This window comes from Echiichthys vipera, assembly GCF_963691815.1.
Source record: "Echiichthys vipera genome assembly, chromosome: 2".
In the NCBI taxonomy this organism is placed as follows: domain Eukaryota; kingdom Metazoa; phylum Chordata; class Actinopteri; order Perciformes; family Trachinidae; genus Echiichthys; species Echiichthys vipera.
Genome location: NC_139827.1, coordinates 9581743 through 9642690, shown reverse-complemented (window position 1 = coordinate 9642690; position 60948 = coordinate 9581743). Strand labels below are relative to the sequence as shown.

The 60948-nt window shown below is 41.6% G+C and overlaps 3 protein-coding genes across 4 annotated transcripts in view; all 3 read left to right on the top strand.

The window, feature by feature from the left end:
- The first annotated feature begins 935 nt into the window (after positions 1-935).
- On the top strand, positions 936-6217 carry msmo1 (methylsterol monooxygenase 1). Its single transcript, XM_083935970.1, has 6 exons — positions 936-948; positions 2328-2621; positions 2724-2872; positions 3655-3781; positions 3931-4085; positions 5797-6217. The coding sequence occupies exons 2-6, from the start codon at positions 2367-2369 to the stop codon at positions 5984-5986; spliced, it is 876 nt and encodes a 291-aa protein (XP_083792096.1). The 5' UTR covers positions 936-948; positions 2328-2366; the 3' UTR covers positions 5987-6217.
- A 3514-nt stretch (positions 6218-9731) lies between these two features.
- cpe (carboxypeptidase E) lies at positions 9732-27711 on the top strand. The gene is made up of 9 exons (XM_083924498.1): positions 9732-10050; positions 21906-22102; positions 22305-22472; positions 23458-23575; positions 23944-24126; positions 24828-24967; positions 25833-25932; positions 26087-26205; positions 26578-27711. Exons 1-9 carry the CDS (start codon positions 9810-9812, stop codon positions 26674-26676), a joined length of 1365 nt encoding a protein of 454 aa, XP_083780624.1. The 5' UTR covers positions 9732-9809; the 3' UTR covers positions 26677-27711.
- A 17564-nt stretch (positions 27712-45275) lies between these two features.
- The window catches only part of tll1 (tolloid-like 1), a 46313-nt gene continuing 30640 nt past the window's right edge, over positions 45276-60948 (top strand). For both annotated transcript variants that reach the window (XM_083930959.1, XM_083930958.1), the window contains exon 1: positions 45276-45546. In XM_083930959.1, the coding sequence (XP_083787085.1) occupies positions 45366-45546 (181 nt within the window). In that variant the 5' untranslated portion in view covers positions 45276-45365. The remainder of the gene's footprint in view (positions 45547-60948) is intronic.

Here is a 60948-nt window from a genome sequence, read left to right as displayed (position 1 = left end):
ATAAAACACTAAATAACCACCAGTTTAACATGTCCAAAAAGGAGAAGTGAGAAGAATAACTTATATAATACTACCCCCTTTCTTTTCAAACTTTATCACATATTTAAAACCTTTTAAAATCTATTTCATAATATTAAGTTTAGACATTTTGCCCAGACACCTCTCTTTATTTTAGTACATCTTTATAATCTGTGATGATAGCTTCCTTCTTCCTCTCTGTACTTTATGAAAATTCCCTTTTTAAACATCTTTGTGAACTGAATCAGACTTGTACATTGCCTCAACTCCACACACTTACTTTTCCACAGTCATACCCCCGGATTGAAATACAGAAACTTTTCATTGTACGCACAATAACAGTTTTTAAATCTATTCCCCGCTCAGATTACAACCCCCTTCTCCGTCCTACAGTCACAATAAAAACTCAAATTTGACAAGAACTGAAATACAAGAATGATGCACGTCATATGAATAAATGTAGATACATTTCAGGAAGTATTTAATACATTTAATTCCCAAAAAGCAATAAAACAAGTAAAACAATCAGTTTAGTGATGCTTTTATTGCACTTAGTGATATTTGTCTGAACTTTATACCACACGTTATTTATCTTAGAGCCTCTACAACGTTTCTAAAGTTGACAAACTCTTCACAAATTGTTATAAAGTACATTTAAAGCGCGCACGTTTGACGCAAACACCGCCCCATCTCTCCCCTCGGTCCATTCAACGCTGCGGAGGTTATGAAAGACGAGCTCGCCTCTGATTGGCTGTTGCTGTGGAAACATCCAGTCTCACTATCATCGCTCCATCCCGCGGACCAATCAGAGAAGCCGCTCGTCCCCCCGACGTCAGTCTCCTCTCCTCTCGGCCAATCAGATCGTTCTATATGACTGTACTTCACCGGACCGGCCGCCTCGCTCAGGTAGACGGGACGGACCGCGGAAAGGTGAGTTACTGTGGTTTATTCACCGATTAATGAGTTATTTCGCTGATTTTCTTTAAGCAGCGACTGTTTAACAGCATCTGTCGTTTATGTGTTGGAGTGAAGAGTAGAGGCAGATGTCGAGCGGCGAGCTGTGACGTCTAAAGAACAATATGTCGGCCTGTTTATTATGAAACACACCAGTCCTGCATTATTTATCATGCATTAATAATCACGAAGTAGTGTCAGTGTCCGAGTATAAGTGGCTCTGCAGGGCTGTAGCGTCATGTTTGGCAGCTGTGAGTGTTAATCTGCGTGTTACATTCATGTGTTGTGCATGTTTGTGAAGGCTATAATTGATTTATTCAGATATATTTTATTTTTGCCTTATGTGCACTGTGTTAGGCAACAGTGCATCACCAGTGTTTGTGTTCTAAATCAATAAAAAAAACAATCAACAGTAACACGACATTGACACCTGTATTGGGGAAATGTAACTAACAATTTCGAGGTACAAATACTTGAGTTTTTCCATTTTATATTAGACATAATACAGTAATGCAACATGACTGTGGACTCTACATGATTAGAAGTAGCCTGCTTTAACTTTTGGTACTTTAAGTATATCTTGATGATAAGATAACTTTTACCTGCAACAGAGTCTTGTTTTGCCACTTTTACTCCAGTAAAAGGTCAGAATATTTCTCTCACCACTGCACCCGTAAAAAGGCTATATAACGTTGAGATGTGGTTATTATATATACAGCAGGTCGTTTGGTTTCTCTTCTAATAAAGCTATATTTAATACATATACATGCAAATTGTGATCTAAAAAGGAACTAAAGCGCTGAATTCAAGTGCAGTTTTACGATATATGCATTTCCTTGACTTCCATGATTGAATCTGATGTTTACACGTTATTGTATATTTATTGCTAGTCATTGATAATTTCCTGTACTGCTGTGGCAATAAAGGTGTCACGCCAATAAAGCTAATGAGGTATTTAGTATATTAAAAATTGTATTAATAACTAGTGTATCTAATGAGTCGAACTGAATATGTGCAACAAAGCTGTTTGTGGATTTTTAATTAGCGTACACTGTTAACTGTGATTAAAAGTGAGTTGGATCTCTGAGTGTTAAAGTTCTTTGTTGTGTAAAAATGCTTTTAAATTCAGTCATATTATTACAGTCATGTCCTTTCTTTAATAGTTAATCTGCCATATTATTTAAAACCGACAGTTTCCTTTTGATTTCTCTTCTTCATATTATAATAATTTTTATCGAAAAGACAAACTTGCAGTGTGCTAACATGACTGAGAATATTATCTGTCCACGTGTAGCTGTGATGATTCGTCCTGTCTGAGAGTACCGTACATGTAACTCTGTGTTCCCGTCTCCCAGTCTTCTCTCCAGACCTGCAGTCACCTCGCGTTGTCCATCATGGCGGTGAACGGCACGGCAGACATCTTGAGCTCTGCCTACCTGGCGGCGGAGTACGTAGACGCAGCTTTGCCAGAAAACCCCTTCCAGCCCTCGCTGAAACACGCCTGGGGCTACATGCTGGACAACTACACCAAGTTCCAGATTGCCACCTGGGGGTCGCTCATCGTCCACGAGTTCATCTACTTCCTGTTCTGCCTGCCCGGTTTCCTCTTCCAGTTCATGCCCTTCATGCAAAAGTACAAGATCCAACAGGTTTGTGCTGGTTTTCAGGGCGTATGAGTTTATTTCCAGAATCTGAGATGAATCCTAACACCTGGTGTGTGTGTGTGTGCGTGTGTGTGTGTGTGTGTGCAGGACAAGCCAGAGACCTGGGAGAAACAGTGGCGATGCTTCAAGATGCTGCTGTTCAACCATTTCTGTATCCAGCTGCCGTTGATCTGTGGGACTTACTACTTCACTGAATTCTTCAGCATCCCGTACGACTGGGACTCCATGCCACGCTGGTCAGTGGAAGTTTTTTAAAATATTCAAAGTACCCTGAATACAGAGTAGGGTACTTGTACAACTGCTACATGTCCGTTTGCAAGTGTGAAAAACAGGGTGTGGATGCATATATTCAGCAATGCATCCACACCCTGTACTGTACTTAACTGTATGTGCGGCCGCAGACAAGCACCGAGTCAGAGCTCTGCTCCTGGCCGGGGAAGAAGCCGCAGCTTCAGGCCCTCGGTGTATGATACAACGCAGTTTGCAGCTTCAACTGCAAACCCATCTGTGGCTCTATTAAATAGATACCAGAGCACGTGCTTCAGTGTGGAGACCGCACACACTCCAGGGATTCCTCCTGGCGAAAGATGTTGTAGTTGGTGACTCCTTTTCGTTGTCAGTGACAACTTCAAGACTCCTGACACAAGACAGAGGCATTAGGCATTAAATGTGTTTACTATAGCTGTCTTCTCAGTTTTCAGTTTCTGATTTGATCATTAACAATCAAGTCTCCTGCCATTACATGACATTTTTCTGTGTCGACCCTTACTAACAGAAGGCTCCGAATATCATCATCTCTCAAGTTAGACACTTTAGTTTGTTTCTTCATGTAAACAATTCTTCATCTCAAACCTCGAATTTGTGTTTTTTGCTGCTTGATAGAAGTGTCATCAACTCTGTTAGTTGGGATAACTCTCAGCGTGCTTCTCTAATGATGACCCACCTCTCTCTCCTCTCCTCTCCTCTCCTCTCCTCTCCTCTCCTCTCCTCTCCTCTCCTCCCCTCTTCTCTTCTCCAGGCCGTACGTCATGGCTCAGTGCTTCGGCTGCGCTGTTGTTGAGGACACCTGGCACTACTTCCTCCATCGCCTGCTGCATCACCGCAGGATCTACAAATACATCCACAAAGTCCACCACGAGTTCACCGTGAGTAGAACACACACACAAAGACGTGACAATAGAAATCAATGTCAATCATCTCTTTACTGAAGAGTTACTTATTAATCCTGCCATGTGAAAAAGAGGCCACACACACATGCAAATGTCTGCATCACAGTGTCTCCACTGTCCCTCAGGCTCCCTTCGGCATGCAGGCAGAATACGCTCATCCTGCTGAGACTCTCATCCTGGGAGCTGGTTTCTTCATCGGCATCATGCTCTTCTGTAACCACGTGTTCTTCCTGTGGGCCTGGGTGTCCTTCCGCCTGCTGGAGACCATCGATGTCCACAGGTAGGACGGATCGAAATCATTTGTCAGACTGTTTATTACTCTGACTCTACAGAGAGCAAACATTTACTTTGAGCACCGGAGGAACAGCTGTTAGATCGATGATTACAATAAACAGAGAGACGCTGGTTACATGAGGAACTGCACGTTTCTCCTCATGTTAACTCTGTCGGTAATGTATGAAGTCGACCACTAGAGGGCAACAGAGAACACCAGATGTTACGGTCATATAATCTTGTCACCTACGTCTCCCAAGATGATATATTATTATATTATATTATATTAAAATACATGTATGTGTTGATACTACACATCCGTCTCACTCTTTCATACCTGTGTCATATATTTATACATTTTCCTTTTCTTAGAAATACAGTAGTTTTTAAACAGCATCGAGAGTTTGTCTTGTGTACATTTTTAAATTTGTCTTTTACGACACACCAAACAGAGTTACATCTCCAGTCTCGTTGTTGCTCTGCCACAATGATAATAAAGGCTTATGTTCTATTCTAATTATTATTATTATTATTATTATTGGATTACAGGCATGCATTTATACTAAAGACCTTACATGTACATACAAAAACATACAGTGGTGGCGTAAAAATACTACAAATTCTATACTGAAAAAGCAAGTTAGCTTGTTATCTCTGTTTAAATGTCTTTAAAAATGAATTATTTCATATTTGCCTTTTTGAAATTGTTTTATATTTAACGTGTCTCTGTGCTTTTGTAACTTCCGTTCATTTTTCTGGTTTTCTATCATTTCGTAAAAGACTTTGTTATTTGATGTTAAATTACCCTCTGACTTTAAATAACACATTATTTGCTAGTAATTTATGTCATTAGTAAAATAATTATTTAATACACAACATATGTAATTCACAAAAGTTACTAAATGTGAAAGAATACACAGAACAGGAGAAAGATCAAAATAAATAGATTTAAAAACATTATTGATACCTAAACATCAATAGTTCCAACAGTTTTCCCCGACTTTTCCTTAATTTACATCATTTTATTTCAAAATCATTAAGCCTTTCTGTAATTAGGCACTCTGATATAAAAAAATACTTGTTTCATCTTCAGTGAAAATGTATTTTAGCCGACAGTGCAACAGTATTTATTACGAGAGGGCCAAATTAGCAGTTAATATTCATAATAATAATAATGCGTAATGTGAATGTGTATGACTGCTGTATGTTTGAGGAGGTGGTCGGAGGGGCCGTAGGCGCTGGTCAGCTGCCACGCTTCCATCAGTCTGCCCCAGCTCAGCTGTGACTACTACGTAGTTTACCACCACCATGTATGTCTGTGTGAATGAATGGAACCTGGGTTCTGTAAAGTGCCTTGAGCACTGAGAAAGGCGCTATATAAATCAAAGCCATAATAATAATAATAATAGATTTTTTTATAAATACCTTACTAAGCACTCAAGGACACTTTACAAAGATATTATTATTATTGTGTGTGGGAACATACGATATACATTTAGAACAAGATGAAAAAAGTAGCTCTCTTTATGTCCAGTTGGCAGCAACATGAGGACAGAATCAAAATAAACGCATTGTATCAGTACGTCTAATAGAAAAACATAATTGTTTGATGATTTCTCTCGTTGAAAGGATGTTTTTATTGAAAATATTGACTCTTAACAACTGAGACTGGGGATTTCTTTGAGTGGCAGACTTCAATCCCTTTTTTTTTTCTCCAGTGGTTACGACATCCCTCTGAACCCGCTCCACCTGATCCCGTTCTACGCCGGCACGCGTTTCCACGACTTCCACCACATGAACTTCGTCGGGAACTATGCCTCCACCTTCACCTGGTGGGACAAGCTGCTGAAGACGGACAACCAGTACAACAAGCACATGCATAAGGAGGGAGACAAGAAGGTGCAGTAAACCACTCTGTGCGTCTGGTCATACACTCGCCTGGTTCTTCAGGAGGAGGGAAGAGGACACACACACAAACAGTGCTGCTTTTCCTCTCACACACACACACACACACACACACACACACACACACACACACACACACACACACACGCACACACTAGAGGTGTACTGATTCTGAATCGGACTGCAGGTTGACTTCAGTCCGCTTTTGTGCCTTTCTGCAAGAGAAGTGTTTTTGCTGGCTGAATAAAAAAAACATCAACATCCTCATTTTGTTTTGTTGCTTCGCTTTGTCATTGAATGAAAAAAAAAGTTTGTACTGGGTGACTTTCTTGTGAAATGCTTCCGTTTACCTCTGAATGTCTGAGCACTTTAGCGCTTCCTCTTGAGTTCAACTGAGTCAGCGTGACGTCGTGTTTTCGCTGCAGTTCAGTGGGAACTGTCTCAGCTCGAGTCAGGCAAGTCTGATGCAAATCCATGTAAAATGTTTGATGAAAAGGACTCGAATGGGACTTTGTATAAGACTGTACAAATGAATAAATGCTATTTTGATTTTACACAAAGAAACGTTGATGTTTTGTTTATCTGTTCTTATAAATATATGAGCAGGAGTTCGGTTGTGTTGAGCAGAGGGTTTTTGACAGGTTTTTTAAGAAACTTTTGCCTTTATGTGATAAGACATGAGTAGATAGACAGGCAAAGGGGTTGGAGAGAGAGGGGCTGACATCCATCCATCCATCTTCAACCGATTGTCCCTGTCGGGGTCGCGGGGGAGACGATCCCAGCAGACATCGGGCGTAAGGGGGGGTAACATGCAGGTGTGAATCAAACCATCACTGCTGCAGTAAGGACTCAGCCTTCAGCATCACACGCTCCACCAGGTGAACTACCCTGCTCCCATTTTTGACAGAATTTTATACAAAAGTAAACTTCATGCTCCTGAGATTACAATAAATCAGGGTTTGTACGAGTGCTGGAAACCCTTGAAACACTTGAATTTTAGTGTGGTGTTCTCAAGGTTAGAAAAGTGCTTGGATTTTGAAAAAAAAGGACGCGAAACTGCTTGAAATGTCATGTTATATGGGATGGCATATATGATAAACACAGAGAGAAAATATCTGCAGATTTGAGAAACTGAAAACATCATTTCTGCAATGAAAAATAACTTTTGATGATTGACAGATTATACAAATAGTTGGTGATTATATTTCTGAGGAGTTAATTTTCCTTTCATTCGTCATCTTTCTACAGAAAGCTGTCTCAGAACGTCATGTTGGTTGTTTATAGGACAATAATATCTAATTTAAGGTGATGAACAAATGCAATAATAAGTATTCTGAATACTGAGAATTGTACTGTATACAAACATGTAGTTTCCCACAGCTGTAAGGTGCTGAAAAAGCATACAAATGTGCTTGAATTTGACTTTGGAAAAGGTGTAGGAACCGTGTAAATGTCCCGCTGTGTTAATAACATATGGTTCATTACTGCCACATGAACACGTGTGAGTGTTCAGGCTCAGATATGTGAGTGTCAGATGAACATCTCAGATCTGAATCTTCTCTGGGAGTGTTCCTCTGTGGACTCTGCGGCAGACAAGTGTGGGGTTTATGAAGGAAGCGGATGGTTTCTGCTGTAGCTTCCCTCCATCTCCTCTCTCTGCACTGTGCGGACACACCCGTGCTGCTGCTGCTGCGTCAAGTCCTGCAGCAGCAGCACGCACCAAACCGGAAGTGAGACAGTTTTCCATGAAGGAGCAAAACTGAGTCAGTCCACAGTTAATAAGTGAAGGTCAAACAGACTCTGAAATATCTAAGTAAATGCAATAATTAAATGAATTGCTTTATATTTGTTAGCCACACATTACTTTTGTTGCAGGATTTGTTTCCCAACAGCTGTTTTGATTTTATGATTCATTTTTTTATAGATGCATTTTCTTTGCTGCTCTGTAATAGAAAAACTGTTTGTGTTTGCAACGGATAAATACTTACATTATTATTTAATCAGATGAATAGTTTTGCGATTAAAGACAGAAAATAGTGAAAAATACCCCACTTCATTTTCCTTTAGCTGTACAAACAGTACAAAATGAAAAGGTATGAAAGGTCATAATAATAATAATAATAATAATAATAATAATAATAATATAAAAACAGAGATAAATGAGGCAAAACAGAAAACGCAACACATCTTTACATTTGCCAAGCTGGAACAAAATGTCCGGCATCGTTTCTCTATAAACACCTGATTAATCGATAAAATAGTTGCTCATGAATTTCCTGTTGATCGACTTATTAACAGAACAATTGTGTGTTTATTCAAAGTGCACATTATTATGACACACAGACTGAACAAGCATGTTTCCCCCAATGACCCCAATTTTATTTCATAACCAAATTTCACAACAGTTTCATTCCAGCAAAAGTTTCACTGGAATAACAAGATATAGGAAATAAACTGAGTTTTATTGAGATTTATTGGATGATTTCACATTTCATGGTTATATATTTTGTTAATTTACTTCATAAAGTTTTATTATTTTATTATTATTATTTTCACACTGGTCTCATTGGGATCCCATATAGACGGCCCTGCTTCAAATCTTTTGGCATTATGTAGCTTATATTTTATATTTGCACTCTTTCCTACTTTGTCCTATAGCGACTGCACTGCTGCACCTATTTCTCCCTGGATAAATGATGTCTGACCTTATCTTCTATTTTTTTTTGTAACTATTTTTTGTCCCCTGTGGTGGAAAGTAACTAAGTACATTTACTCAAGTAATGTCCTGAAGTACAGATTTGAGGTACTTGTACTTTACTCAAGTATTTCTATTTTCTGTTACTTTATATTTTTTACTGCACTACATGTCAGAGCCAAATATTGTACTTTTTACTTGATTACTTCTATTTCATAACTTTATCTAATCGTCACTTTGCAGATTACAATTAATAATACAAAATACCACCCAAACATTTATTATGATGCATTATTATAGATTAATACATTTTTGTTGACCCTCAGGGGGAAATACACAAGCTAAACAGCAAATATGATAAGCTTCATGATTGTAGGCTGTGAATATTCTCATTTGTCCAGATCATCGTAATCCCCAAAGCAATTTCAGTCAAAAGCAACTGGACTTGGTTATTTGTCTAGGAAGATGTTTCACCTCTCATCCAAGAGGCTTCATCAGTTCATGTACTCATCTGACCAGGCTGGGACTGGTCCATAATTATAATACAACAATATAATAAACAATATTCTGAAATGGGCCATTGCTGCAAATTAGTACTTTTACTTACGTATCTTTTGATGCCAATGCATTTGTACTTTTACTTAAGAAAATATTTGAATGTATACTTTGACTTCTAACAGAGTAAAGAAATATATAATTTTTTATGATATTATTATGAATATATATTTACACTATAAGTATTGATATTTTTACTGAAGTACAGGCTCTGAGTACTTCTTCCACCACTGCCCTTTGTCTTAAAAAACACATTATAGGCGAAACATCTTCTGATTTTCATCTCTGGGAGAAAAAATACGTTTTTATTTTGGAAATTGGGACCGGATGTGTAAATGTTCTGTCGGACTTGACACTGGAGGGAGTCTGCGCTCAGGTACAGCAGCGCATCACACTGGGGAGAGAGAGAGAGAGAGAGAGAGAGAGAGAGAGAGAGAGAGAGAGAGAGAGAGAGAGAGAAGCAGAGGGAGATATATTTATAGCCTAAAGTGCGAGGCTGCAGCAGCACAGAGATAAGGCTTGGGACCAAGCCGCAGGCAGACAGACAGGGCTTAGGGAAAAGAGGACGCGTCTAAAATGAAACACTTCATGTCGGTAGTTTTGTTCGGGGCCGCAGCGGTCGCCCTGGTCAGCGCAGCCGGTACCGAGGGCGAGATCTCCTTCGAGTACCACCGTTATGAGGAGCTGCGGAAGGCGCTGGTGTCGGTGTGGCTGCAGTGCCCGACCATCAGCCGCATCTACACCATCGGGGAGAGCTTCGAGGGCCGCGAGCTGCTGGTGCTGGAGATGTCCGACAACCCCGGGACGCACGAGCCTGGTCAGTTTTTTACGCATACACAAAGTCTGCTTCATAATGCGGTGAATGTGCACCCCTTTGTGCCCGCTTCCCTTCACCGTAGGAACCCACCACCACACGCTGTGATAACACAAACACATCACGCACTATTGCGCACAGCAGCCTGCTGATGCTCTTGTTTAATGTGAGGGTAATGCAGAAACGACCCGTGTGGCTGGTGCGTGCCTGAAAGGACAGTTTCGAGGTGGAGCGCAGGTGCGTCGTGCCCGTGCGTGAGCGCAGGGGGCCTGCTGCATCACTTCAAAAGGAATCGAGATGATAGATTGTGGCGATCATCCATGCAAAGCCGCCATTTTGCTGGTTGATAAAGATCTCTTCGTGCTTATCCTGGGTCGTGATGCTGAGAAAAAACACCCCAAGGGCGGTAAACCATGGCACGGCTCACTGGGCTGCGTTAAAAAAAAAAAAAATTAAAATCCCTCCCCAATGAAAAGCAGATGTATCAGCAGTGTTGGCTGCATCATATCAGACAGACAGCATTCAGAGGAGGAAGCCTTTGACTGAATATTAAATGAAGTGGTATGGTGTTTCTTAGTGGGGCTCTGTTATGTCTTGACTTCCCTCCATCTCCATCGTACCCTGTCAGGGCTGGACTGCAGGCTGCAGACACCCCAGAGTAGAAGAAGTGAGCAAATGTGAGTTTTGTTGGTTCGAAGGACAGTTTACACACCAGCCACATGAACTGCAAACCACCACAGCTGTTTTTATATGCAGTGCACCTTCTTCTTTTTCTTGAGTCACATTTTAAATAGAGGGAGCAAAGCCCATACAGTGTGTTTCTATGCATTGTCACTGAAAGGTCCTTTTAGGAGTGCAACATCACCTTGAAAACATCTCAAAAGTCAGTGGAGGACGGCCATTATGTCAAGCTGATGCGATGGAGACCAACACTGAATGTGAAATGTTCTGTTCTTCTTCCCTGTTGCGTTTTCGATGTCAGGCTGCCATTATTATATAACACCATGTGTGATTCAATATTCTTCATCTTGATAAAGGTTGTTAGACTGGGAAAACACTGCAGACAGTGATGGAAATATCGTTCACTGGACGTCATGTCAGATTTTGTCATCCCTGTCTCCAGTGTTGCTAATAAGCCAAACCAAATTTATTCCAATGACAATTTGATCCAAAACAAACTAAAAACTGAGTGGACCACACAGAAAAACTACAAACTACAAGTGTAAGTATGTATAATATAGTGAGAAGACACTTGGCACCTACTGTATGTAATAATAATGCAACATGATTGGATTAGTCTTTAGTAAATTTAACCTATATGAACGTCTGTACGGCTCAGTGATTCCTGTCCAACAGGAGATTTAACAGTTACAGCAGGAAGTGATTAATTTCCTCCGAGTGACCTTAAACGGAGCCCTCAAAAGAAGAAAACAGTTGCTTATAATTACAGTATACATGCTTTACAGTCTAGTTAGTGGTGTTTCAATACTACGTCTCATGTAGCGTTTTTGTAAAAAGGTGTATTTTCTTCTCTGGGTTGGAACGTTTCACCGCAGGTTGTGTGTGTTCAGCTGCTCGCATGGTCACAGAGTCTAATGACCGTATGTGCGTACTAAATAAGCCCGTAATAGTCTGGTGGGCGTGCACAGGCATGAGTCACAGTAGCGATGTGGAGACCTTATTACTACCAGATGAGTTTCCAAGCAGGGAAACAGGGGCAGCACCACCTCTTCCCCTCCCTCCCTCTTTCTCCTTCCACCTCTGCTGAGCAAAACATCCAGAGCGAAGAGGAGGGGGGATGAAGCTGACAGGGAAGCTCCAGAGACTGACAGGCCGGAGGAGACGATGGTTTCAGTGTCAGTGGTAGAAAAGACAAATGTGTGTGTGAAATCTGCAAAGACTGGAAACATTGTGTGAGCTTCCCCTTTAAGGTGCCCTACCAATATTTTATCTGACCCTGTTGAAACTCTAAGGTGGAGCCAAAATAGCAGTTGCCGGGGAAACAGATCGGCTTAGTGCACTGAGCTGACTGGCAGCTCGTGGTTGGCTGGCCGGCTTCGGAGGACATCGGCCCTGAGCTCATGCATCTGTCAGTAAGCAGCCATCTGTCATACAGTACGGCACAGGAAGTTCCTATAGCCAGGAGTGTAAACACACTGGTTACATATTCATATAGAGAGAGTGCAGTGTAGGAACAGGGGTGGGAAGTAACTCAAAATACTCGAGATCGGAAATAATATATAAATGACCTAAGCGTATTCAAGTGGTAAGTTAAATGAAAGGTTTGATGCCACTTTTGTTAAGTTTCAGCCAGCAGCCTGTTAGCTTAGCTTAGCTTAGCACAGAGACCGGCTGGAAATAGCTAGCACGGATCTTTGAAACATTAACGCCTTTCATTTTATCATGAAGATAAAACAGTGAAACTTCAAAATCACCTGAAAACATTTAAAACATACCCCGATTATCGTCACCACTTCCATACTTCCACTCTGTTGGGCGCACTACAGTAGATAGTACCTCTCCTGCTCCTGTTTAGAGCTCCAGCTCACTTGAATATTGATTAAATGATTTAACTGTGCAGCTCTTTTAGACTTTTAAAATGTTATCCGACTAAATGGATCAAATTCTGATCAAAATAGTCATTTCATTGGGGGGTTGTGAGACGCTCGGAAAAATGTATCCACTGGATTACACTGGACGTCTCTTTCCCCATGTAAGTCAATGGGGGAAAAGTATTTTTTGGACCCAATGGCATCACGTGACGGACACGGAAGTTGTAGTTCCACCGTCAAATTGGCTTCAAAGTCCAGCACACTTCCTGGAGGCATGAGCCGTTTTTCAATACAAAGTAAGCCAAGTTCGGACTTGTGGACTTAGTAGTTCAGATTTGGCAAGTTAGACTTGGTAGTCCAGACTCTGGAGGACGGGAGGACGCAGTTCGGACGTTTTGCAATTGGAACAGCAGCAGCCTTGATGACGTCACCATCTCAGCACGTCTTGGTTGTCAGGGTTACCCTATGGGGTTACCCCGGGACCTAACATCTCTGAAAACGTCCAAGCAAATTTTAAAATAGGCTCTATATTGATACATTGACCACAGATTCAAAGTTTAAACAACTATATTCCCGTCTAAAACAAATCTTAAATCTGCTTTTCGTGACACAAATACAGTAGTATGTGTTGTCTCCTGCGCCATCTTCGCTGATGTTTGGCTGAAATGCATTCTGGGACACCTTTCTGTCTGGAGTCCACACAAGTAACCTCCGATGCATCCTCGATAAAATGGATGGAGCAAGTCACATCTTGCTTTTGGACCGTACTTGGCAAGATGCAGACTATTGAATTACAACAGTACTTGGTCTGCAACCAATGCCGTTTCACAAGTCCACTAGAACAAAAGTAAAGACAAGAACGCAGGGTGAGAAATGGCTCTGGTTTTTTGGCTAGGCACAGTAACTTCCTTGAGTCTCAATTGGTTGCCAGACAACTGCTCAGAACCTCAATAAAACATTTCACACTTTATTTTTGGGCGCTGAAACAAACTGAAGATCAGTCAATCAGTGAGCTTCACTGGTAACACGTCTGTCCTTTTTTTTCTATGTCCGAACAGGCGCACATAAAATTACATCAAAACTGCCGTAGGCCTCGTGCTCTTGCTCGTACACGTGCGCACGCTCGTGCTCATACATGTGCAAACGTGCTTTACAAAAGCCCACCTCGGTACCAACCGTACCGCGTGTAGGCGCGATACGGTTGCACTCACACTGGTTAAACAAACTAGACTTTACCCGTGAAACGTGCTTGGGCACGGTACGGATGGACAGTGTGAGTGTGTGCTTAAAGCGTTAAACTCCTACTTTTACTTCAAGTACGTCAAAAGCTCTAAATAGTTCATCAGAAGGAGGTGTTAACTTTGTGCAGCTGGGTCATATTTAAGCGCACAATAGCTGGAAAGAGGGGTTTCTGGGTTTCTGTCCAGTGAAATGAGCTCTGGCTAAACTCTTTTGACTCTCATGTCTGGAACTATTTAGACGGTTTTAGTATGAGGAGAAACTCTATCTTGTAATGGGTTTGGCTCTGTCTGTAGGTGAAAAAAACATCATGTCAGTCTGAGGCACTGCTTCAACCAGTATGTTATAGACCATCTCATGTTGGGGAGACGCTGGACTGTTGTATCAGACGACAGAGGAAGTATGTAATCCCCAGTGGGCACGCTCACAGATGCTCAGTCAAAGTGTTAAGCGGCAGGGCACTCTGCTGGATATGGTCGTATCGAATGACATATTGAATGTAAAGTTAAGCAGAGGCAGCCATGGGTTTAACAGCAAACATTACAATGGAGGAGAATGGAGGCGAACCCAGTGCATTGTTTCAACATTTTAGCCGACGAGCGTCTTAAAGAAGAGATAGCAAAAACAGCTGAGAGGAAGGACGAGCCGATGGAAAACAGAGATAAAAAACAGAAAGGAATGATGATTGAGAAAACGGGAAATGTAACACAGGGGTGACAAGGGAGAAGAAGAGGGATGGATGTAAGAATGTAGCGAGGGAATAAGGGAGAGGCAGAGACGGAAAGATGAGAGAAAGGCCGAGGGATCAGCCAGAGATCATTTATTATACATCAGAAACCGACGTGCCTCCTCCTCCGCTCTGCACTTCACTGTGCTACTTCTTCATGATGCTTCTTCTGTCATCAAAGGCTCATTTTCCTTTGCCTGCATTTTCGTTTTCTTTCTCTTTCCACCATCCCTTTAATTCTCTCGCTTCTCATCACTTTTTGCTATCTTGCTTTTGTGTAGTGTGCATTCTTCATATGTTGCTTCTCAACACACCTGACGTCGCTTAACGCCACGCTGTGTATATACCCAACTCCTTTCACTCGCCTCCCTTGGTTTCCTTCTGCAGGGTTTTTTATGTTCGTCTTCATTTGATTTTCTATTGTGTGAACATTTTACCACACAAATAACAGCAGTCATTTTGTTAGTTATTAGCATGTTGATGGTGAATGCAAACAAAATACATTTTTTCTTTATCTTTTGACTGAAATGAATAGGTCTTTCAATTAAACGACTATCTGTACACCACTAGTTGACACATTAAAGTGTAAGTCCGGGCCCCATGGTCTTTTTCGGCATGAAAATACATCAAATAAGCCATCGAGACAGTTTTTTTCATTGATCAACAATGTATAGAGAATGCACGGAGAGACACTATCAGCCCCAAAGGCTAGCACTGATTAGCGTGCTGAATGCATCCAAAATAGCATCTTTTGAACACTAATACTGCTCAAAATAACACAGAACCTCTGCAGTAGCATGATAACAGTCCCTACGCATAAAACGAAGCACCAACACCGTAGTTAGTGAAGCCAGAGTTTATTAAAAAAAGACTGTTTTACAAGTCTGTGCCTTAGGCTACCAGTAGTTCGATGTGCAGGGTCCCTAATCGTGCTACTGCAGAGGTTTGGTGCTATTTTGAGCAATAATAGTGGTTAAACAATGCCGTTTTGGATGCATTCAGCACACTAAGCTAATTAGTGTTAGCCTCTGGGGCCTCAAAAACGTATTTCATGCTGAAAAGGAGGTGTGGTCTCAATATCGGACAAAACAAGACATTTGAAGGCATCTTAAACTATTATCTGACTTTACACTTATAATTAATTAAGAAAATAATCCGCAAATTAATTGATAATACAAATAATAAATAATTGCAGCCTTAGTAAAAAACAAAACCCTGTATTTAGAGCTGGCAGCACAGCAGGTGTCTGGTGCATTTTGTTGCTTGAATACAATTTTAAAAAAGATGCTTGCGACTTTGGCTTTTATATAGTAAATATGTGGCATATGTATATACCGGTATATACTTTATATGATCCAGCATTTGTAGTTTTTATTTTACCTGTGTCATGCTCTTTCTCCTCTAACATCAGACGTCAGAGCTCATTAAGCGCTAACAAACTGCTGGTGTACATATGAGTGTGTGTCCACGAGCAGGAGACAGACAGACGCAAAGTGAGTGTGTGTGTTTACTCAGCCTCCGGGTTAATTTGTCTCCCTAAGCACCTGCCAGTGTCAGTGTTGCCACGACGACTGAGAGCACTCTAATGTGGTGCTTCCCTAATGACGTCACAGCTGCAGCCATTATTACACGATCACCTAGGAGACCGTATCGATCACATGCCAGACGCTTTTGATGATTCCTGACAAAGCGTAAGATGAGTGAGGAGCTGTGCCACGTCACACTTTTACACACATTCAGAAGAATGAACTAACTGTTTTGATAGTGAAGCATTGAAATCATTATAGGTGAAGGTTACTTGTGTGATGGGATTTGGTTAAAATCTATCAAACTGTATTTCAAAAAGTATTTTTGTATAACTTAAGCCTAAAAAATGATCAGGTTCCAGCTTCTGCAATGTGAAGTTTGCCTCTGTTTTCTGTTTTATATCATCGTAAACTACATATAATATAGTTTTGGACTGTTGGTTGATCAAAGCAAGACTTTTCATGACATCACATTAAGCTCTGGGAAACTGTGAAATGCACTTTTTATGGAATAAACAAGTCCAGTTTTAGCTGCAGTCAAAAAAGGACAACTCCACCTACAGTTTGGATATTATAATCCCTTTATTTTTCCTCACATACTGTATTTGCCTGAAGAAGATCTTTGAATGTCAAAGGGCTTTCATTTTTAGGAGCTTGCAATCCTCAGTCTGCGTGTCTCACTCTTTGTATGCTGCTGTTGAGTTGGGTTTGATGTGCACACTATCTACCTTTTATGTGTACGAACCATAGGCTGTATAAAAACTGGACGGAGCCTTTCCATCTAGGTCCGTTCTCTCAACTTGATCCAATCGTACTCGCCTCTTTGAGTCGCCATCTTGTCAGACTTTGACTCCTCTTCATTTGCTCTTCTGAAAAAAGGGCATTGATGTGACGTTGGGGGGAAGGAGATACGGCCGTCTGGCTGACGTTTGCCGAATTAGCCACATTAACTCCACCGCCCGGGAGCTAGGCTAACAGAACTAGTTAGTAGATAAGGGAGTGGGAGTCAGTGTTGATATTTTTAGAGGGTAGAGACTGATACAGCACTCTAGCGATTACGACGGGTCAAGATGACGGAGTTAGCGTGCTAATCCTGACAACTAGCCTCCAAGGAGAAGTGAGGGCCAGAGGCTAGCTGTCACTCAAGTGGTTGCGCATCTAATCAAAAAATTCAACCCCCCAGTGTTGTCATGGAGATATGACCTATACATACAGACTATAATGGTTTTTTGTACCAGGCCTTAAACAGGTTTAATTATGCTGTGAAAACGGCCTTTTTAACAGGGGAGTCAATGAGAAACTGCTCTATTGTGAAATAGTGGACACTCGGAGAACTGCAGTTTTGGGCACTTCCTTATTGGATCAACCAGGAAGTCGCTGTGGTGGGGGCTTTGTAAGAACACTACCATTTGTGTGCATATGAAATGTTTTACACACAGTTATAGAATCTGTTTTGTTACTGCTTCTAAAACGCAAATGGGAAATTGCTATCACATCAAAAGTAAAATGTCTGAAAATCACAAGTGCCAGAACAGTACGTGAAGTTCTATGTGCACAGTTTCTTTTACTTTGAATGTGCGAATATATGTTTGCACAAGAGAATAAAAGCCCAAAGACACTTTCGGCTCCAGAGGGGAAACCATCGACACAGTGACGCATCATGCACCAATTTGTACAGAAATGCACCCTCTGGGCAAAAATGTGTGTAAAAAGAGTAAAGAAGAGCTGTTGCATAGGCTGGAGTTAGCAAAAAGATAATTTATGATATTAACACAAAATAACATGCAGTAAATTTGCATTAGCCCTCCTCCTGCCTGTCCTGCATCTTAAATTCATCAAATACTTACATGTGTTGAAATGAAGGGTCTCCACATACTGAGCATCTGGGTAATAGTTTGAATCAGAGTAACTCGTTTTAGCAGAGTCCAACTTCAAAGTGTGTGTGTGTGTGTGTGTGTGTGTGTGTGTGTGTGTGTGTGTGTGTGTGTGTGTGGTGTATGAACGTGTTAGCGCATGTGTTTGACAGCTCTGTCAGGCCTGCTGAAGCCTGTAAAAACCATTCACCAATGTCCGAACAGAAAGAGTTAATTGTAGTCTTGAAATCATTAGTAGCAACTCAGAGAGGAACCAGATTTGAGCGTTTAAAAATAACTTGACTACCAGATGTGTGCAGGGCGGCGTGTGTGTGTATTTGTGTGTGTGTGCAGCCACTGGGATACATCAAAGAAATGTACGAAAATGGATCAAAAAGATGCAAATGTGAAAAATACTGACGCACATGCACATGCACACTTGCGACTTGAAAGCATTATTGTCATACAGACAACAAATAAGTCTGAATGATATGAAACGTTTATGGATAGTAGCAAAAAAGAATCCCTGAAAATGGTCAAATCAGAGTAGAGGTAAATTAAGCAATAAAACACACACAAAGCCTCCCAGTAAGAACTGGACCCCTGCTGTTATTTGGCTTCAAACACACACACACAAACAGAAACACACACACACCCTCCCCTCCATCTGTCCCTCTGAGCTAGATTTCATAACTGATCTGAATAAAGGATTTTTAAAAATTCCTCAGCGCTTGGAAAAGTTCCTTTATTCTTGTACAGCCACAGAAAGCCACTAATCTTTGGTTTGTAGTTAATCAAAAGAGTGTGCACGGTACGCTGTAGCTCTTATACTTTGTCATCCTTTGTCATTTTGTAAGTGGGCTTTATATAGCTCCTTATGTGTGTGTTTTTGCTTGCATGAAGTGACTCAGAGAAGACTATAAACAGCTAATTAGTGTGTTAAACAGATGGTAACCTTGGTCATTAAAACACAGATGTACTGAGCGTCCTCATAAATCGCTCTCAAATATAAATGCATTATCTCCTATGATGAAGGAGCAAGACTTGGGTAAAGAGAAAGCAGTCGAGTTATGTTTTAATGTCGTCAGCATACAGTTGTGTTCAAAATAATAGCAGTCCCACATCACTAGCAAGATAAATTACTGTTTTTGTTAGAATTTCAACTTCTACACTGCAAGTAAGTTTCTAGAAGCTTCAGTAAAGGTATAGAAAACCAACAGACCCAACAGGCATGACGTACATGCTACTGATTCTGTGAAACTGAATCATTTACTGAAGGGGGGGGTTCAAAAAAATAGCAGTGCTGAGTTCAATTAGTGAGGTCATTGATTATGTTAAAAAAAAGGTGTTAAACAGGTGGCCCTTATTTAAGGATCAAGGCAACTGACTGCATATATGCTGGCTGTGCATTTGTCCTTGAAAAACAGAGCAGAATGGGTCGTTCAAGACACTGTTCAGGAGAAGAGCGTTCTTTGATTAAAAAATTAATAAAAGAGGGGAAAACATACAAAGAAGTGCAGAAAAGTATGGGCTGTTCAGCTAAAATGATAGCAAATGCTTTAAAATGGCAGCCAAAACCAGAGAGGTGAGGAAGAAAGAGAAAAACGACTATGCGAATGGATCAGAGAATAACCAAAATGGTAAAGGCTCAGCCAATGATCAGCTCCAGGAGGATCAAAGAAGAGCTAAGATTGACTGTGAGTACTGTAACAATCAGACGACGTCTATGTGAAGCCAAGCTACCAGCAAGAAGCCCCCGCAAAGTCCCATTGTTAAAAAAAAGACATGTACAGAAGCGGTTACAATTTGCCAAAGAACACATTGACTGGCCTAAAAAGAAATGGCATAATATTTTGTGGACTGATGAGAGTAAGATTGTTCTTTTTGGGTCTAAGGGCCACAGACAGTTTGTCAGACATCCTGCAAACACTGAATTCAAGCCACAGTACACAGTGAAGACGGTGAAGCATGGTGGTGCAAGCATCATGATATGGGGATGTTTCTCGTACTATGGTGTTGGTCCTATTTATCGCACACCAGGGATCATGGATCAGTTTGGGTACATCAGAATACTGGAAGAAGTCATGTTGCCGTATGCTGAAGAAGAAATGCCCTTGAAATGGGTGTTTCAACAAGACAATGACCCAAAACACAGCAGCAAGCGAGCAAAATCATGGTTCCAGACAAACAGAATTCAAGTAATGGAGTGGCCAGCACAATCCCCGGACCTTAATCCCATTGAAAACTTGTGGGCTGACATAAAAAATGCTGTTCATGAGGCAAAACCAAGAAATACAGAGGAATTGTGGAACGTAGTACAATTGTCCTGGGCTGCAATACCTGTTGACCTAACAGAAGTTGGTCGACTCCATGTGCCACAGATGTGTAGCAGTTAACACAAACCATGGTTATGCAACTAAATATTAGTTTAATCTTCAAGCCTTTCTTAGTTTATGCAGTACATTTTTGAGTTTTGTGAAGAAAGATGCAACACTGCTATTTTTTTGATTTCTACTTTTTTGATTTATATATACTTTCTGTCAAATATTATCAAATTCAATTACTTTTTTCCACTTTTCTGGCTTTGAAATAGAATGTGCAGTGTCCCCTATGCATTTGTGTTCATTAAAATACAATTTATTTGAAGAATTTTGAGGTTTACTCACCTTTTTAAACACACTGCTATTATTATGAACATAACTGTAGGTGCAGTAAGGTTGAAATGGTAACTTACCATTACAGTTCCCTCCAAAGTCCCACCCTCTTCCCCCTCGCCTGACTTCTGATGCTCCCCAAACACCTGCACTGAGAGAAATGCTGCGTTCAAGTGTAATGGAAGTCCGAAGTTTTGGACCTCCAACTAGGCAAAGTGCACTGAAAATCCTGTCAAAGTGGATCCTTTGGGGAGACTTACCTACCCCAAATTCACTAGTAGGAGGTTCACTTTGACAGGCACTCCAATGCACTTTGCCTAGATGGAGGTCCGAAAACTTCGGACTTCCCATTGCACTCAAATGCAGCATAAGCAGAGCAAGGGAAGAGCAAGAGCAATGAGAATTGAATATTGATGAGTTTTAACACCAGCAAAATAGTCGGACTGCAACGGTGAAACTGTGAACAAAGTACGGAAAAATAAATTCAGTGACAGAGATTACAACAGTTAACTGGATTTACAAAGTCTCAGTAGAGTAAAGAACAGTAATTAATCTAGCAAACATAAAAGTCAACAGGTAAAAGTGATAAGATAGTGACAGCATGAAGGATTACTCACGGATTAGAAGCTACAAACAGCCTGGGGTTTATATATATATGCTGCAGAAATCCCTAATTTTCTAACATCGTGTCCTGGAGTCAAACTCTTCAGTGTGATGTAGTTGAATCTGACCTCAGACCTGTCACTCCAGCAAGATTTAGGCAAAACAGCCTGTGACAGTGTCACTCAATAAGCCACCGTCTCTCTGTCATTATTGTCCAAATGGAGTTCTGGACGGCAAAGTTTAATCGCGTTTAACCTTTCAGCTGATGAGTCGGTGCATTTGGCAGTGTGAGGTTCCAGTGTGATAGTCTTATGGTATCCAAAATAACCTCACTAACAAATAAAAAAATGCTTTATCAGCGGCCCTCTCTTGGTCCAAAAGAGATAAATGTTTGTTTTCCGTGACTAGTGACTAAAATGGTCCAGACTGTGACGTTATTGTGATATTTCTCTATGTGATTACGTAACACAGTTGTGTGTAGTGTGATTGATTTTAGCTGGTTAAAGTTGTATCCATTGTCCACCTTGTTAAAGTCCTTCTTCTTTATAAAATCCTGTTTGTCTCATTACAATTCAGTTGAGCCTCTCGCTCTGAGCCGTAAAGACGCTGTACAGATGAAAGTGGAAAACAAAACGTATAATTATAGCTCTGTCTGTGTCGCAGTAAACCAGCAAGTGTCTTCTTCTTCTTCTTCTTCCCTGTAGGTGAGCCTGAGTTTAAGTACATAGCCAACATGCACGGCAACGAGGCTGTGGGCAGAGAGCTGCTCATCTACCTGGCTCAGTACCTGTGCAACCAGTACCAGCAAGGCAACGAGACCATCATCGACCTCGTCCACAACACCCGCATCCACTTCATGCCCTCCATGAACCCAGACGGCTTCGAGAAGGCCGCTTCACAGGTTAGGGCACAGCACACGATAAAAACACACTGTGTATACACAAACCTGAGGATTTACCAACTAGACAGATTAATCTGATTTGGTAACCACCACTTTAAATCACGCATGCACAGCTAGAACGGTAATTACTAAAGCTCCAGACACTGCTGGCTTCCCTTCACCTCTGTGTACGCCTGAACATCATCTCCTGTTTCCTGCTCAGCCCGGAGAGATCAAGGACTGGTTTGTCGGCCGCAGTAACGCGCAGGGGGTGGATCTGAACCGTAACTTCCCCGATCTGGACCGCATCATCTACATCAACGAGCGGGAAGGTGGAGCCAACAACCACCTGCTGCAGAACATGAAGAAGGCTGTGGATGAAAACACCAAGGTATGCAGTCAGTAGACTCAGACAGTATGGATGGAACGCTTTCTTTCACCGCGCCGGCCTGTTCCTGACAGGAGGAGCAGAGGATCGAACCCCCATCTCATGATTAAAGGACGACCCGCTCTACCTCCTGTGTCCTTTAATCGCAGTATAAGTGATTAAAGGACAAGGCTGGTGTTTGTTCTTATTGTCAACAAATCCCATAAAAAGACCAAAACAACAACGCCTCACTCAGCTTGTCTGCCCTTCCTGTGTGAATGTTTAAGGTGTAATTTCAACATTTGGCAACTGTAGTTTTTAGCAAACAGTACTTAAACAGGAGTAAGTTGAACATGTCTTTAGGTACTATTTTTCGGTGGGGATAAAAAAAAAACATTCAGTTTTCTAGTGAGTATTTACAGCAGCAGAATGGTGAACGTGGGATTTACTTAAAGCGGCTTAAATTGATCTTTTTTATGATGACAATGTTGACAGTGTAAAGGGGGACCTCGTATTGATGAATCTGCTAAAATGGTCAGCTGAATCTGCAGCTCCTATCTTTACAGAGCTTTTTATTGAGTTTCAGCACATTGAGTAGCTGTCCGTACCTTTTTTACTGCTCTGATAATGTCATTTTCAGTCACAGCAGGCAGCTGTTTTCAGTGATAAGCTCTAAAAACCCACTGTTCACTACCTGCTCTGCATCAAAGAGTATTTAGTTGCTAAAGAGTCAGATGTTTCCCTCAGGAGTAATGGGAGACCAAAATAGGGTTAAAAGGGCCGTGAATACTGGAGTTACATTTGCATGGTGTCCAGAAACATGACCCCAAAATGAATGATGAACCGTTTGTTAACAAGTTTATTAAGAAACCTATAGAATATCACCTGATTAATGCTTATGAGACATCTGGTGTGTTTAGTTTGGAAGCGATGATCTTTAAGTTACAGAAATGTCTCTTTGACTTCTTTGGAAATGTATATGTAAGTATAAGTAATTGTGCCTTTGCAGTTGGCTCCAGAGACCAAGGCAGTGATCCACTGGATCATGGATATTCCCTTCGTGCTTTCAGCTAACCTGCATGGAGGAGACGTGGTCGCCAACTATCCATATGATGAGACCCGCACTGGTACATACACACAGAAGCGGACACACAATCTTAAACACACTGTGGTTGTTAAATTGTATATACAAGTTTCCCTTGCGCTGAATGAGAATGTTTCCACTGATTTAATGAGACAAATACTTTACCTATAAATGAAACAGCAAACATTTTATAGTTTTTTCTCCAGAATGTTGTAACTGGGATTTAAATCAGATGGTAAAAGTTTCCTTCTATGACCTCCTGTGCATTATTACTCAAATTCAACAAAACGTGTTTGCGCAGGAACACATTTAATGTTTTGCAGATGCAGGTGTTAAAATACTGCTCGATCACAGCCGCTGTCTAAACACTATGCACTTGTTTGTTCCCTTTCCTCTCGTTCCTTCTCTCAGGCTCCACCCATGAGTACAGTTCAAGTCCAGATGATGTGACGTTCAAGTCTCTGGCGAGGGCTTATTCCATGTACAACCCGGTCATGTCTGATCCTAACAGACCCCCCTGCCGTAAGAACGATGATGACTCCAGCTTCAAAGATGGCATCACTAACGGAGGGGCCTGGTACAGCGTGCCAGGAGGTAAGAGACAACGAGTGCCCGATATATTAGGTTCGGTGTTTTGCAGGTAAAGAGACGCCTGGACTTATCGTTGACAACATGGCTGGAATTGGTTGAGGGGGGCTGATAGAAATATATTGATATATACCTGTATATATATGTGTATATATATATATATATATATATGTATTCTGTTTATACACTGGGAGCATTAATCTGTGGGCCATTGTAGCATGTCACCCCCTTCCCTTTCTCTTTCCTATATTTCCTGTTCTCTCAAATGTCCACTAAATATATGTTTATAAAGTGACAATCCTTTTTCTCACATGAACATGGTTTTTCATAAGGATGCCATATGTCATTAAAGGAGACATGCACTGAAGGAGATGCAAAATAAAGCTGTCACTGCCATCTGGTGTACAAGTGAAGCAATGGCAACACTTCCAAACATATCGCACGCATTTCTGTACTGAAAAATCTTGTTGCTTCTATTTAAAATCAGTAAAAACATTGAAATGTAACGTGTCTTAAGTACTTTTCAACAAAATGTAGCTCAATTGTTTTCTGAAAATCACCAAAATCAGAATCATTTGGCTTCTGTTTCCATCAAAAATGTCTAAATATGTAAGTTCTCTAAGGGCAACATCTCTACCTCCTGCCACGTTCTCTCATTAATGTTGCCCTCTTTTTTCTCCGTTTGTGTTTTTACTGACCTATTATAGGAATGCAGGATTTTAACTACCTCAGCAGCAACTGTTTTGAGATCACTCTGGAGCTCAGCTGTGACAAGTTCCCCAATGAGGACAAACTCAAGTCCTACTGGGAGCAGAACCGCAACTCACTGGTCAACTACATCGAGCAGGTAGGCAGCACCACCTGGACTGTGAATATGTCTGAAATATGTCTAGTTTCCTTTAAATAGTATTAATGAATCTCTATGAGGTCACTATTTTTAAAAGGTAGAGACTCAAAAACCAAATCAAGATGCTCTATCGCTAGTGAATAATATGTTAATGGGGTAAATTAAAACTTGTATAATGATGCATGGTCAAGAAGTCCTCATAGCTAGATGGTAGAGACGTGAGTGAATGTCAAAATAAATCCTGAAAGTCAAGATCGACTTTAAGCTCAGAGGTCTTGTTGTGGTATGAGAACATAAATATTATTAATAATAATGATAATAGATCACTTTTATAAAGCGCTTTCCTCAGTACTGAAAGCTTTACAGAAAATACACCCAAACAAAATAGAAAATCAAACATAAAGCATGTTAAACAACACTAGAACAAAAGAAAATCACATTAATAGAAAAACAGAGGGTGGACGGTGGCAGATTTAAGATGGTGTAGGTGATCCTGAAGAGATGGGATTGAAGCTGACTCTTGAATGACGGGAGGGACGAGGGGCGACGATGGCAAAGGCTCTGTCCCCCAGGGTATTTGGTTTTGATGATGGGGGTGAGAAGGTTGGCGTCAGCATTAAATCACCTCCACCTTTGCAAACATGACATCGTATGTTGTCAGTGTTGCTGCTGTCTTTTTTGGTGAGGACATTTTGTGCATTTTATTCCCATGGTCCATAATTTTACAGTCACCTAAATGTTCTCCGCTCCGTCTGTGTCATTTAATGCCAATTACGTCTAACCTCTGTCCTTTAATCAGGCCTTGATTATACCTCTTTGTGTGTGCGTGTGTGTGTGTGTGTGTCTGTGTGTGTGTGTGTTTTAGGTCCATCGTGGTGTAAAGGGCTTCGTCCGTGACCTCCAGGGCAGCCCCATTTCCAATGCAACCATCTCTGTGGAGGGCATTGACCATGACATCACCACAGGTATCAGCATCCAGTGACAGCATGAGATGTGATGTGAGACATTAGATGGTTATAATGCCATCTAGTGGACAAAACGTGATACTGGATCTTTTTTTTTTTTTTGCACCTGTCTTCATATCACAATGATAGTAACTCAAAACACTCTTTGTTTTAGCCAAAGATGGAGACTACTGGCGCCTTTTGGCTCCAGGAAACTACAAAGTGGCAGCCACTGCACCAGGATACCTGACTGTCATCAAGAAGGTGGCTGTACCCTTCAGCCCTGCAACCAGGGTAAGACCCACAGACAAAGCTAACAACCAAAATCTGCCCCAAATTCACTGTTGGCTCACTTCATGCTTCCAAAAGGGCAGCTTGCCTCTTTTTAAAAGCATCATCATTCTCTGCGGCTCTAAGGTTCTCCGGCAGGCTCCATGGGGGCCATAATAATTAATAATGTATTGAAGGAAATATTCATAATAAGAAAAATATAGAATAATAGCCTTATCCTTTAAGACTGTCAATGAATTAAGTTTGAAAAATAAAAAATGAAAAAAAACAGAGTGTGGTGGGACAAGATGGGAGCTGTAAAATAAGAAAAACTCCACTGCTTCTTCAACTTCTTCACGTCTCATGTGTCTCTGTGTCGCTCTCTGTCCGTCTCAGGTGGACTTTGAGCTGGAGTCTCTGATGGAGAGGAAGGAGGAGGAGCGGGAGGAGCTGATGGACTGGTGGAAGATGATGTCAGAAACACTGAACTTCTAACGTCTGGCTGGTGATCGGACCGTCCGCACATCGATGTTATATATTCAACATTCTGTGTGCCCTGTCCACTCTAAAAAAAAAGAAAGAATATATTGTCTCTTCATTTGTTTCGTTCTCTTTCGGTCATTATTTTACTTGTTTATTAACGTAACGGTTTTGCCTCATGCTCCTGTAGAATATCCCGCAGACACAGAAACGTACGGACGGACACGGGAGTGATTTGCAGGTAGTTTTGTTGGCAGTGAGATCGGTGTTGATTTCTGTGGTATTGTGTTCTTTATCGTACATGTGACTTGGTAACTATGGCACCCATCTAATATAATCAATGAGTGACTGAGTAATTATGAATGTAAATGAGCTGTTTACATCATTACCACACATGGCTCTGTCCAAAACAAATTAATCATGTACAAATATAACACAAACAAAAAAACACACCCTTACAATTCACTTTAACTGTTAACTTGCACACACACACACACACACACACACACACACACACACACACACACACACACACACACAATAGATCTGGGACAATAAAACCACTGTAAAATCACTGTAAAACATTATATTGTAAACAATCTTTACAGGCAAGTCCATTTCCCTGTATGTTATTGATGTTGATTTTTTTTTAAACTGACTGCAGCACAGCTTTGATCTTAGCACAAGATGGATGGTTATAATATATATATACTGTATTTATGAACTCATGAATTAGCAAGAAATGTGTGTTTTTTGTAACTAAAGAAAATCAAAGCAAACAAGGCCATAACACCTATAAATCTGTCCACCTCAGTCTACCCAAAGCCATTCCTTAGTATGTGCACTGATACTGTGGTACAAAAGGAGCTGCGGTGCGTGTACAAGTTGTTTTTTTCCAACGATACGTTAACACCAATCTTCTGAGCGGACACACAAAGTTTAGCTGACTGTATGGATGCAGTTCACCTGGTTTCAGGCCACAGAAAGAATTTATTGAATGTATACATATAGGAACAGTTACAAATGTAAAGAATGAACTGATCAATAAAACTCCCCTCTTTATGTTGTCAAACTGAAGTGTTGTTTTTTTTGTTTTTATCTCATTTGAGTAAAAGTATCCCCCCCCCCTGACAGAGACTGGGTGTGTCCTACATGTGTTAATTTGTGTTTTACACTTCTTTATGCAGCTGAGGGATGCACGCTAGTAAAAATAAGGCTGTATTGGGTTTTGGTTAGAGTCTTTTAGTCCCTCGGATCTGAAAAACACCTGTCTTTTTGTTCACTAGTATTTACAAAGCGACATTATATTCGACATAAATGCATCTGAATTGGAGAAAACGTGTTGATTGCAGGGAAATGTACATAATTGAATTGAGTTTAGATTTGTTGTAGTCTTGGCAGTGAAATAACATTCAGTCAACCACAAGGGATTCAAAGTATCTTGTGTGTGGTAGTAAATCAAATTCTTGTTAATTAAACGTCTTAATTAAATGTAGAAAGAAGGCGTAATGGAAAACAAAATGAATAGGCGGAGGGATAATTATTGTATCATTGTTTGTTTCTATATTTAGAATTTATTCTCCTACAAAAGTAATTAAGATAAGATAAGATAAGATAAGATAAGGCTTTATTGATCTTCACATGGGAAATTCTGTTTGCAGCAGCACAGTGACAGAAATAAATACAGATAAATAGAGAAAAATAATAATTATACAATATACCATTAAAATAAATATAAATGTGTTTATAAATAAATAATTAAAAAAGTATATAAGATAAAAAGAAAATAAATAAAATAGAAACTACAGTGTATAATACAAGATGAATTAAACTCAAACTTACTGGGAAGCAGTATACATACAGTATCCACAAACAGCGTGGTACTTACACTAATAATAATAATAATAATAATAATAATAATAATAATAATAGTGTACCGTCTTAAGTAAAGCAGCACAGGGGTGGGATTAGTAGCTGCAAATTCAGCAAAGTTTAGTATATGTATAATTAAGTAGGCTAATGACACTTTTTATTTGTCTGTACTATAAGTACTATAGACATATGACTATAGTACATAATGAAATAAAAACAGGAAAATTAATGTAAAAAATCCTTCAGAAAAATGTTTCAGTTGTGACTTTGTATCACTTCCTGTTTAAAAAAAAGGATTTATTAATGCATTTTTTTATAAGGTATTGATTTTTTTGTGTATCTGTGTGGGGTAATGAAGGCATTATTTTTATTATCGTTTTGTCTCGTGGTTATTTTTAATTATTAAACGATAAACGTCTGTTACATGGTTTGCTTTCATGGTTGCTAGGAGGTTGGTTGCTAGGGAGTTTAACGTCCGTGTTCTGTTTCTGGACGCTAGGGGGCTAACTGCTAAAACTTACAAACCGGTACACAACTACCACAGCGGTTTGATACAATTGTTATTATGGCTAATGCAGGGGTAAACAGTCATCTACTTACACACCCGACACATGAAGAAGAGCATTATCGCCCGCCTGACTTTGTGTTTTTTATCCTCCTGATGAATGTGAGTCCAATATTATCTTTCTTTTCTGCTCTAGTTTGGTCCTCACCAAGAGTTTTAACCATCATTTGGGGAGCCCACCTATGTTCCCCGCTTTGTATGTCCCCTCAGACCAGGGAACATAGGGCCTGGGAACATAGGACCAGGGAACATAGGACAAGGGAACATAGGACCAGGGAACATAGGGCCAGGGAACATAGGACTAGGGAAATTAGGACAAGGGAACATAGGACCAGGGAACATAGGGCCAGGGAACATAGGACTAGGGCACATAGGACCAGGGAACATAGGGCCAGGGAACATAGGGCCAGGGAAATTAGGACAAGGGAACATAGGACCAGGGAACATAGGGCCAGGGAACATAGGACTAGGGCACATAGGACCAGGGAACATAGGGCCAGGGAACATAGGACCAGGGAACATAGGGCCAGGGAACATAGGACCAGGAAACATAGGGCCAGGGATCATAGGACAAGGGAACATAGGGTCAGGGAACATAGGGCCAGGGAACATAGGACCAGGGAACATAGGGCCAGGGAACATAAGACCAGGGGACATAGGACCAGGGAACATAGGGCCAGGGAACATAGGGCCAGGGAACATAGGACCAGGGAACATAGGACCAGGGAACATAGGGCCAGGGAACATAGGACCAGGGAACATAGGACCAGGAAACATAGGGCCAGGGAACATAGGGCCAGGGAACAAAGGACCAGGGAACATAGGAACAGGGAACATAGGAACAGGGAACTTAGGACCAGGGAACAAAGGAACAGGGAACATGGGACCAGGGAACATAGGAACAGAGAACATAGGACCAGGGAACATAGGGCCAGGGAACATAGGGCCAGGGAACATAGGACCAGGGAACATAGGACCAGGGAACATAGGGCCAGGGAACATAGGACCAGGGAACATAGGACCAGGGAACATAAGACCAGGGAACAAAGGGCCAGGGAACATAAGACCAAGGAACATAGGGCCAGGGAACATAGGACCAGGGAACATAGGACCAGGGAACATAGGGCCAGGGAACATAGGGCCAGGGAACATAGGGCCAGGGAACATAGGACCAGGGAACATAGGGCATAAGGCTAAAGTCCTGTTTTAGTGTTAAGAATAATACAAAACTAGATTAGGCTTGGTTGTGGGTTAATGTTAGGCCAGGACAAAGTTGGACCATGGACAAATGACTGAGAGTGACTGTGCGTTTATATCTGAAAGTTTGATATGCTGTTTATATATATAAATATATATATATTATATTATATATATATATTCCTTTAGCCTACAGCAGGAATACATTGTTATCCAAGGGTACACACACACACACACACACACAGACACTCACACACACACACACACACACACACACACACACACACACACACACACACACACACACACACACACACACACACACACACACACACACACACACACACACACACACACAGAGCAAGGGTGGCACTTTTAGTCCAACTATGCAGTTGAATCAGCTGTTTCAGCATGAGATGCGAACTCTGCAGATCAATGGCCCCCTTGGTCTATTAGTCATACCGGCCCTATTAGCATTTGCTATTAGCATCTCCTCATCAATACCATTGATCAAGCTGCTCCGGCTTCAGGACAGAGCGGGACACAGAGGAGAGTGAGAGAGAGAATCTTATCAGACAGTCCATAATAACAATGGATGACACAAAACAAGTTGGCATCATGTAACTTTATTTAGTGAACGAAACGTGTTGGAATAAATTGTCACAGGAATTTTTCACTGTTTAATTTGTGATCAAATAATTAACAAAATCTACAGATTCATTTTAGTTGCCGCCCTAGTCAAGTCAGTTTTCTTTAATATTAACAAAGAAACTTAAGTCAAAAGCAACTGGACTTGGTTATTTGTCTAGGAAGACGTTTCACCTCTCATCCAAGAGGCTTCATCAGTTCATGTACGCATCTGACCAGGCTGGGACTGGTCCGGATGAGAGGTGAAACGTCTTCCTAAGTCCAGTTGCTTTTGACTTAAATTTCTTTGGGGATAACGATGACCTGGACAAATGAGAACATTCACAGGCTTAATCTTAACAAAGCAACCTCCAAGTATGCACTGTATTTGGGTTTAAAACTCTTGTTGTCCTTTTAAAATAACTTTACTGACTTTTATGAGACAAGATGAAAATTGTTTACACGTTTAGTTTGCACACGCACGGTGGTGTGGTGGTTAGCACTGTTGCCTCAGAGCAAGAGTTCGAATCCGGGCTGGGGCCCTTCTGTGTGGAGTTTGCATGTTCTCCCCGTGTCTGCATGGGTTTTCTCCGGGTTCTCCGGCTTCTTCCCACAGTCGGCTGTGAATATGAGTGTGAATGTCTCTATGTGCCTTAGACTGGCGTCCTTTACCCCGCCTCACGCCGAGTGTCAGCTGGGATTAGCTCCAGCCCCCCGTGACCCTGTTAGGGACATGCGATAAGATGATGGATGGAAGCTGTCATTTGTCATTTTACACTCTGGCTTGTTGTCACAGGTGTCCAGTGTGACAGCAGTCCATCTTCCTTTGTCAGTACTCCTTTAATCCTGCAGATGACAGTAGTGTGCTGATGACCTGACAGTCATTGAGAGGTTCAAAGAGCCAACTCCGTCTCAATAGCTCCTCTGTGAGTATCCAGCGCCCGTCAATGATTATCACTTGTATGTGGGTTTGGGCTGCACGATAGGAAGTGGTCGTTGGTTGTGGTGATTATGGACTCAATCAGTGATCTTCATGAAATAGTGGTTTTCCCTTCAGAGCCCACTGACTCCCAGGAAAAGTGGCTGCAGGCCCATCTTTTCAACAGCCTCATCAAACTGCAGAATCATACGTATTTGTTCAGAAAGCAGATAAAATCTTTTTCATCTGATATGTAAGAAAAGCCGTACAACGCAGAATCACAGATCGTGAGAACGTTAAGAAAATTAAGAGCCGGGGAGAACACAAAACAGAAGATCTCTCTCAAAGCCAGAAACCAAAGAAGTAAGTCATCTAGTATAAAGTTTGTCTGCTCCGTAGACGATGAATAGGAGACTGATTAAGTTTGTTTTAAATAAACGAAAGAGCTTTATTCTCATGAAGTGTTTTCAGTTGTGAAACAGAAAATTTACCCATGTAATCTAACATCTTTCCCAATGCATTGTCTATGGAGCAGTTCTACTTTATACTTGTAGACGTCTCAAATTTGAGTCTAAGCACTGTAATTTTTGGATTTGGGAGAGAGTTTAGTATTAGTTTGGACTGTCTTAGATCAGGGGAAGAAGGAAAAACATGTATACATTTTGACATTTTTCTTTTTCTTTTGCTTCCACATCACTGTTTTGCCTGAACTGGGTTTGATTTAAAACCGGGAACAATTTATTTCTTCTTGTTGACGATAGTTACACAATGCAGACTTCTTTTTGTGTCATTATATACTTGCTTTTGACAGTATTGAGTGCAGGTCACTCATGTTCCTGCAGCGCTCAGAGCCCAAAACACAGTCACTGTCAAATATACAGCCCTCCAGCCAGAACCGGCCCGCCAAAGGGTCCAATCTGGTCCACTTAAGGGCTTTGCAAAGTGTGAAGATTGCAGATAACTAATTCATTCCAATTCTTCAATTAAATGCACTGCTATTCATATAAATACACTGTCCTAATGGAAGTAGAAGGCCCTAAGCTGGTTACACTATTATAGATCCCACATGTATTACGTACAGGCTACGTGAAAATGTGACACTGTCAAGCGCAGGCTACTGTTCATGCAGGAGCTGCTGGTGGGAAATGTGTTTTTCAAAAAGGAGAAAAATTGCCCAGTTCCTATTTCTGCACAGGGATAAAGGGGGAGGCCACTGTCCTCGATGTTTTCACAGCACCTTTCAGTGCTCAAGGAATATTCAGCTCCACTAACGTAAAAAAATACAATAACTGCAGGGATAACTGAGAACAGAGAAGATAAATAAATTGTTATCGGGTTTGAGGAAACAGCAGTCTGCATTTTTTCATCGCGTAGAGATTAGCGATGCAGCTGTGAAAGCTAGCAACCTTATCCCTAACAAAATAGCATCAGCATCAAAGCCATACTCTGAGGGCGAGTCCTTGAAGACATGCCGTAGGCTGCAGAGAGCGTTTGCCTCGACAGGCGACAGGCTTTTGGCAACATCAGCCTGACGAGTAACTCTGTGGCGGATAGGATTTTAGATCTTGCTGGTGTGGTTTAACTGGCTCGTCCCACTTCAAATTGGGCTTTATGTGGCCCATGAACTAAAATGAGTTTGACACACTTGCTGTAGATGTTAGAAGAGTAGTAGCTCTCACTGTACTCCTTATTTTATGTCAAATGTGCAGAGTGGTGGCTAAAAATGATGCCTCAGAACAAAGGAATGGATAACTGACTGACTCTAAACTCCTTGATAGGGATCAACCGATATGTATTTTTTTAGTGCTGATGCCGGTACTGTTTTTTTTTCATCAGCTTTAGCCGATGACCGATACGGACTGCCGATTTTCTTGAGCCTATAGTAGGAGCCGAAACTACTTTTGTTCCCTCAATTTACATCATAAAAATTAAACAATGATGATAACAAATGTTACGAGTCTCAATTTAAAAAAAAGAATATTTATTTAACTTAAAAAAGCCGTCTCCAGCAACACGGAGCTGCCTGTGGACGCCTGTATACGGGGAACGCCACAGCTGTGCAATGGTCGATACTGATACACCTAAAAAACGCAAATATCGGTCGATAATATCGGCTGGCCAATGTATCAGTCTATCACTACTCCCTGATTACTTAAACAACAGAAGAACTAGATTGACTCAGTTTTATTTTCTTATTTTAGCAAACAAACACTTAAAAGTGTTGTTAACTGGTGATTATGTAACACTATGAATCACAATGAATTATATTATTTTTATTTTCCGAATGAATAGGAGACTTAGATGTTAATGTGACAGTTTATCACTGCACTGATTTAAGGTCTATGACATACTGTTACACAGCTACCGGGGTTTGAATTGGATAAACAATGCGTGGATCACATCACTCAGGAAATTACCTACTTTGTTGTACATCGTGAGGCCACTTGAGAGCACTTTAAGGGTCTAAACTGATTTCCCCACCACCCCGGTCCCCCCTTTGAAAAATCTGCCAAACATGACCGAGTGAGTGCTTCATATTTAAATAATAAAAAAAGCTTTGAAGCTGATTCAGTCCACTACAATTTTTATATGAGCTGGAGAAAGACATCAATTTTAGTAGCTTAGTAGTGAAGTTGCTTTCTATTTGAAATTCAATCGCTCTCTCTCTCTCTCTCTCTCTCTCTCTCTCTCTCTCTCTCTGTCTCACACACACACACACACACACACACACACACACACACACACACACACACACACACACGCACACACACGCACATACTCACACACACAGATTCTAAGGTCTTTGCTTCTTATTTCTACAGTCTTTCTGAAAGGAAGCATATCTACAGGGAGCAGAGGCCAGGGCACACACACACACACACACACACACACACACACACACACACACACACACACACACACACACACACACACACACACACACACACACACACACACACAACACACAAACACACAAACACACAGACACACACACACACACACACACACACTCGCACACACAATCCCAAGTTCCTGAAGAAGTGCTGTGTCAGCAAGGGCCTACTGTTTACATTTACACACACACACACACACACACACAAACACACACACACACATACAGCATCTTGGGCTTTCAGAGCAGTGAGATGGTGTGAACAGGAGGATTTAGTCCATTATTGCTCGTTCAGTACACTTCTTTCTCTCTGTCACTGTTCAATTCACCAAAATCTAACTCAGCATCGTTGGTCTTTTATCCAGCCGCCATCCTCCTTTTGCCGCATTGAACAAAATGTCCAGATCGACAAATACTTTTAGTATTTTGACTTCAAATGTTTGTTTTTTTAGTCTTACTAGAAAACTGCAACCGGGATGATTAGTTCACCTGAGTCCAAGTGAAATGTCATCACACAATACTTGTTCCTGAAAGCGTTTACCGGGTCACTGCGACGTACATTTCTATTTGTATTTGTACGAAATCATTCTGCATGTTCACGTGCTGATCAAATACACTAAAGCCCACTTTTATTTAAAGCTTTAATGAAGATTTAGCTAAAAGAATGAAATCTGAAAACAGGGAAATGTCTTTAAATTCACTTTTCATTTGATTTAACCTTGCAGAAAAGGAAGTCATCCAGGATTGAAGTTTTTCACACAGTGTACATGTCATGTACTATTGCTTAGCTTTAATAAAACACTTAAAGAATTAGATACAGAATATGTTTGTGAAGAATAGTTCAACATTTCCCTGAGAGTTGTTACTGTAGCTTCACATAAAGACTTAAAGCAGGGAGAAACAGGTTGCCTGACTCAGTCTAGAATGAGAAAACACCAATAACTCTAAAGCTCACTAATGAACAGAGATGTAAAAAAGTACTTGCAGGAGTTACATGCTGTAACTATTTCCTGTGGTACAAGCAGAGGCGGATTAATACACAGGCTGGCCTAGACTGCAGCCTAGGGGCCCAAGGTGTGCAGGGGCCATGCATTGGACTATTTAAATTTTTTTTTCTTTACTACATTCATTCATTCATCTTCAACCGCTTATCCCGGGGTCGGGGTCGCGGGGGGGCTGGAGCCAATCACAGCTGACATCGGGCGTGAGGCGGGGTACACCCTGGACAGGACGCCAGTATATCGCAGGGCACATAGAGACGAACAGAGACAGACAACCATTCAGACCTACGGGCAATTTTTAGAGTCATCAATAAACCGAACACATGCATGTCTTTGGATTGTGGGAGGAAACCGGAGAACCCAGAGAAAACCCACGCAGACATGGGGAGAACATGCAAACTCCACACAGAAAGGCCCAGGCCAGGATGCGAACCTGGAACCTTCTCGCTGAGAGGCGACAGTGCTGACCACAATGGGAAATAAATCCTTGCCTCCTATTGGGGCCCTTAGAAACGTAAAAAAAATTAAATCACTGATTGGAAAGACGTCACTCACTTTTACTTGACAGTATAGAGGCAAAAGTCAGAAAGGAAATGTGATAGTGGTGCACGAAAAAAGAGAGCACAATGCCTGGAAGAACAACAAGACCAATATCTACTAAAGAAAATTCATATATTGACAGGATTTTTCAAGGTTGCAGGCTCTTCTTCTGTTGGAGCAGGTTTTTTTCAGATAAAGCATGATTAATAATGTGGGGTGCCCAAACAGACAGTAGCCTAGGGGCCCCTGACCACCTTAATTGGCCACTGGGTACAAGAGCTGGACTTGGTTACGGTGCACTTGCCTGGAGTGGTGAAGTCACAGTGAGGTTGCCAGGTGTGGTACCATCATGCCCACAGCGCTATATACCTGTACTAACACCAAACATATCTGGCAACCTGCCCCTATAATTGTCGTTTTTATATTGTTGTTTGTGTACATATTAAACAAACAAGGTATATCATGTCCATTAGTAAGATTTAAAGGTATTGGTAGGCTTAGTTTCCCCTTGTATTTATGCTAAGCTAGGCTAATCTCCTCCCCGCACCAGCTCTGTACTTAACGCACAAAAAACATGAGGATGGTATCAATCATCTATTTCTTGGAATGACAGCATCTGGTGCATTTCCCAAAATGTTGCTGTTCCAAAATACGTTTTATCCAACTTTGAAGGTAAGGTGAAATTTAAGGGGAATATGTGAATGAACATAAGTGGGTGAAAAGTCAAAGGTTTGCCTTATATCATTTTAAAATAGGCGTCTATCAACAGGATATTCTACTGTATAACTGGAACTGGGAAAATGTTCATTCCATCTTCTCCGTCTCCTTTTCCAGCATTAATTTCTCTGTTTTCCCTCTTTTCCTCCTGCAGACATTTTTTTACTTAGTTAATACTGGTGGCGCGAAGACAAAAGCGGTCTGTGTTATCTTTCCAAACGCACGACCAGGATCATGAATGTGAGCCACAAGCTGGCACGTGCACACCCACGCAGTCACGCCCACATGCACGAAACACACAGTGGAGGAGAGACGAAGGTGGCGAATCTGAGCCCTGAGAGGTGCAGAAAAGAGGAAATAAGAACAGGAGAGAGAGAATGGCATGCACAGCTTGGCATTTAAACAGAGGATATCCTTTGTACCTCGTCTTCCCTCCGCTCTTTCTGTTGAAATAAAGAGCGACTACTTCACATTACTCGTACGAGAGTCCAGTGTGTTTGTATGTGTGTGCCCTCTCCACTAACAGTAACAGCCATCATTTATATTAAAAATAAAAGCCTCACACTGAATCTTCATGTGTTTTGTGGAGGTGTGAATCCATAACTTTCTTTAAAAACTGCTATTTATTCCCCTTTGAACTCCCTCCTTATGTTGTATCAAAGTGAATTCCTTCTTCTGTTTTTTTTTTCTTGATTTGCCACCAATTAAATTTCAGATTGCTTAAACTGCTTAGACACTTTTGGAAACACAATATCTAAGCATTATCATTCTCTTCTGTACTCTGCTGTGGTGTCAGCACACTGTCTTCCTGTGGTGTTTAAGCCAAAAGGTGATGGATGTCTCTGGCCACCTCTGTGCTCCCTCGGGGGATTTCATAAAACACTTAAGACACTTATCAGAGTCAGCAGGCCTGAGAGAAAAGATAATATTTTCTTATTTCCTTACCTCTTCTGACTCCACCTTTTATCAACTATCTAATGTTTGAGGCAGCTCACAGAAAACTTTGTATGTAGAATTGTCTTCGGCTTCATTACACCACATTAAAAACAACACAGAGGACAGTAATGGGGAAGCAAAGCACCAACAAAAGACAAGGTTTTATTAGACTAATGAACAATATGCATTATAAAATACATATTCATAGTCTGTGGCTATGTAAGAGATTTCACTAAGCCACAACCTGAAACTATAATATCTGAGCGCTCACGTTCAAGTAAAGTTACTGTAAACCGAGCTGAAAAGCTGTTACACTGCCCTCTCAGGTCTGTTTCACTACACCCATTGTTGGTGCTGGGTGTGGTCAAACGTACGTGTTAGCAGCCTTAAAATTCCTACAGACAAGGAGCAAAATTAGCATTCATTTGAATTTGTGTGTCCGGCTGAATGTGAGTCTGATAGTCACTGTCATGGCTCCGTTTTTGGTCTGCATCAATTCCTGTGAGAAATCAGCTGCTAAATGTTCACCAGCTGGTCGCTCACTCTTCCTTGGTGCTGGGTAGGTGGTGACCAGTGGGGTATTGGAAATAAGGTTGGTAAGAGTGGTGAGAGTGAAACTAAAAACTAAAGTTGCAGGCCAGAGAGCAACACAACAAGCTGAAAGTCGTTAAAACACTTTGTAGAGCTGAGGGGAGCTGCTGTGTTGGGTGATTTATCTATGGGGGTTTGTCACTAGTGACCCCTTTCACATTACAGGTAGTTATTTCAGCGCACTTTTAAGTCTCAAGTCCACAGCTCTTGTATTTAGTCATATCTTGGCAAAGTCGTGTTTTCAACATTGACGCTCCAAAGCTCTGCCAGCGTCCCTTTTGTGTTTAGAGAAATATTGAGACAGTGACGGTTGTTGAGAACATACAACCCCATTTCCAAAACAGTTTTGATGCTGTGTAAAATGTAAATAAAAACAGAATACAATGATTTGCAAATCATTGACGCCCCATGTGTAATTGAAAATAGCACAAAGACAACATTTCAAATGTTGAAACAGAAAACTTGAATTGTTATTAAAATGTATATACAGTTGGGACAGGGTCATGTTTTACCCTGTTCGGCTTTTGGGACCTGAGGAGACCAATGGCTGTCATTTTTAATGTGTATTGTTTTCCCATTCTGGCTTGATGTAGGACTTCAGCTGCTCAACAGTTCGGGGTCTCCTTTGTCGTATTTTAAGTTTCATGATGCACCAAACATTTTCAGTGGGTGACATGTCAGGACTACAGGCCGGCCAGTTTAGCACCTGGACTCATTAGTACGGAGCCATGCTGTTGTAATACGTGCAGAATGTGGTTTGGCATTGTCTTGCTGAAATAAGAAAGGCCTTCCCAGAAAAAGATGTTATTTTTGCTCCAAAACCTATATCGTTCAGCATTAATGGTGTCTTCACAATGTGCAGGTTACCCATGACATGTGCACCAATGTCCCCCATACCATCACGGATGCTGGATTTTGAACTGTGTTCTGATAACAAGCTAGATGGACCTGCTCCTCTTTAGCCTGGAGGGCACAACGTCCATGATTTCCAAAAAATTTAAAATTTTGACTCGTTAGAGGCGGCCGGTAGCTGAGTGGTTAGAGCAGTCGCCACATGTAAAGAGGCTGAAGATCCTCGAGGCAGCGGCTGCGGGTTCGACTCAGACCTGTGGCCTTTTGATGCATGTCTCTCTCTCTCAACCCATTTCCTGTCCGTCCTAAATAAAAAATTGCTTGAAAAATTGCCAAAAACACAATCTTAAAAGAAATAATAAGAATTTGACTTGTCAGACCACAGGGCAGTTTTCCACTTGGCCTCAGGCCATCATAAACGAGCTCAGGCCTAGAGAAGGCAGCAGCATTTCTGGATCTGGTTAATTTACCTTTTCCTCTTTGCATGGTAGAGTTTCAACTTGCGTTTGTGGAAGGAGCAATGGACTGTTTTCAGACTATGGACAGACTATGGGTTTCAGACGTGTTCCTGAGCTCATGCAGTGACGTTCACTTCAGAAACGGGTTTTTAATGCAGTGCCGTCTGAGGGCCTGACTATCACAGACATCCAATACTGGTTTTTGACTTTGTCCCTTGTGAACAGAGATTTCTTCAGATTCAGAATATTATGAAGTGTAGACGATGAAATCCCCAAATTCTTTGCAATGTTGACTCAGCCTCTGTGAGGTGCTCTTTTTATACCCACTCACATTACTAACCTGGTGCCTGTTGACTTAATCAATTGTGAGATGTTGCATCAGCTGTTTTCTTTTCCCATTTCACAATTTTTCCAGTCTTGTGTTGTCACTCTCACAACTGTTTTGTGACGTGTTGCTGCCATCAAATTCAAAATGGACACGTCATTTTCAAAAACAATAAGCCTGTGAATGTTCTCATTTGTCCAGATCATCGTTATCCCCAAAGCAATTTCAGTCAAAAGCAACTGGACTTGGTTATTTGTCTAGGATGGCGTTTCACCTCTCATCCAAGAGGCTTCTTCAGTTCATGTACGCATCTGACCAGGCTGGGACTGGTCCAACTAACTGGTGTGAGATCCAGGTATTTAACCTCTCACAAGGCCGATGATGTCACTGGAACCGTCGTTAGAGTGACAGTCGTTGGTGGGAAGTTGGTTTTGACTTTGTTAGTGCTCTATTGAGTCTTAATGAGGTTCTTAGAGGTTAGACCTCAAAGAACGACTGTTCACAAATGGCCTCCTGTGACTCCAACGACTGTCGTTAAGACTCAATAGAGCACTAACAAAGTCGAAACCAACTTCCCACCAACGACTGCCACTCTAACAACGGTCACGTGAGGGGTTTCAATTTGCAAATCACCACATTCTGTTTCTATTTACATTGACACAGCATCCCAAATCTCTTGGAAACAGGGTTGCAGTATGGTTCGAGAAGTTTCTAGAGATGTTTTGATACAGTTTCTCTGCAGTGAAAGATTGTAACAACTGACTGAAGTTCGGATAACCACAGCTACTTTATCTCAGTATTTGGCAAAACTATACACTTTATTAGAATGTTTGATATTCAAAAGACAGAATTTGGGCAGATAATATACCTTAAAAGTTAAACAAGTACAGTGCAAACCTTGTGGAGGTGTGCTACCGCAAATACAATCGATGGGAGAGCGTGTTTGAGGAAAACAGAGCTAATAATAGTTCTCCAATACCTGCAGACCACAGCACTTGGGGAGAGTCTCGAGGGGCTGCTGCTCAGATTGAGGGTTTCTTCTGTGTGTGTGTGTGTGTGTGTGTGTGTGTGTGTGTGTCAGAGAGGGGTGGTGGTCAGTGTGCTGGGTCAGAATGCTGGCGAGGTACTTTGAGAGAGTTTCAGCGATGCACTGATCAATAAATGCTTTAAATAGGGACACAAATACCTGCACACAGCATTAATCTCAATAGCTGGATCCTATTTAAGAAAGAAAGCATTTTGCTGAATAGACTGGCTGGATGGCGACCACACAGAGGTGCAGTAAGTGGTTGGAGAGGCCCAAACGCCACTCAATGCCTTCCCCAGTGTTAATTAGCAATTACTCAGTAGGGAAATCCAGACCACAAACACACACACACACACACACACACACACACACACACACACACACTTTATTTTATTTTATTGAAGTTTTACACATAAGACCCCAAGTTTTGGGTGATTTAGTTTTGGATAACTTTATTTATCTCCAGACAATGAACTAGTTTGGAAACACAAGACATGCTGCACTTATAAAACTGAATATAATACAGTTGATCAGTTAAAACTATAAATAAAAGATGACTATAAGCGCTACAGCTTAAAACAGGACCAATTAAATAGACAATAAATGTGATATTAAACATTAAATGTTATGACAAGAACACAACCCATACCTCAGAAAACTGGCAAGTTAGACATGTTTCAATGTTGTGACCACAAAAGACTAATCTTTCTGTACAGCCTCTTTACATTTGTAACAGGTCCCTCAACACAACTAAAAAGACAAAACCTTCTAATTTGAACTTGGTCTGAACTTCAGATTCATACCATTTGGTGATAACCGGCTGGGTTCACATCTGCTGCAATGTCATTGTTGAAATGTTCCCTGCTTTTTTACTCAGTGCTGAATACCACGGTAAATAGGCTTATGTGGACCCTAACACTACCCCCTAACCCTGACCCAAACCATAAGTCCTAACCCTAACAAAACGCTGATTCAGCGAAGGCCGAGGCGAGCGGGGAACATAGGGATGACCCTGTGAGCATGCTAGCACGCTGGTGTTAGCATTTAGGCTATTTCAAGTATGATTATAGAATCTTAGTCTTGTTAAAAACACTGCATTTACATTTTCTGACATTTCAATTTCACATCACTGTAAACTCTCAGACACTTGTATAGGGAAATCATTTTAACGTCCTGGCTTTTGATGAGTATGAGCTACGAACCATGCGGGACAGGTCTGCTCCGTGTCCCCAGAGTTAAAACTAAACATGGAGAGGCAGCGCTCAGTTTGTATGCTCCACAAATCTGGAACAAACTTTCAGAAAACTGCAGATCTGCAGCAACGCTTAATTCTTTTAAATCAAGACTGAAGACTTTTCTGTTTTCAGTGAACTGCACTGTAACTTCTGTAACCGTAACCATCTTTTATGTTTCAAATGACCTTTAATGTGTTTCAAAACGCATAAAAATGTTTTATGCGTTTGTTTTTCCCAATGCTTTAAATGTTTTATGTAAAGCACTTTGAATTACCTTGTTGTTGAATTGTGCTATACAAATAAACTTGCCTTGCCTTGCCTATTGATAGTTTCCTCCTTTTTTGAAGGTCAATCACCAGCTTCTTCCTCTTAAAATATGAAGGGTCAGGTCGTCACCTATTTTGGCCTACAGTAACTAAACTCTGTGTGTGCGTGTGTGTGTGTGTGTGTGTGTGTGTGTGTGTGTGTGTGTGTGTGTGTGTGTGTGTGTCTGTGCGCGCAGCCTCCAGGGGATTTGTGTCCATGCCTCGGGGCGTGTGTAGTGGACAGCTTGCGGCTGGATTGATAGAGTGACGTCAGCGCGACGCTACCTCTCCCCGGGGCAGGATTAGTCGGGAGCAGCAGAGACAGCGCTCCGGTAATCTCCCGGTAATAAATGGGGGGAGACGCGCACGTTCGGAACTGCCGGTACCGAGGGATACCGGAGGCCCCCTGAGACTCCTGAGACTTGACTCCTGCATTAGAAGCATGATGGGTCGCTTTGTGACGCCGCAGAAAACCGACGCACACCGGGCAGGTAAACGCAGCAGGTAAGCTGTGCAGTCGCAGGGTGAACTCGTCTCAGGAGGATTTACCTTGGCAAGGTGTTCACAGGCTTCACTGTCCGTCAACAACTGCTGCTGTTTTATTTTTACTGCTTGTATCTGCCGTGCGTGGAGGTTGCACTTTGGAGATTATGGGTTGGTTGTTGACGGTTGCAGCAAAATTTAGGCAAAAAGACTCACAAATTGAACTGGTGGAAAATGTTATTTTTCTCAATTTAAATCTAAAGCGTCTTAGGTGTCTCACACACATACACAGAGTAGAGGTTCATTCAGTGTAGTTGTAGGTACCAGTGATGCACGGGAGGATCGTGAACCCACGTGAACTCTGTTCGTCTGTTATTGACCGACCTGCTGCCAAGGTTAGTGTTTATGACAGATTAGAGAAGGCATCTGAATGACTGATGTAGCTGTAAATGACTGCCTATCTATCTATCTATCTATCTATCTATCTATCTATCTATCTATCTATCTATCTATCTATCTATCTATCTATCTATCTATCTATCTATCTATCTATCTATCGATCTATCTATCTATCTATCTATCTATCTATCTATCTACCTATCTGTCTGTCTGTCTATCTATCTATCTATCTATCTGTCTATCTATCTATCTATCTACCTATCTGTCTGTCTGTCTGTCTATCTAGCTGTCTATCTATATATCTGTCTTTGTGTATTTTCGTCTGTATATCTGTCTGTCTATCTGCTTTGCTGTGTTCTTCATTCATTTGGACAGGAAACGTGTTCAATTCTACAATGACCACCCTCTATTTCTTTACATTAACTTGCGTGTGTGATACACGTGCTGCGGCGGGCTCTTTTTACGCACAGAGCCTAAGCTTCTTTTTTATTGGCAATGAATGCAAGCTGAGATTTACACGTTTCACTCTCCCTTGAACAAAATACAGAGATGATAGGACAGACTTGTCATGATCATAAAGGCGACCTAGTGTGTAAAGCCTACCTCTGGGCATTTATGGTTTGGCTGTCACCTACTTGGCACCTGCCCCTAAATAACCAGATAACACCCATTATGCACCGGGTGTAAGGGGAGATAGATACTAAAATCCACTGGGCAATTTGTAGCCGCCCTGTTACTTTTACCGCTACCGGTTTTTACTGTAAGTTCATTGTATTGTACGGATCCCTTTGAGTAAAGCTCCAATAACCTGTGAAGATCAGTGCGCGCTTCCTCCGCTGCCTCTGCGCTGAGATGAGAAAGGAGCCCCTGAAGTTTATTTATTACAGTGGATTATCCAAATGTATGTGCTTTATTGTTTAGTGTGTGTGTGTGTTTGTGTGTACGTGTATGTGTGTGTGTGTGTGTGTGTGTGTGTGTGAGAGAGAGAGAGAGAGAGAGAGAGAGAGAAAGAGTGAGAGAGAGAGAAAGAGAGAGAATTTGCACATGAAAATGGCAGCAAATGCTCCGTGAATAGAGACAAAAGAGTACAAAGAAAGTTTGGTTCTGCACCACTTAGGTCGAACAGTGCAGGTACTTGGCTCTCTGTGTGTGTGTGTGTGTGTGTGTGTGTGTGTGTGTATGTGTGTGTGTGTGTGTGTGTGTGTGTGTGTGTGTGTGTGTGTATGTGTGTGTGTGTGGAGGCGTTGCGCTAACTCGGGTGGAGAGAGACAGCACCACACGGAGAGAGAGAGAGAGGGGGGGGGGGGGGTGCACTACGAGAGAGTGTGAGACAGTCAGTAGAAATATGCGAGGCGGATGTTTCTTGTGAGCAGCAGACACACCGCCGTGCGTCTTTGCGCTCAGAGATCATCCAGTCCTGATCCACTCACCGCGTCTTTCTTTCGTTTTTTCCCCCACAGCAGCCTCACCTCCGAAGCCACAGCGGGGGATAGCGGAGCTCTTCAGCGGACACTTTCCTGACTGACAGACACCGGGACCGACAGGCAGATACCTCAGTGTACTTTTACCATGGAGGAGAGCCGGGGAGAGTAACTTACAGCAGCCTACAGTATCCACAACCACACTGTCCGAGAGGAGAGCGAGCTTCACGATGACCCGTTAAATTCCTGCCGCCTATGCTTTCTTTGAGAGTGGATTGACCATCTCCCAACAGCAGAGGGGACGAGCAGAGAGGCCTTTATTCGCTTATTTCAGTCTTCAGATGGACCGTGTGCCCTCGGCACTGGCAGCTAAGATGCGCTGGATCACGCTAGTGCTTGCCGGCTTGACTTTCTGGGGCAAAGTGACTATTTGTAACTGTTTCGACTACGAGGAGCCAGACTATGATTATTATGAAGAGGAGAGAGCGGAGACCATTGACTACAAAGACCCATGCAAGGCTGGTGAGTCCTTTATCTACTCAGCTTAAGTTTTTAATCATAAAATAACATTGGAAATAAGTAGGGTGTTTTTACGCGTCTGGTCGCGGTGATCCAGCCCCTAGAGCGCACTGGCTCTGAGGTGGCACGTGTATGTGTGTGTATGAGAGATGACAGCGGGTGTGCACACTGGTCCAGATGTCCCCTTTTCATCACGATTCATAGCGGTGACGGTCCCGTTAAGCCCGTGTCCTCCCGAAATGCACGCGCGCACACTCAGCGCGTGCATCACCTGTGGGCAGCATTTGGGTCCTGATCGAGGACGAAATGTCGGTGTATTTAGACATGCAAGTGTGTGTGTGTGTGTGTGTGTGTGTGTGTGTGTGTGTGTGTGTTTGCGTGTGCGTCCAGATGTTAAATCAACCATCAAGGAAGATGAGAAACAGCTGGACTCAACTGTACTTAAACAGGCGCTGATGCGCGCTCTCTTACAAACACACACACACACGCACACACACACACACACACACACACACACACACACACACACACACACACACACACACACACACACACCCACACCCACACCCACACACACACACACACACACACACACACACACACACACACACACACACACACACACACACACACACACACACACACACCACACACACACACACACATATATACTGTGATATATTTTTGTTGGACCTTTAATGATAGTGTGGGAGCTGCTGTGGAACAACAGTGGACCAGTGTTTGGTCAGACAGACAGTATGTATATAATGAAATAAGGAGCATTTAGAGAAATTAATCATACATTCATTTTTGATAACAAATAGTTGTTTCTGATTTAAAGTTGGGTTTATACATTAAAAATGCAAGTTTTTGCCTCAATATAGGTCTGTTATAGGTGTGTGAGTGTGAGCATGTTAGTGCGTGTGTGTGTGCTTGTTTGTGTGTGCTTGTTTGTGTGTGTGTGTGTGTGTGTGTCTGTGCTCCACCCAAATGAACTCATGTCTTTGACGCAAAGCCGGAGATTTACTTAAGATTTTACGCAATCCCTGTTTTAAACTGAGCTTTTTGTCTTTCATTCTCTCTATTGTGTGTGTCCAGTACGTTCAGTATTTGTTGGTGTCCAGTCCATCTACTTATTGTTGTCTTCATGATTTGAAAATTTGTACTTAATATGATACCCGGGTTTCAGTAATGACACTAGCATGGCACCTTTTTTCCTCCAATATCGTAGAACACATTTGTTTTGCATATCTATGTACATCCTCTTTCATCTAATAAACTATGCTATAATACACATAAGCGGTCATAAAACTATGGTTTAAAATTACAATTAAGTGTTTTTATTCCCAGATCTAGGAGATATTCGATCAAAGAGTAAGTAAACAAGACTAAGAGAACCTCAGTGGGCGAGTGTCAAGACAGCCCTAAGTCTGTTTTTACCTTAAACGTATGTACTAGTGTGTTTCTCTGCACACACGTGTCAATCTTCTCGAGTATACCATCTTTACGATCACCTCTCTTTGTCCAGACCATGTAACAAAGCTAACTGACCAGTAAGGATTATTTCTGCATGTTAACCATCCTACAGTACCAGCATCCTTCATTCCTACAGGGCAGGTGGAGGGATGTTGCGGTGTTGCATCTTCTTCATCTAGAGTCTTGTTTTGGTTACACCCGTCTGACTGCGTGTGTATGTGCAGATGTGTTGCGCACAAATATGTGTTTTAATGGCACTTTCTCAGCCTTAATGTTGTCTGTGACGACACGTTGGACTGATAAGAACTCCACCCAGAACACTGAGCCTGCACACGCTGACCAACACACATTCCTCACATACCAAATACACAAACCTGACAACCCTGTACACTGGCCAGTGTGTGCGTTTCAGTGTGTGTTTTCGGCTTTTCATGTGCATGTTACACTGATCTCTGTGTGGGTGATTTTATGTTGATACTGCAATCCCATGACTTTGTGGTTTTTAGTTACGCTGAGACCTGACCGTGTGAGTATGTATGTGTGTATGTGTGTATGTAGTGTGTGTGTGTGTGTGTGTTTGGATTGAAGCCTGGCAGGTTACAGGGAGACAGTCAGTCTACATATGTTTGAGTAACTGAGCGACTCTTGTAGGTTAAAATAACTGAGAGAGAAAACACAGGCAATGTTTTTATTTGCTAGAAATATCAGTGTACATAAAGAATGCATTCATACTTACATGCTTAGATTTCTCACAGCACATGCACACACACAGCTGTCCCGTTTACACTAAATCGCTCCATAATTGACTCATGTTTCTATTTATCCTCTTTAGTAAAATCATATGAGCACGTTTTACAGAATCTTTTCATTTTTAATCCATTTTCAAGGCACTGTTTTGCCTTCATTAGATAATTGACAGTAGAGGGCAACCAATAACGCAGGGAAAGAGAAGGGAGTGGGGCAACGTGTGGCAAAGGCCCCTATCTTTGAAAATCACATTAACATGGTATGCATGTTGTGTTCAGATTAAATGCGAATCAAATGCCAGCCTCGCTTTATTCATGCCAGACTTCTGAAGTGCAGTCCTTGTTTCTATAAACAATCCAGGGACAGTAAGGGCCTTTTATGTCGCTACCTAACAGCTTGCACATGCACTACATCCGTTTGCATCCTTACTTGAACTTTTTATGCGCTCGCCCCATCTCCGATTTTCATTTTGTCAAGTGGGCTTTTAGGATTTACCCAACATTCATTTCATCGTCACTCTCATATCATGACAAGTTTCAAATGAGGCAATTTTATTGCACATAATCTGTTCTGCTGAAATGGTGAGTAGATCACTTGATTGGTCCACTAACAGAAAATTGATGGGTTGACAAAAACATCTCACCTCAAGGTCCATGAAATAGATGTTAGGAGCTTAAGACCCAATCACAGGGTCCCTTTTCACTGAGTTTTCTTAATTTCAATGGTAGTTGTTCAGACACCTCTAGGGCGTCTGTTGAGTTTCACAATGAATTCTTGACTTCGGAAACTTGCAAAGCAGTCAACAACAGTTTTCGTAAGCAATGGATCTTTATGCCGGCAAATTATTCAAGTTTATCGAGCAAAAATGCAAAACGGCCACTGATTCTGGCGTCTCACATAGGAGGATTTGCTTATTTCTCTGTTTTACATCATCCATCCATCATCTGTAACCGCTTATTCTTTTCAAGTTCACATGGGGAACTGATCCCAGCTGAGAGTGGGCGGGAGTCTGGGTACACACCCCTGACAGGACAATCACAGGACTGACACATAGAGACAGACAACCATTCACACTCCCATTTACACCTACTTGCACTTGAGACTCAACAATTAACCTAATTAAGCTAAAGCAGTTAAGCTAAAGCATGTCTTTGGACTGTAGGAGGAAGCCTGAGAACCTGGAGAAACCCCACGTTTACACAAATGAGAAGGTGCAAGCTCGTGAAAGGCCAGTCAGCGGGTTCGAACCCAGAACTCTCACTGTGAGGCGACAGTGCTGTTTGGTTCCAGTTTCCAACCGACCCTGTCAATTTACGTGCAACAAATTATTTTATGAGCTTGGGGAAGAAATAATAAGAAATTAATTCAAATAAAAATTTTGAGGCGAACTATAATCGCGTTTTTGTACAGCATCTCTTCATCCTGTACAAGGGATGAGAGCATTCTTCAATGGCTTCACGTAGGATCCGCATGCAAACGGCTGGATTTGCGGTAGTGCTTGTTATATGGTCGCGGGAGAAAGATGGACATATGCATTTTCTCCATTGTTTGCCCATGCGACAGCGTGACAAACACAATTGTAAGATTGGGTTTGAAATTTTTCGAAAACGCTTTTGAAGAAGTCAAGCAGTGCACTTGTTCATACGTGTCAGCAGCCGGCAAAGTGGACTGAGCTGACGGATGGATTGACTTTGCCTGGCTGTTTATTTCCGGAAAACCCTTAACTCTGTGTCCTAAAATCACTTTGATTACATTAACACGCTATTTTGTCAGACGCCCTGTTCCCATTTTATTCCTGTCGCACGTGTTGAAAGTGCTGTGATAGTAAGTGAAGTAAAGCTGATTATGAAGTTGAAATGATGAGTAATCTAAACGAGACGTCCTCATTTCACTACGAAACCCAAATACATCTGCTATTGTAACTAAACAGGCCACATATAGAGGTAATGACTCTCACTACAGTGTGTTTTTTAGGCCTAACCACTGTTTTATAGCATTGTGGAATAAATATCTTTGCGTTTTATACTGACAAAACACACAAATGCAGATGGGCTCTTAACAGATTCAGTGTGGGCAGAAAGCATCAATGCAACGCTATAGTCAGACGCGTGCTTGCTGCTAGGACTTGGAAGATTAATCCATAATGAAAAAAGCTGTTAGTTGCACTCTTGTTGTGGACCTATTTTGTTGTCACTGTGTACAGACTTGGTGGCTGTGACTTTTTGCGTGTGTGCAGCTTGTAAGAAGTGGAAGCGCGGCTCATTCCAGGAGTGACCCTGTGGCATCGGTCTGAGTGGTTGGTATTCCGCCTCCTGTTTTTGCTGGGAAAACACAAGGGGAATATTTGGCTGTCTGCTTATCTCCTTCGAGTCCTGCGTTGGTAGACAGGAGAACGCACACTTCCAGGCCTTTGTGAAGTGATTTCCCCACTTGAACACACACACATGCACACAGACGCACACATTCGATACACACACACGCAGAGCTCCCTCCATTCACCCGCGCTTATCTCTTCCTGGTTGTCTGCATCCTGCTACTCAGCTGGAGATGACACACACACGTGCACGCACACACACACTAGTACGGACGTGCACGAGCTCTTACGCTCACTCAAGAGTCATTCATGCTTCCTTCCAAATCACTGTTCTCATAAAATGCTCGCACAAACGGAGTGAAAGCTAAACAAACCACGATGTCCGAGTGAAGCTGCGGGTCATTTCTTCAGGAGTGACCCAAGAGACCAACTGCCTGTTCTTGAAATACAATAGTTGTGTATCGCAGCAGAATGCAACAGTAGAGTACAGTTTTCTTTCATGACATCTCTGAAATCAGATGTTACAGTACAGGAATTACAATAAGAGTTGAAGCTGCAACCATGGTGGAAACGAATCAAAGCAATAGTAGGACAAAAGGAATAGTGGGGTTACTTAGTAAAGTGCAACGTTACCTCCCCTGTTTGACCCAATCTTGGAGTGAGGAATTATTCTTTTCTCGTCTTCCCACGGGTATTTAAGTCAGGTATAAGAGTTGACAGTGATTGAGTGTCGAGTTTATGAGCGCTTAAGTAACATTAATAGTTACATCACAGTTTCCACGTGGAGCTTGAAGCAAGATCTTCCGCTCTCAGGGACGATCTCCACCCTGCTGCCTCACGTAGCTTGTTCTGTTGTTCAGAGAAAGGCTGGCTGCTGAGCTTTAGTGGAGCGGGTTTAGATACGGTGCTTATGTTATACATGATTCCACTGTTGTTGTTTTGTTTTTTTACAGGTGTGGGGAAGAAAGTCACACGTGGGCAATGTAGTTGTTTCCCTTTTCTCAGAGTTTCGTAAGAGAGATTTGTATCCACACATTTTCAATCTAGTCACTGTGCTTCCAATTGAGTGGCTTTAACCTTTTGTAGGGTTTGGGGTGCTCCGTTCTCATGTTTATGTTTCAAAGTCACTGTCATGTTGGGTCATAATAATAACCTCTGGCTGATTCCAAAAACAAGTCAATCCCCATAGAGCCCCATGTTAAAATGTCCAACTTTACCACAGAAATAAACGAACAAAAAGCGTTTTTATAACGGATATCTATCAAGAGCTAATTTCCCAGTTCATGAGAACTGTATGGTGGGAATTTTTTATATAACTCATCCATTTAAATTATAATAAGGCTTAAAGTCCTGCATAATTAAGGACTGGTCGCTTTGGCAACGGCCGGAGCCACACACATTGAACTTCACAACCTCTCTTCAGAGACTTGTGGGTGACATCACAGAGACTACATCCATAATTTATGCAGTCATTATCTTCACTCTACAGAACAGACCTGTAGAAAACATACCTGAAACTGATGCGTTTGATATAAACTGCATATATTAATCTCCAAAAAAGAGATCACACCCAAATAGAGAGACACAGTTCATTTTAACTGCACGTTTACATTTCACAATCTCTGCCTCGACTCAAAAAACACAATTTTCCCGTATAATGATTTATGGTGCATCATGTGATCCGAGCTGATAGCAATTACACTTAGATCCACTTTGTATGACACGAGGACCCGAGAGGACTCAGATCCTGGTTCCTAACTCTGCTACTCGCAACCTAGATCCATAAAAACCTCCAAAAGTCCATGTAGATGTTTCTGGGACAGCTCAGACTCTCACTGATCTCAAAATGTACCAGGAACCCCAGTTCTGCCCTGGACTTTTCTCCTGGCCTTCTGCTTTTTTCCCTCGTCTCTGTACATTCATGAAGTGAAGTTACGCAGCTTCCGGATTAAATGCGAATTATGAACTCAACTCGCATGGACACATCTTTGCCTCATTTCAAGCAGCCAAAAGTGAATATGTGTCTGTTTGCTTCATATTAGGTGACTATATCTATTCTATATAGGGATTTTTGGCTGTTGTGTGTGAGATCTGGTGTCCATCCACAAAATTTTCTCTCTGCAGGCTCCAGATGAAAAAAGCAATTGAAGGAAAGCGTTTTAGAAACAAGTCGTTTTAGTGACTGCTAATGTGCATACAGTCGTTTTATCACAAGTTTAACCAACACAAGTATTCAGTCAGTGCATCAGGTGTATCTTAAACAGCTGAATGTGTGTGTGCTCATGCCCATGTATACTGTATGTGTGCATTTGAGTTTTTCAGTCACAGAGTGAAGCCCACCATGTCGTGACAGTGAGCTGCAGCTACTGTTTACCCCTTCCCCCATTCCTCAGTAGGAAGGAAACTAGAGCAATGTGTGTGAGTGTTTGACACTGTGGCTGCGTTGTGTGTGTGTGTGTTTGAGCGAGAGGACGGTCTCACTCATATTATATTAAACAGGATTTTCCCGAGCAGAGTGCTGCTGCCACTGAGCTTCCGAAAGTCTCCTTCAGGATTCCCGCCTCAGCACAAACTGTGCAGCCGCACTGAGAGCCTGTTTGTTTTGGAGCGTCATTGTTCCGGAGCTGCAGAAGCCATGAGTCAGCACCGCCGTCACTCCGCCCACCTGCCATGCATTGCTTAATTATTAAATGTCTGGCTGCTTTTATATCACCTAGCCTGTCCTGATGGTATTTATAGCAGCAAAATCATTCGTTTACACCCATTATTGGCTGAGGAAACACCACCTTCTCTTTACTGTCAAACTCGTCTTATTTTCACCTGTCCCTGGCATTGTAGGAACCCAGCTGTGGTCGAAGTTGCATCCGCACATGATGCACAGCTACACACTCTTAGCTAGGTGTGCTTGGTTGATATTTGAACTAGAAAAAAGCCTTACTGTGTTTGCTGTTCAAATGTGCAAAGACAGTACTGCACGTACGGGTATCTATAAGAACTAAATCAAGGGCAAATGGACTTGCTCTATGTTTTAAGAAATGTTTTGCCTCTCATCCAAAAGGCTTCTTCAGTTTGTACAGACATTGTCGTTGTCGAGTCTTTGGGGTCACATGTGGGTTCTTCAACCTGGCTGTCATGTTTAGGCAGAAATTTTAGAGCCTAATCGAGTTCAGTTGCCCTTGACTTAGCATTTCTACATAAACCATGACCCACATGACTGAAAATCTAAGCAGATTCATGTAGAGTTGATGCACAACAACCAAACAATTTTCAGTTTTATGCTAAAGTGCCATTTTAAACAAACATCCCCACATTATTTCTACTAAATAGCCACAATCAACTGTAGCTACATTATGTTAAATCTTTGGTCATGAAGTAACATTATTACAGTTTACAGAAATGCTTAAAAAGTAGCTGCTTAACTGTTAACTTTTTCCTTTCGATTTTGCTTTATGTATTTCCATAATTTAACAAAAAGCAATTCAGATCAGGCAATTGCTAGGGTTGATTAATTAAAGGAGCGTCTAACTGTTGGTTTTTATACATTGGTCTTTGAAAGCTGTGTAAAACCTGAATGTAGCCTGTAGTAGTATCTGCCCTTACTTATCTTATGCTATAGAATACATTTAGATGTAAGCTATCATGATCCTCATTACTTTTTATGTTTTCCCTGCTTTATCGGGCCGATATTCATTCTCCTTTAACTCTAACTGTGAACTGAAAGAGTTGCCCTTGATCTGGAAAGATGGCAACTTTAAAATTCCAAAGTTTACTGGGTCCAAATAAAATGATTTGCCGAGCTTCCTGCCCGTCAACTGTCGCTCCATTTCACTTGCACTGCTCAGGCTGCATTCAAGTGCCATGGGAAGTCCGAAGTTTCGGACCTCCAACTAGGCAAAGTGCACTGGAATGCCTGTCAAAGTTTCGGGTTAGGTTGATCTCCCTCAAATTTGCTAGTCGGAGGTTCCACTTTAACTTATCGTTAACAAACTTTCCAAACACTTCTAGACTTGAACATTAGCTGGCTGTGTCAGAGTTCTTCTTTGTCTAAACCTGATTTACTCATTGTAATCTGTCTATTTAACTCATGACTCTTGGTAATTACCCTGAAATCAAAGTTACATCAAACCTCCAAGAAATCAGTCCTAATGAGTGAAGCTATGCCGTCACACCTGATGTGACCTGACATACAGAGCGGGACCATCCACCACCCTCACCAAACACAACAAGCTCTGTTATATATCTTTAATTTAATCTTCATTCATATAAGAGCCTGTTGTCTGCCGGGCCCTTGGGTGCACACCCAGGGCACCCTGATGGTTAAACTGAGCCATGATCGCATCTCGTCACAAAGTCTGGCCAAACCCATGACCTGCTGGAGAGGAATCTCAGAGTTACAGTATTCTGTATGTGTGTGTGTGTGTGTGTGTGTGTGTGTGTGTTTGTGTGTGTGTGTGTCATATGATATTATGTTATTTTGTCTCATACCAAGCATTTCCTTGCCCATCCCCTTCAGTTTGTGGTGGAGTGCGCACTTTTGGAGTTGCAGATGTTGCGGATCATGTTGACTTCAGTGACAGTGCATGTACGCAGCGATCGTGTATGATTATATAGATTTTAAGTAATCTTTTTTACGTTTTTACTCAAGTAATTGTAATTTGACTACATAATTATATTTTGGCGCGCTTTCCACTGCTGGGACTTATTTTTGCTCTTGTGTCCTTTCGTACAACAGCACGCAGTTGGATTCTTGATAATTTATGTTTAAAAAAGAAGAAGATGAATTATCCTCAGGAGCTGACGGCAGTCTGATAGTGTTTCCCAGTTAATTGGATTTGTTTATGATCAGTCTGGGCGTTATTTCCGGGTCGTTTCAGATATCTAGTTGTCGCCTCACTGCTCTGCCATCTGTTTTTAGCTGCGTTCATGCTTGAAGAAACTTTGCCTGTCCTAATCTGTAGACAACAAACACACACACACACACACACACACACAAACACACACACACACACACACACACACACACACACACACACACACACACACACACACACACAGTTGTGTGTGATGTGTCAGTGTAGAGGTGTGTAATTGGGTCTTTGTCAGTGTCTGGGACTGTGTAAAAGCAAAAACATATGATTAGCGTGTTTGTGTGTCAGGGTTCTTTTGAACTATGACATCCCACATATTTTATCCCGACTCTGCACACAGTAAACATCTGTTCAAGGAGAATGTTGTTAAGTCACAGCTTGTCTTCGTTACTGTCAAATTGAAAAGTTTGTAATCGCATTTTCTTTTATGATCACACCTGCAGTGTCCATGATAATTATTTCATTTCATGTGACAGAGGTTGAGATTATCCCGACCTCTCTCTCTCTGTAACACAGATACTTGCAGGAGGGTGGGGGTGTGAACTTTCTGAACTTGGCCTAAGCCTCTACTTTTTTGTTTTTTTCTCTAAAAAGCACATTTCTGACCGATGACATTACCGACTCCAGCATCTCTTCATATTGCAACACCTTACACGCGCCAAGTGGCACATTGTTCTTCCACTTTAGATACTCACAAATAAAACTATAAATCACAGTAAATCGTAGTTTTCTCCAAAATGGAGGTTGTGGTTAGCTCAGTTTCAAAGTAGCAATGGTTTCCAAAGGACGAGAATTAAAACACCCATGGAAACTTTTCAAACCGCTCATGGCGTTGCAGAGGTTTGAGGTAGCGGATCTTACTTTGAGGTAGCGGATCTTACTGTCATGAGTCTTTCCAAACCTTAAACATACTGTCGTTGCTGTGAACAGATATTGTATGAAATGAAAATTTGAAAAGTGTTGACATTGGATGTAAAAAAAGAAAAGAAAGATAATCTATTCATTCATTCATCTTCAACCGCTTGTCCCTGTCGGGGTCGTGGGGGGGCTTGAGCCTATCCCAGCTGACATCGGGCGTGAGGCGGGGTACACCCTGGACAGGACGCCAGTTTATCGAAGGGCACATAGAGACATACAGAGACAGACAACCATTCACACCTACGGGCAATTTAGAGTCATCAATTAACCTAACACGTGCATGTTTTGTGACTGTGGGAGGAAACCGGAGAACCCGGAGAAAACCCACGCAGACACGGGAAGAACATGCAAACTCCAAACAGAAGGGCCCCAGCCGGGATTCGAACCAGGAACCCTCTCAGTGCTAACCACCACACTGCCGTGTCGCCAGAAAGAAAGATAATGTAATTTAATGCAATGCACGTTCTTTTCTGGTTGTAAGGTTGTATTATGAGTTTCTCTCAACTGTCTGTCTGTATGCTCAGTATGTTTCCAACACTTATAATATTGCCAAATTCTGACTCGGACAAGCGGTTCTGACCAGTGGAAGAGTAGGATGTAGGCACTCAATGAATCTGGGAAATGGTCCAAAACCCAAAGATATTCACTTTACTATAAGAGAAGGCAAAAAAGCCAGTGAATATTAAGAATTTAGAATCTGAATCCAGTGAATTATTTGTCTTTTTTGCCTAAAAACTATACTTTACTGATTAATTGGTTGTCAAAAATAGTTTCCGATGAAGTTTCCAATCAACAAATGGATTAATAAACAAATCATTTCAGCTCAACTCGACCGGGTCATGTGTAAGGATTGAGGGAGTTGCTGTACAGTTAGTGAATTTTTCCTTATTCTGACACAAATGAGATGGTTATATATAACGCCCATACAGTTGGGACGTTTCTATGGACGTTGGGATTTCATTTCAAAATGTATCACTTTGGGAATCTGTGCGCGTCCAATCTGACCACAACTTCTATTCAACGGATTGGATGACAAATTGTTAACAGCCCCCTTTCCATCTTACAGGCGTTGACTGAATGTTGTACTGTACAGTTGTGCAGTTCTGTAACTTTGCCACGTTTTCAACACTGTTGGCGTACAGTGAGCTCAATGTTTAGCACCTGTTGCTGCTCTTAAAGGGTGGATGTGGATCAAGCAGCTTGCACAACAGTTACTTTTGTAAGGAAATCCTCAAACAGGGCCGAGATAATCTCTTTTTAATATTACAGTTACGTTCACACTCACAGTTATATACTGTACACTATAACAATATCAAACAAGTGGAAAGGATCACATGCACATGTTCACACACACACACACACACACACACACACACACACACACACACACACACACACACATACACACTGTGGTGTCATAGTAAATATATCCGTACCTGGACATCTATACAGCTTCCTTGCCTGTGCAATGTCTCCTTTTCTGAGCCTGGTCCGCTGTAGCCCACCTACAGTGTGACCTTATATTGGTGTGTCTGTGTGTGTGTATGTGTGTGTGTGTATGTCTGTGTATTAGATACACCCCAGTGGGTACAGAATGAGTGCATAACTCAGCAGTGCATAATTCTCTACTGTATTGTTCTGTAGTGTCTGAAAAATGTCAAAGGAAAAGAAAAATATCATACAGGAACAAATAATATAGTCCTTAAAAGTATAATAAAGTATCAATATATATGAATGTGGGCACATTTAGTACACATCTGTACACAATAACACTCATGTATCATTCATGGATTCCCTCGTGTCTGCATTACATCATTCATTAAATCAGTGCACATCTGAATGAAACAACATATCTTTCAGCACTTGGGTGCCAAACATTTGAGGATAGCTTGAAAGAAAACCATGAAGTGTTGAATGCAATCCGATCGTAGTTGAATGTTGTAGGCAAAAAAAAAAAAAAAATATGCCATCAAAGTACTGGAACGATTCACAAAATAGAAACTATAAATATTCAAGCAGAAGACAAATAAATTGTCGTAAAAATGTCACCTTAATGAATGTAAAAAAAACTAAACGTGAAAAGTAGAGTTACTATGACAAAAGCCTTAAAAATGCTAAAATTTAAATGATTTATTCATCAGTTAAAAACAAAATAATCAACTAGATGTAAATGTGTATGACGAGGATGATATGTACGTATCCTGCACGTGAACTGTATCAGGAGCAAATCATGTCTCAGTGGACGTTGAGGATGAAAATGTTCATATTTCAGCTCTCACAAAGACACCCACACACACACACTCACACACACACACACACACACACACACACACACACTCACTAACACACACACACACACACACACACACACACACACACACACACACACACACACACACACACACACACACACACACACACAGCCTTTGTTGTGCGTTTGACATTTCTTAGCAGGCTGCAGAGCCGGCACCAGTCCTGTCCGCCTGAGTTGATCAATATGTTACAAACCGATCTGCTCGCTCTCCAAACTGCCACCATGGTGTGAGGTGCTTGATCCATGTGAGGGAAGTCTGCCTCTCAGTTTGTGTTTGGTGCATTATTCCTGTGTGTGTGTGTGTGTCTGCTGCAGTGCCCCTGCTGAAGGGCGAACAGTAAGGACCTGGTCAGCATGATGCAGGTCTCCTGGGATGTCCTGGGGTTTTTTAGATCAATACTTTCCCTCCTGCATCTCCCTGCATCACTGTCCTCACCCCTCCTCACCCACTGGTTTGACTTTGGGCTATTTATGGTATCTCTATGGATTAACAAGACCCCAACAATCAATGGGCCAAACTTACTATCACTGTACTCTCCCCCCTCTTCTCGCTTTGTATCTCTGCTTGTGTCAGCTCCTTTTCTCTGGAAAACTTTTAGCCTTTGTAGTTTCTGTTGTCCTGAAATGGCAGAGAGCACTAGGAGTGTAGTGTCACGGACACACTGTCCCACAAATAGAAAGAAAAGCCAGGGGAATATCATCTCTAATGCAGTACGCTCTATATTTATATGAGAATTCACACAGAAAATGACCTTTTGCTGGTGAAGTTTGAGCCTCTTTAGGTGTGAAGTGGATTTTTTTTCATCCATTTTGAAGATTTTTTTCGCTATGACACCATTTTGGCAGAGTTTGCAAAAAGACGGGTGTGTCAGTAGAAATTGTGTCGCCCACAGTGCAGTTTGCACCAACGCCTGTTCAGACCACATCTTAGCACAAGTGCTGTTGTAATTGTGTTATTTTTGTTTTATAGATGTCGAATTTAACTGCTTTACTTTTTCAACCATGCAGCCTTTCAAATAATTAAATAAAGCACACAAGGGAAAGTTGTTTTATTGTTCTACAAAGTTTGTCACATCTGCACTTTTCATTATGGTGTTACAACTTGTGTTGCAGCTTGTAGAGACATAAAGAACACGCAATAAAGGATAATAACTGTTGTGATTGGTTGTTGTTGTCTTCTACTGTGCAACTGCTCCTGTGTGCAGCTGCGTGATGGTAAACTTGCTCTTGTCCAAGTATGTCAGGTGTGTGAACCTGTTGAACCAGCACCTGTTTGTACTTGCACTCTGGATTCAGACAAACATCTGCAGATTCAGTATAATTGATTATTAATGACGAAATGCTCTGTTGGCTGGCATTAACTGAATGACACAAATTAATAAGTAACTACTGCCATAATCGATTAATTGTTGAAGTCATTTTTCAAGCAAAAATGCCAAAGTTCCCGCTTCTCATATATGAAGATGTGATGCTTTTACTTGTCTTTTATCAAGTAGACTTAGAGTAAGTTTTCCATATTATTGTCTACAGCAGGGCTGTTCAATTAATTTGGAATTGGCCAAAAATGACCCAAAATGAGGACCCGTAAAAAAAACCTTAAAGTGCAACAACCATGTCAAAAACAATCCTTGTTAAATTAACAGACCAGTTAAAAGGGGTTTTGACTCAATTATTGGACTAAAGTACAAGTTTGAGGCTCTTTTGCTTGAGTATTTTCTTTTCACACTACTTTATACTTCTACTCCACTACAAATTAGTAGAAATATTCTACTTCCTACTCTTCTACATTTATCTAATTACTCAAGTTCGTAGTTACTTTACCAGGCTTACAAACACATATGAAACATTAGTTTATTCATCAGAAACTTAACTGACAAAAATGAAGGTAACGTAAATGCAGAGCATTTTTTACAGTTCAGCGGTAAAGTGGTGTTGAAGTTTGCATGATTTTTCTTAAAACGCCTTATCAAGTTATATTCTTTACACACCGACATGGTTGCAGAGTAAACACAGGCTTCACGGTGACAGTTAAAACAAATATGCAAAAACTTCTCTGTCCATTCGCTGTTGAATTGCTGTTTTTTTGCGTCAACCTTTTGTTTTATCAAAGTAGAAAGAGACATTGCGGTGGTGATTTAACCATGGATTTAACCAGACTGAAACAACCACAGCGAAGCTTGGCGAGCTGTTGCCAAAAGGATTCTGAAACCCACGAAGAAGAGCGTAGCGGGAGCGTGCGGAGCGTTGTGGCTGCGTGCCTACAGGGGGTGTGTGAAGCAAGGGCGCAAGTCGGCCAGTGCGCCGGTATTTGACGCGCTGAGACAGTTGCGCTGAGACAGTCGCGCTGAGACAGTCGCGCTGAGACAGTCACACTGAGACAGTCACACTGAGACAGTCACACTGAGACAGTCGCGCTGAGACAGTTGCGCTGAGACAGTTGCGCTGAGACAGTTGCGCTGAGACAGTTGCGCTGAGACAGTTGCGCTGAGACAGTCGCGCTGAGACAGTCGCGCTGAGACAGTTGCGCTGAGATGCGAGAGAGGACAGCAGTCAACATAGACCACTACGGCCATGAATTCCTTTTTCACATAGGCTCAAGGGGGCCAGTAAATATTCCCTCATGGGCCAGATCCGTCCCCAGGGCCACCAATCAAATAGCCCTGGTCTACATAATAGACACATGATATATAATGACAAATACATACGATACAGATAGTAGCAAATACTTAACAGCAGCTCTACCCTTTAGATTAGATGTTACCCTCATG

What these genes read in the sequence shown, in the direction of transcription:
- msmo1 (XM_083935970.1), top strand. Translation starts at nt 2,367, where the DNA reads ATGGCGGTGAACGGCACGGCAGACATCTTGAGCTCTGCCTACCTGGCG. An exon ending in AAAAGTACAAGATCCAACAG is followed by an intron (nt 2,622 to 2,723) that starts GTTTGTGCTGGT and finishes GTGTGTGTGCAG; the next exon opens with GACAAGCCAGAGACCTGGGA. An exon ending in GAGACCATCGATGTCCACAG is followed by an intron (nt 4,086 to 5,796) that starts GTAGGACGGATC and finishes TTTTTTCTCCAG; the next exon opens with TGGTTACGACATCCCTCTGA.
- cpe (XM_083924498.1), top strand. Translation starts at nt 9,810, where the DNA reads ATGAAACACTTCATGTCGGTAGTTTTGTTCGGGGCCGCAGCGGTCGCC. An exon ending in CTGTGGATGAAAACACCAAG is followed by an intron (nt 22,473 to 23,457) that starts GTATGCAGTCAG and finishes GTGCCTTTGCAG; the next exon opens with TTGGCTCCAGAGACCAAGGC. An exon ending in ATATGATGAGACCCGCACTG is followed by an intron (nt 23,576 to 23,943) that starts GTACATACACAC and finishes TCCTTCTCTCAG; the next exon opens with GCTCCACCCATGAGTACAGT.